At 37.1% G+C, this 68389-nt stretch overlaps 2 pseudogenes; both read left to right on the forward strand.

The window, feature by feature from the left end:
- The first annotated feature begins 33575 nt into the window (after nucleotides 1-33575).
- LOC101700471 (asparagine synthetase domain-containing protein 1 pseudogene) lies at nucleotides 33576-40343 on the forward strand (annotated as a pseudogene).
- A 58-nt stretch (nucleotides 40344-40401) lies between these two features.
- LOC101699153 (protein GOLM2-like) lies at nucleotides 40402-41642 on the forward strand (annotated as a pseudogene).
- Nucleotides 41643-68389: the final 26747 nt, after the last annotated feature.

Genomic DNA, 68389 nt, shown 5'->3' on the forward strand with positions numbered 1-68389 from the left:
AGTTGCTTGCTACCAAACACCAGTATAGATATTATGGTGAAGGAATGATTTAGAGGTGATTACCATTTAAATCAGTAGACTTGAGTGAAGTAGATTACTTTCCATAAAGTAGATAGGCCTCATCCCATCAAAGGTCTTCAGACAAAAAGGACTAAGGTCCCCTGAGGAAGAAGGAAATCTGCCTCCAGACTTTTCAGATTTGAAACTGCGAAATCAACTTCCCACGGTCTCTAGCCAACTGGACTGCCCTCCATATCTCCAGCTTGCCAGCCCCACTGTTGTGTAAGCCAATTCCTTAAAACACATCTCTGCTTCTCTGTCTTTCTCTTTCTCTGATATACAATCTATTGGACCTGTTTCTCTGAAGAACTCTGATTAGAACAGCATATGGACATTAGCTATGACTTACAGTGTGTAGACGTTCCTCAAGCATACAATAAAATTTTCCCTTGCAGTGACTGTACTCTCTTTATGGAAAAGTGTCAGAACTGCAGTGACCTTGTCACGTTTAAAAGTATGAATTTCTTATGGGTTTATATTTATTTGTAGCATAAACCATAAACACTTATTTCCAGCAATTGAAATATTTTTATATCACCTGTTTTTGTTGCTCTTAAACCTGATTTGCATATATTAGGAGCACGGCAGTTGTACATGGAACTATAATTATTTTTTCTGTCCCTTTCTCCTTTGCTTCTTCTCTCTTTCCTTTCGTTAGTTTTGTAATAATGTTTTGCAGTCTGTTTATAATCTTTCAATGTACGAACACTTTCATTTTCTTTTCTTTTCTTTTGTGACAAGGTCTCTCTTTTTTTTTTGTGACAGGGTCTCATTGTGTGGTCCAGGCTGGCCTCAAACTCTGGATTACAGGCATGTGCCACCACACTCCCCTTTCATTTTCCAAGGATAGAAAGCAACATATTTCAATCATGCATTTGATTCTCTTTTTATATCTTTTATATCATTTTAGGAAATGATTTTGTAGAAAAATGTGGACATATTAGTAATAAAACTTCAGAAAATTCATTTTGGGCCTGGGATTTAGCTCAGTGGTTTCGCCGCCTGTTGCTTAAGCACAAGGACCCAAGTTTGATCTCCCATACTGGAAAAAAAAAAATTCATTTTACTGATAATGTACAGTTCTCTGATTTATTTCATCTTTCTCAAATTTATTACATTGAGACATATACAACTGCTTATATTCAACCATTTTTGACTTACAAAAATGTCAACTTTATCATATAGCCTCTGCAGTGCTAAGGAAGCTCCATTGACATGCAGGACTCCCTCCATCTAAGAGCGAGTGGAGGTGAGATGACATGGCCACATAATGCACTGCTGCCCAGGCTCACTGAGCCAACTGGAACTCGCTCTGCTCTCAGGGCTCAGATAGGAGAGTGGTCCAGGATTCGAGGTGACCAGAAAGATGTTCTGAATAGTCCACAAAGAAGACAGATCATTGACAAAGGAGATTTATTGATGAATGTTTATGCTATAACAATAGGCTCTGTTTTTAAGGCCAATTCTTTGAGTGATGAGGTTTATAAAATTGTTATGGTGCTATTTACAGCTGGGAAATATAATTTCCATTTTGAAAGAGGCAAAGATAAGAAAGTGATGAACTAAAAGAAAGTAGGCTCTCTTCTAAGATACAATAAAAGGTCCAAGATTAAGTCACACTGTGAGATGCACAAGAAATTATAGTCAGGATCATGAAAAAGAATCAGCATATATGATACAAGTAGAAACAAAGACAAATAAAGTAATTGGTTTCCATTACTATATCATAAAACATTTATGAAATAATAGCAAATAATGCTTTAGACAAAGCTGTACATGTATGGTTTGTTGTTGAAAAAATGTTTTCAAAAGTTTTAAAATTTCATATATTTTGTTTTATGGTAGTTATTTTCTACTAATCATTGTCTTATTTGATTTAAACCACACTATTAGTTCATACACAAAAAGAATGTTCTAAAAATGTTAAATGAGGCTGGACTGAAATAAGATGATTGAAGCATAATATTTTATTACTTACAATAAGTACAGTGTGGGTTTCCTGTTGGAGTCAGATAGGGCTGCTGCTCTGAGTGCATGTGAGTGAGCTATAGGACCTGTGTTAGCACAGCCCTCCAACCTTCTGTGTGACAGCATGTCATGAAATGTGGATCACAGAAGTTCATTTCCGTAAGTACATGATGTGCCATGTGAACTTTGAAACTAGTAATCATAACAGTACACAAAATGGTAGGATTGAAATGTGGTCTGGACAAGATGCTAAGAGATAAAGTATCAGAAGAAAAGATTTGACTGCAGTGATGTTTGCCCTGTAATCACTCCTGTCTCAACTGGCTTTAGGTTTGTGTTTGTTTGTTTTTAAACTCAGTCGTAACCTAAATATTTGAGTTAATCCAGTGGATACTTAAAGTCATCTGATCATTTGGTTTTTGTAATATAAATCATCACAACATAATAAAAATGTTGAAATTAGCCAAGGACATATAAATTAAGAAAAATAATTAAGAAAGATAGATATCTTTAGATGCAGTGCCGTCTCCTGTAAAAGAGGGAGAATGTTGCTTCAACATTGCTTTAGACTAGAAATTTATCAACCAACAATCTTCAGAATATTATTTCCATACTGGGTATGGAAAATTACTGGGGCCTTTGCACTGAGCTACAACCTGAACCATTTTCATTTTTTATTTTGGTACAGGTTCTCGCTAAGCTGCCCAGTCTAGGCTTGAACTTGCAATTCTCCTGCCTCATCCTCTCAGAAGGCTGGGATTACAGACATGTGCCACCATGCCCATCTATTTTCAGGTTTTGATGAAGCTATACAAAGTTTTTTAAAATGGAAACATTTCATGTTAAAAACAAAAACAAAAACTTTTCTTGAAAACTGAGAACACTTTGGCCACACAGTCCTAAGGCCATACACCCCAGCATTCTCATTTGCAGTTGTGCTTTTGGATGAGGCAAAAACTCTTTCATGTGTCTCAGTCTCTTCAGCTCCTGGACAAGTTCATGTAACTGTTACTGGCCTGGTTTCAGTAGGCTCTAAGCAGAGTCATGCACTGCATAGTAGTGTTTCAGTTGACAGTGGCCTGCACATGTGACAAGGTCCCACAAGATTATAATGGAGCTGGAAAGTTTATCAGCACTAATGTTTTTACCATACTTCTTCTGTGTTTACTTACAAACACACTTTCCATCATCTGTTACAATGTCTACAGTATTCAGTACAGTTCCATACTGCATGGGTTTGTACCCCCGGGATAATAGGCTACCCTATCTGGCCTGGGTGTATCATGTATCTACCATGTAATAGGTTTGTGTAAGTACACACTGTGATGTTCACACAAAGGACAAATCACCTAATCACAGCAAAGCAAGGCTGTGTTTTATTTCAGCATGACACTATCCTTTTCACTGTGGACAGGGTGCATCTGAAGGAAGAGAGTACCCTTTCACTAAGTGGTAGGGGTCTAGGTATGAAGGAACCCAAAGAAGAGGTGTGAGGTTTGGCTAGATGGACTCTCAAAATTCTTTTCATTCCTAAACTTCTCTGATTCACTTTATGAGCATAGAACCATTTTCTGAGACATTGGTCTTTACAAATTTCTTTCCATTTATCTTAATACCATTTTAAGACAGACAGATAATAATTTTATGTAATAAAACATCAATTAGCATATGTCTTAGTTAGTGAGTGGAGAGTGGCTACCCCTCAACCTAGGCTTTTATGTAACAAACCCATGTGTTCATTTCACATCTATTAAGTACCTACTAGTGTGCAGGATCCCAGATATTAGGGATACAGTGGTAAGTAGACAAAGCATGTGATTCCATGAGACTTTATGTTATGGCATAGGAAATAGAAAATTAAAAAGTGTATAATTTGAGAGAGTAACAAGTATTATGAAGAAAAGGAAGGGGTGAGGTAATCTGTGTGTTCATCAAGAAATGCTTCTCTTCAGTGCCCCTTAAGAGAGTAACATTCGGGCAGAGAATGAATGAGCAGAAAGGATTAATTACTTGAGGAAGTCAGGGGAAGAATCATCCAGGCAGAAGAGCAAAGTTAAGGACCAGTAATGAGTTTGAGGTTTTCCAGGCAAAGGCCATGGCAGCTGGGGTCTTCTGAGTAAGGGAGGGAGCCAGAAAGAGCTTGGCTGGGGACTGTTCTGAGTGCCGGAAGATGTCAGGATTTCAGGCAGGGAGAGATGTGATCTGAGTCACTTTGGCTCATCTGCAAAGAATATACTACAGAGGGGCAAAAGAGAAGGCTGGAAGATTTCCTCCTCCAGCCCCACAGGGGCAGCGATGGTGACAGGATGAGCCAAGCTAGGGATGTGTGTGGTTCAGATGACAAGAAGCAGGACTGGTAAAGGACTGGCTGGGGTCAGGGTGAGAACAGAGTTGAGAGCCACTTTCAGGTTTTTAACTGAGTAGTTGGGTAAATGATTGCTATAGTGGAGGAGTGAAGAGTCGAGGGAGCAGGTTCTCCCAGCCAAAACCAAAGAACACACTAACTCCTTTCTGGAAAAGGCAAGATGTAAATACACAAGAGAAACACAAACTCCTTAGGGTGAGGCTTGGGTATACACAGGGGGTCTGATGCAGCTCTAGGTCCTGGAGGGTTCATAGTCTAGTGGGGAAAATAAATATATAAAAAACATCAACTGAAGCATGTATCTAACTTGATAGAGAAGTGTGCAAATTGGGAAAAGAAGGAATGTTCAGGCTTCTATTTTGTCATCAAGGAGTGAATAGTTTTGTTTTGTTTTGTTTTGTTTTGTACCAGGGATTGAACTGGAGACCTTGTGTGGCAGGCTGCAGAACCACTGAGCTAAATCCCCAGCCCCTAAGGAGTGAATAATTTTAACCAAAAACTTTCTTAGATGCTGACATAGAGAAGCATTGTTACCATTTACCTATTTGGATTGGGTGGAGAAATTGGGCTTTATTTAATCTTATCTAATCCTGAAAGTTCTTGTTTTCTAACATTTTAATCATCCTGGTAATTCATAGTGTATCACACTATGAAAAGAAGACCAAATATTAAAATAATTGTCTAAATCTATTTGTCTCTCCTTTATAAATTATCATCTTGTTTCAACTCTTCTATGTCTTTATTATCTCAGCAGCTATGAGCCAACTACGTGCTTCTTCCACATTTAAAAAAAAATGTTATTCTCTGGCACTTTAACCTTTGAGTATGCTAAAATTGCCAGCTGTTATTTTAGAAGTGTTCTTAGATTTCTTAGCTTCCTGACTCAATATTTTATTTTCTTCATGTCTTGTGTCTCATCCTTTTTCCTCCATTTTGCTTAAGTCACCAATAACCAATTATTGGTGCCTGTTTTCTGTTTCTTATGATTTTGATCAGTGGTGGTGAACCTATGGCACGTATATTATTTGTTTTTCTCTTAAAACAAAAGTTGTTACTGTATGAGTTGTTTTTTCTAAACTAAAACCTCAGCATTCAGGTTTAATTGCAGAGGTACCACTTTGTGGTACATAAGTGGGTTTGGGCACTTAGTCTCTGAAAGTTTCACCATCAACAATGATTACTCCTCCTTTTTCTGTATTCCTGCTTGGCCTTGTCATTTCTTATTCTTTAATTTGAGCTTCTCTATACTCTTTAGGTACCATTTTCTTTATTTTTCTAGATTTCTCCCTGCTCATACCACTAAATTCTGCTCTCTGTAACATTGTTTGTTGCCTGCCATTTTCACAGTAAATCTATACTAAGCAAATTTATTATATGAACTTTTAATGCAATTTACAGCGATTTGAGGTGTTGGTTAGATGACTGCTACTCTGAATGTCATCATGAATGGTTAATCCTGCCAAAGAGCAACATTTGCATTTTTTCTCAATCTCTAGGAACTGCATCAATGCTCTTTGTAACAAAACAAAATTTACAATAAACAAAATAGACTGTATAAACAGCAGCTCTCCCTGACTAGTTTTAATTGGGCTGAGACTGAGTAAAGACAGCAATTAGGTATGATCCAGTAGTGCCAAATAAAATTCACATTAAATGACTAGGAAATCTGATTTAGAGAATAAAATACAAATAAAAATATACATGAAGAAAAAAGCAAGGAATGGAACATTATCTGCAGGGTTCTTAATTTTTAGTAGATATTTAAAAGCCTCTTATTAGACATTTGTGTCATTATAGGTTCAGGAGGAATTGTATTTCCCCCCATATACTACTGGAGGCTGAAGTCAAATTAGAGCCTCAAGTTGGTTTTTAAAAATCCCTACTGGTCTCTAGATAGTCTTAGGTCCCAAAGTATTTTGTCCCTTATTTACTGGCCCCTTCTCATGTGTACTTTTGGTGTTTACTGCTATATACTCTGAGATCCTCTCTGGTGTGTGATGGGACAGAAGCAGCCTTTCCTCACATCGCTAACCATTTGGGGTCACTGTTGCCCTGTTCTCCCCTCACTCTGACTAGAATACCAGCCATTTGGTGAGAAAAGCTGTCACATTTGGAAAGGAGCAACCAGTCAGAGATAAATTAAACTGTTTTTCTTTGTCTGCCCGCTGTTCCAAGTCTCTGCTGGTGCTGGCAGTTATTTGGAGGGAGAACTGTGGGCTGTCTCAGCTGTCAGTGAGTGTGAAAGAGGAGGGTAGATTCGCCTAGGCCTATTCTCTTTGTCATGGAGTCCATCCTAAAGGCTGGTGGGCTGAGAGGATGTCCCAGGAAAGGCTCAGAGGAAGCAGGTACCCCTTCCTGAGGAAACACAGCCTTTCAGTATGAGGAAGTGATAGTGTTGGTCTACAAGGGAAGCTCATATTTTCCTTTTCTTTTTTTTTTTTTTGTATCACTGGTAGCAAGAATTTCTGTGGACAGAACAACCTTAAGGAACATCACTCAGGAAAACTGAATTCACCAGAGGTTGGTCAGGTCATCCAAGAAAGGCAATACGCTCAAATAGTAAGAGTTCCTTGTCTGAGTCATTCTCTGGAGATGGTCCTGATGTGTTTGGTCAGGAGCCTCGGTGTCTGTGTGAGGACAATGATGTGCAGGATGTAAGTGTGGTGCTCAGGTGTTAGAACTGAGAAAGCCTTGAACAGAATAAATCCACTTGATTCAGAAAAGTTACCAAGGAAGAAAACTGATCCTGTAGAGAATGGTGAAAGACACATGAACTGTGAAGCTCCCTGCGACATACAGAAAGCTCCTATGTATTGGAGATTAAGTTTTGCCACTCAGTGTTAATGTTTATCTACTTCCAGATCTACTGCAAAAATCAAGACTGTAACTACTGTACTGGGAAATGAACCCAGGGTTTTAGCACTGCCATTTTTCCTGTAAGAAAATGAATTAGGAAACTATCAGTGGAAGAATTTACCCTTCTCTCTTCGTGTTTAGTGATTTCACTACTAAGTTAGAGACTTTGAAAGCATCCTGTCATCTAACACTTGTGACAGGTTTACGGGTCACACTCTCATCACCTTCATTTCAGAATGAAGAAATTGAAGCTGGGGGAGTTATTGAAGTAACTTGCCCCAAGTTATACAGCTGGCAGCGACAGGTTCAAAGACAGACACAGACCACTTTGTTAAACATTCATGATGCTGTATATAGTTCATTCGTGATGCTGTATATAGTTCATTCCTGATAGAGATACAAAAGAGGGAGCAGAAGGTTATCTTCCCTTGAATCAGTTAGTCATACCCAGACCAATATTTGAAAAGGATTCCTGGGCCATTGACAGATTCCTAAGGAACTGGTGAAACAGGAAAAAACGCTCCCAGCACAGAAGTTTGCAAGACAATGTCAAACATGACTGTAATACAAAGCAGTTTTTATGCATATGGTAGAGCTTAGTGAGGTAATATGTAAAGCACTTTTTGAAGCTCAGGCATGCTCTAAGCGCAAATTCACTGCATCTCTTAGTCTTGAAAGCAGGTTCCCACTTCCCAGCTATGTGAACTCATTTGAGCTATTTAATTTCTCCAGACTATGTTTTTTTCTTCTTTGTAAAAGTTAATAGCTGTGCCTGTCCTTTAAATGTGTTGGGATGATTAACAATTTCTTGTATGTGAAATTCAGCCTGCTAGCTACCATGATGATTCATACCACCACCACCTTATTAGTGCCCTCTAATTCTCACAGTGTTATTCATCACCTGCCTGGCAGTATGCAAAATGCTTTATTAAGTCAGTTTATCCTGTAACTAACATCCCTGCTTCCCATGTGAGGGTTCTGAGGTGGTGCTGCTGCTCAGGGAGTTTGGCGTCAGCTTACTTAACCACCATCCTAAGGATCACAGATAGTATTAGCAGGTGCTTCAACCTCAGACAGCTAGGAAAGGCCACAGGTGGAGCTCAGACTAGTATTTTCCTACTCTAAGGCTAGACTGCATTTTTAAAGTAATTTGGGGACCAATGAGAATTAAAGAATTGAAAGCAAGATTCCACCTAACAATCAAGAGATGTACTGACACTGAACACCAACATACTAATATCTTCTAGCTTTCCCCAAATCAAGTTTTTCTGAAACAATAAAAATGCAGAAAAAATAAATACTAGCAATAAGCAAGAAGATAAGCTATATTAATGAAATATAATTTCATAAAATATAAATTAAATGTGAGTAAAATGACAGAATGGATCAAAGGAAATCTAAGCAGAGGCAGATTATCAGATTATAACCACAGAAGCTCATTTTAACACATCAAAGCAAAATAAAGTCAGAGCAAAATAAACTGTTGGTTTACTATCATGTTTTGTTTTTCCAATGGCATTGAACATTTATCAAATTGTAACAATCTTACAAAGAGACAAAATAATGTAACACTTTGAATGATTTAATTTTTAAATTCCATTCATTTAAAATATATTTTTACTTGGTACATAGAAACTGGACAATTGGGATACCTTGTAATGTTTTGATGTATGTATATTTTGTGTACTGCTTAAATAAGGTTGAACATATATATATTTCCTCAAATGCTTATCATTTCTGTATTCTGAAAATTTTCCAAATCCTTTATTCTAGCTCTTGGAAGTATACAGTACCTTCTTATCTTTAGTCCACCTACTTCACAGAAGCACACAAGAACTGTTTGCTCCAGTCTAACTCAGAACCAACTGATCAAACTTCCCCATCCGTGGGTAGCCTCTCTCGGGCTCTGTAACCACCATTCTACTTTCAACTTTAAGAGATCAATCTAAAATTCCACACGAGTGGGATCGTGCAATGCATTTAAAAGAGGCATAACAGTAATAATAATTGCAATGACGATGATGTACAGTGGCTATTGTTTATTTATTCTAGCAAAGTACAACGCTAAACATTTATATAAATTCATCTTTGAATGTACAAACCTCACTCATTCAGTGTCTCTATAAAGGGCTCACTATGTGCCAGCCCCTCTTCCAGGAGCTGAGCCTTCCTCAGTGAGCAAAACCAAGCTTTGCTGAAGTTTATAGCCTGAAACTAACACAAAGATAACACTTAAAAAAGGTTACCCAGCTTTGAGGTTTGGCAAACTGACTTCATGGTGAAATTGAGGATGGAAGTGGAACACCGGGGAAAGAGAGTGTCTTGATAACTTTTCTCATTGTTGAGACAAAATACTCACACCCACAAGCTAAAGGAGGAAAGGTTTATTTCAGCTCATATTTTGTAGAGGTTTCAGTCCATAGTTGCTGGCTCCAAGGCAGGGTGACATGGCAGAAGGGCATCACAGAGGAGAAATAGTCTGTGGCAGGGCAGACATGAGGCAGAAAGCAGCAAGCTTGCCTTCTTTCTGTCCCTTTATATTCCACCCAGGCTATAAACCTATTGACTGGTACCACCCATATTCAGGGTGGGGCTTCCATTATCCACACCCAGAACTATGCTAAACCAATTTAGTTATCACATGCCCTTAATCCCAGTATCACATGCCCATGATCCAGCCACCTTCCAAAAACCCCACCTCTGAGTGGCATAGAGGGGAGGGGGACATCTAAATATAAACCATAACACAGAGCTAATCTGGATAAGAGTTGAAGTCAGTCTCTAATAAGTTGAAAGCTGAATTTGAGGTCATGGTAGGTTATCCAAACTGAGATGCCTAGTGGCTATGTGAGAGTGGAGAGAACAGATGAGAGGTGAGAAATGGAAATGGAGATTGAGGAATGATTTCTCAGGAGGGGTAGGTCAACTGTGGGCCTGAGCTGTGGGCTTGGGGGAGGGAATACACAGATGCCCTACAAGAATCTCATAGATGGGAATCATGAGAGATTTGGGGAATCTGTATAATTAGATTTGTCCAAGGTTGGCCTGTTCCCACATTAAGCAACATAATAGAACAAGTAAAAAAAAAAAAGAATAAAACCTCATTTAGAGAACAGCCCATGATTACTAGAGTAAGTAACATCCCTTTATTTGCTGTATAGGTTATGTGTGGCTAGAAAAGTAGGAAAATAGATGATTTTTCCTTCTCTTTCACTCTATTTTTCCTAAAATTTAAAAATAAGCAGAAAGGAGTTGACAGGGAGAAAATTCAAGAGTACATCAGAACTCAGTATTTTCCTCAAACCTTTAAATGATGTGCCTGATGAAACTATATTAGCTCATTCTAATTATACTCTGAAATTTTTGTCTCATTGGGGAATTCTTCAGAAAATATGTTTACAAGTAGATACAGAAAGGCTATACTTTAAATGCTGGAATACTTTGCATTTATTTACCAGAAATGATGGTAAAGGTAAATGACTGTAGAATATTGAGATATTTGATTTTGATAAGGCATAATTTTATCACTTTAAGGTTAATATCAATGTCTGTGAATCCCATGTTATTTACAGAATTCTTTATGAAAAAGTTATAAAGCATTGTTCAGCATAAGAACAAAAAGAATTCTGTCGTGTTTTCAACTGCAGGAAAACCTGTGTTTTAAAATTCTATAAATTAACCAGTGGATGAATGTAATATTATAATACATATTACAAAATATACTAATGGTAATTATAAGCAATCCTTCCTGTATTCCTGGTTTTTGATGGATTGAGCATCTTAAATTACAAATTGTGACACTGACAAATTATATCCAGTGCTTGTAGCTCACTATAAAAAGCTCACATTAATTGAATAATGAAATCTCTGGAGTGTGTAGGGGCCATCTTTGGAAATGTAATACATACTGCTGGGTGCAGCCTAAAATATACATAAATAGCCACTACTTGATCAAAATGTAGTATCTCTTTCAAAATCTTAAGACAGCTTGAGCATACCATCTGCTCTCCATCTTTATTCCTTCTGTGCTTTTCTTAATCTAGAAGAATGGTTCTTGAAATTCTTACAGAACTCTACAGTACTTGCCACTTATTCTGAGAAGCATCTGGTTGGAAGCAGTTGCTTCCTACATTTGTGCCCAGTTGTCTGGTGTGTGGCTTGCTTCTTGGGAATCCAGTGTGGTTCACTTTCAGCATAAATGCTTTTGCATTTGCTGCAGCACATATTTATGGTGAGACCAGCAGCCCACTGAAGGTTATATACAGAAGTGACTCCATGTCAGGAAAACTTGATTCATTTACCTGCATCCAATTTGCACAAGGTTACCTGGAAATTGGTGTTTGTTTCTCTTGGTTGATGACTTCAAAATGGACCCTGTCCCTTTAAGGAACCCTGGATACCTAGAATTCTTGCTCAAACATCTGCTCTTGTTTCATCAGGAGACTTCAGGACAGCTATAATTCACATAGCTTTCCTTCAGGAATAAGGCACCTACCTGTCAGTAAGACAAATTTTCCAAGGAGCTAAAAAATGGAGAGTTATAAAGGAGCTCTGAATATTAACAGGGATGGAACTGTCAGATCAGCTGTGAAATGTTATCTGTTGCTGGCCACTTTATTATTTTCATAAATTTTTATATAAAATTAGGACACATATGCTAAAAATTTAGAAATTTCAAAACTTATAAAGAAGGAAATTAAAATCTTGCACAATGTTTAGAAATAATCAATAGCTAACATTCCTGTGGTGCTTACTGTGGAGCATACTGCTCTACGTCTCTTGTTAATTCTTTTAGTTCTCATGATGATTTTAATAAGTAGATACTGCAATTGTCCTCAATAAAGATATGAGGAAACTGAGGCACATGTTACTTTACTTGCCTAAGTCTCTAGCTAGGTAGCACACCAGATTCAAACTCAGACCATCTAATTCCAGAGTCAGCCTCCTAATAGCTATTCCATGTTGTTACCACTTACCACCGTTAATGCCAACACAAAATACCTTCCCCACTGCTTTTGATGAAATTCTTAAAACAAGAGTGAGATCAGAGTATATTTAATTATCTGCCTTAATTTCATATACTTTTTTCCCCCCATTAAGTTTATTGGTACATTTTAGGTGTAAAATACATTTATATACATCATTGGGATCTTGTACCATTACATGAGTCTCATGGTTCTTATTTTTTTTCCCCTTCTCCTGCCCTCCCTTCACCCCCTCCACCCATCCCTATTTGCAAAGACCTTGTTTCCATTTTTTTCCTTTTCTCATATTTTTTCTTTTCCCTTCTTTCCTTTCCCCTACCCCTCCCACTTCCCCTGCTCCTTTAGACCTTTACATCCTATTATACAATATAAATTATACATTTTAAAAATTACAATATCAAGATCTAGGAGACATTACCACAGACTTTACAATATTTAAAAGGATATTGAAAGCATATTTCAAAAATCTGTTTTGAAATAAATTTGACAACTTCTATGAAGTACCTTGGAAGACAAATTAATGAAATTAACTCTGGAGGAAATATAAAATTTGAATAGCACCTATTAAAGAAAGTATATTCCTAGCTTGAAAACCTACCTATATGACAACAGGCTCGTATACATTTTAACTGATAAATTATATCAAATATTTAAAGCAGAAAAAAAAAGGAACACTTCTCCCCTCATTTTAGGAAATCAACATTGTGCTAATTCTAAAACTGGATAAAGATAATAGAAAAAAAAAGTATGAACATAGATAGAAAGTTGTTGAACAAAACAATTAGAAATCAGATCTGGCAGGATGTAGAAAGTGGTTTTGTTATAGGGATGGCAGTGTTGGTTCAGCCTTGGAAGATCCACCCCAAAAAGTCATCATTTTAGCAGAGGAAAGAAAAAAGCCACATGATCCTGTCACTAGTTGGAGAAAAAGTATTGGACTAAATTCCACAGCTGTTCATGGTAAAAGTTATCAGGAGACTAGAAGTAGAATAGAAACTTCTCAACAGATTAAAGACATGTACTCCATACTTCCAGCAAAAACACCTTATATGAATGGAGAAGATACAATGCTTTCTCCTTAAGGTGGGGAACAAGGGCAGATATGCTTACTCTTCATCTGTCCATTAAACTGTGAAACATAGGTCCAAACCAAAATAGTCTGGCAATAAAATGACACAATTAGGATAGCATTGGCAAGGTAGAAGCAAAATCTTTATATGTAGATGAAATGATCATCTACAGAGAAAATACGATGAAATCTCTAGGAGCCCCAAGAACTTGTATTTGAATTTAGCAGGATTAGAAAACACAAGGTATATATAAAAATTCAAGTCTATATATACTTGCTATAAATGAAGAATTGGATATTGAAATTTAAAAGTTATGTAGGAGTACAAAGGACCTAGAAAAAAAAAACAGTGTTGGAAGACGTTTAGTACCTAATTTTAAGACTTCTTCTAAAGCTAAAGTAATCAAGGCAGTGTTGGTGTAAGGAAAGACATATAGATCATTGGAATAAAACAGAGAATCTAGAAATAAAACCACACATATATGGTCCACTGAGTTTTGAAAGATTATTTAACATTAACATTTTATAGAACATAAACTCAAGTCAAGAGCAGAGGTAAAGATAGTGTTTTCAGCAAACGGCATTAGAACACCTGGTATCCGTATATAAAAAATTAACTTCAACCCTTTATTTCTATACATAAAAATAACTTGAAAAGATCTGTGAACCTAAATATGAAACACTAAAACTATAAAACTTTAAGAAGAAATTATAAGGGAAAATATTTATGAATTCAGGGTAGGCAAGAACTTCCTAGGATACAAAAAACATGATGTATAAAAGCAAAAAATTGATAAATGAGATTCCATCAAAATTTAGAACTTTAAATGACATCATTAAAATGAATCGTAGTCCTTGAACAGATCATATTTACACTGCATATAACCTATGACCAGAATATATAAAGAACTCTTACAGCTCATTAATAGACAGCCCAATTAAAAAGTAGTCACAAGAAGATGATAAATAGCCAGTACAGCACAAGGAAAGGTGTGCAACACTAGAATCAGAAAAATACTAATTATGAAGAATAACAAGATTGAATTATATACTCATTAGGGAGATGAAGTTAAAAGTTTTAAAAGCCTTGTCATGACTTTTTCTTTTTGTTGGATTCTCCCCCTTTGCATTTAATTTGTCACGCCCAATGGATTCATTCTGCTGGGCTTCCTGGGGTTGTGATCCTCATTGTCTTTTCCTAGGATATTGTCTAAAATTTTTTGGAGTGGTGCTTTGGTATTTATGAAGTTCCTAAGGTGGTCTTTATCATGAAAGTATCTTATTTCTCTATCAATTTTGAAAGATAGTTTTGCAGGGTACATCAATCTGGGTTGGAGGCTGTTTGCCTTCAGGGCTTGAAATACACCACTCCAAGCTCTTCTTGCCTTGAGGGTTTGTGTTCTTTTCTCTCACTGCTTGTAGGACTTTGTCCTTCTGTTCTTTCTGGAACCTTAACTATTATATGCCTATGTGTAGATTTTTTTTGATCAAGGCTAGTTGGTGTCCTATATGCCTCACTTATCTGTATGTCAAGTTCTTTTCCCCTCCTTGGGAAGTTTTCTGCCATCACTTCTGTAAACAGATTTTTTATGTCATCTGCACTCTCTCCTCTTTCTTCATTGACTCCAATGAGTCTTATGTTATTCTTCTTTGCATCATGTAGCAGCTGTTGTATTGATTTCTTGTGGTCCCTTACAATTTTAAAGCAATTTTTCTATTCCAGGTCACTAATTGCAAGCTTATCTTCTATATCTGAAATTCTGTCCTCACATTGGTTCATTCTGCTGCTTAGACTTTCAATGGAGTTTTTTTTTCAATTCTTTTATTGGTACATTGTAGGTATACAACACAATTACATTTCTCATTGGGAATTGTACCTTTACATAACGCATCTTGGTTCTTATTTTTTCCCCATTCCTAGCCCTCCCTTCATGCTCTCCACCCTTCCCTATTTACAAAGACTTTATTTCCATTTTTTCCTCAATGGAGTTTTTAATCTCCAGGAAATCTGTTTGCATCTGTTTTATGGATTCCATTTGTTTGGAAATCTGTTTGCATCTGTTTTATGGATTCCATTTGTTTCCTATGTTGGGATTCCATCATGTTCCTCAGATCCTCTATTTTTTTATCTGTGAACTCTCTAGATTTATTAATCATGTCTTGCACTATGGACACAATCTCTGCTGTTATCTGAGAAAATTATTTCTGATTTCATTTTTTCCAGATCCTCTTTTGTTGCCAGTTCAGGGAGTCCAGGTGTTTGAGTATCAGATTGTTCCATCTCGTTTTCCTTTGGGGTGCTGTAGGTGATCTGGAAGTCTGTTTTTGAGGCTTGTTTACATGTCTTCTCATTTCCATGGGGAGGGGGGAGAACAGTTCTTCTGGTGCCTGCACGGCTCACCTTCTCTGCCCTAGGAGCATGGAATGGTGGCAGGGGAGCCTCTTTCTGTGCACTGGGATTGGCTTACCTTCTCTGCCCTAGGAGTGTGGAATCTCTTATACTTAATCTTATAACAAATTTCCTCACATGGCATTTATAAACTTTTGGTTAACCTTTTTTGTAAGAAAAATATTTTAATTCAGTAAAGGCTGTCTGTCCCCTCTTCACTTCATGTGTTACCTATTTACACAAACTTTCTTGGCAGCAACCCAGTACAGGAAGGAGTTGTTGTGCCAGGTTAGTGTGGGTTGAGTCTGACAGAATGACTTTATGTTAGTTTTTTGGCCTCTTTGAGTCTGTCTTCCTGCCTATAAAATGGGCTTCCTGAAGCACAGGATGGTTGTGATAACTGTGAAGTGCATTAGGAAACTATACAGCCATTTACAGATGACAATGACATTTGTAGTAACAGCAGTATCAATGAGTGTGCCCAACCAGAAGTGACAACCTTAGGGGGATTGTTTCCCATGAAAAGGGGGAGATAAGTGATTTATAAGAGCAATGAGCAATTACTAAAAAAAACTTCAGCAATGGTGGTGCAAACTGAAAGGAAAGCAAAAAAACACAGTTGCAAAATAAGATTCCTATGTATTTCCTTCTAGACTTTTTTCTCTTCATTTTTTAAACCATGTCATTCAATTCCTTACTATTAAACAAACTTTGGTAGATCAACTGTTTGCTCTTGTTCCTCCCGTTTAATTTGTTACTTGCTTTTCTTCTACCTCACATCGCCATTTTACTTTGTTACCTGATGACATGATTCTGTCTGTTATCTTCCCTTCCCAACATCATCACCATGTGAAGTGCTTCCATTTGCAGATAAATGAGGAGGTGCTGGATTAGAGATTGGAGTTTATAGGGGACCATTGAGAATTTCCTGTCCATTCCTGCTCTCTGGATTCACATAAGTATCAGAGAGTGATCAATCCTCCAACTGCCTGGAAAGGGGAATGGCAAGAACTAAAGAAAAAAGACAACAGAGACTTGTGTAATGTCAAAGTATATGGGGAACTGGAAGGTCAGTGCCTCAGAGTGGGCAAAGACAAAGACTCTCTGAGCTAGCCACTATTCATTGTGTAAACACAATAGTTGGAGGGAGCATCAAGTGACTTAAGGGGTTGTGATAATCCTGTGTTGATGTGGACCTTATGCTGATGAGGATCTTACATCCATGAGGATTTTATGTTGATGAAAGAAGAAAGGAAAGCAGTCTTACAATAATAGGTGGGATGAGTTAAGCTGATAAGGAATTTGTCCCTCCCCAGGTGAAACCTTTCTCTTACTACTTGGTTCTTAAAAAAACAGGACATCTTTGTTTTGGTGCTGGGGATCCAACTCAGGTCCTTGCACTTGCACAGCAGGTGGTGAAACCACTGAGCTAAATCCCCGGCCCCCACCAGGACATCTTTAGTTGATATAATCCTGCCCTTGAATATCACAGCATCATGAGACCATTGAGGCTGTGATCAGAGGCATGTTTCCACATGACATAGCTGGCCTGTAGGCAGGAAAACTAGACCTAATCATAATTTAATTGTGAAATGATTTTCCCCCCAAATTATGTAGGATTTCTCCCAACACACAGGCCCACACCCGAGAAGTTTCATTTGCAGAAGGATGGACTTTTGCTGTGAAAGCCCATAGGAAAAGAGATTTTGGCCTGTCCTATAGAACTTCTGCATGCAGAGTGTAACTACAGTGCTGAACTTTAAACGTGTTGCTTTGTAACTGACCTGGCTTAGCCACTTGAGATGGAGAACATATTAAAAATGCTAATAAAATGATAAAAGTTGCATTAAATAAAATCATGATCTTTACTGAAATTGGTTGGAGATATCAAAATTTCATAGACATTTTATATGCACAGATGCACGTATATAATTCTCTTGCTTTCATCATTTTTAGATATTATCAGTCATAGCTCAGTACATACTGACATGTTTTTGTATATATATTTTTAATTTGGGTCTTGGCACTTGCTTTAGGAATCTTAGCAAGACTGAATGGCACAACCAACTGGGGCAAAACACCTGTTTTGTAAATGTGTTATGGAGATATCCTTGAGAATGTGTGGAAAGAAAACCTGCATTTTGAGAAGCCAGCCTCAGTCCTTGCTCACTACCTTGAGTTCATGTTGCCCTGCCCTAATGAATGTGCCATAGAAAATTCTGCAGGACAAGTCTAGATGAAGTATATTTGGATGCTTTGAGAGAAGCCTTCCAGATTAAATACTGTTGCCAAGGGGTTAATTGGACCCAAGGATCCCTCTCCATAAGGACCAAGACTCTGTGATATATATCCCATCTGTTTCTTGAAATGGTTTATGGGTTTGGCAATATGACATGTTAGCCTGATAATTGCTTAAAAATCTTTTTTAGCCTGATACAGGTATAATTTTTATGACATTCAGATTTATTCTTTAACTAATTTTAATTTAACTAATTCTTTATCTAATTTTAAATTAAATCCAGGGTTTAAAAAAACAGAAGAAGCAAACACATGCTTAGAGGGGGGTGGGGGATTAGGATAAGTCTACCTGAGGGTGGATGAAAGCCGGAAAGAAGTACTTCTATCTCTTTGCTTTCGTCAGGAAGGGAGATCTGTTCCCTCTGTCTCTCTGGCTTGCACAACTCCAGCTTTGAATTTTACTGAAAGAGCTGCCTAGGCTAAAGTCATCCTTGGATAGCTGTTTCTTCCCTGGAATAGGACTTTCTGCTTCATTTTCCTAATGTTCTGTAAAACACTGGCTTTTGATCATGCCTTCCGATCATCTTATATAGACCTATTCAGTCCCAGGAGGTCCATACAAGATAAGATTTCAGATTATGAACTTTAGTTCTGACTTGTCTTCCCTTAAATTCCATTTCTCATCTAACATATTTCTGGTTCCACATACCACCACTGCTAACAAGAGTCCTCTTCCTTTAATCTGCACCACTACCCAGAAAGTACAGTGTTTGGACCCAAATTAACCCTTCAGCTTCACATGTATGAAGAAAGTGAATAGCACTCACTAATTTGTTCAACTCTCAGTTGTGCTGAAACAAAACCAGGAGGTCATTTGGCAGTGTTTGTGCTGGAGTAAGACAGATTACCTGGTCTTTGAAGCTGCTGCACCCATTATTGTACCTGCCTAATCCACCAACAGGAATCAGGCAGTCTAGGGGCATGAAAACAAGACTGAGATTCCACCTCACTCCAGAAAGAATGGCTGCTATCAAGAAATCAACTAATAACAGATGCTGGTGTGGTTTTGAGGAGAAAGGAACCCTTCTCCATTGTTGGTAGAGTGCAGACTGATGCAACTACTCTGGATATCAATATGGAGATACCTCAAAAAACTAAGATTAGAGGTCCCATTTTACCCAGTTATTCCTCTGCTGGGTACCCACCCAAAATAATTAGAAGAATCATACCACAGGGATATATGAACACCCATGTTTATAGTGCCCCAGTTTGTAATAGCTAAAACTTGGAAACAACCCAATTGCCCATCAACTGGAAACTGGAAAAAGACGATATTTTTTTAAAAAAATACAATGGAGTACTACTCAGCTGAAAAGAATGAGAAACTAGAGAAATTTATAGCTAAATAGTTGCACACTGAGATGATACTCTTAAGTGAAATAAATAGGACACACATGTGTAAATACCAAATAGTTTCTCTGGTATGAGAAATTGAAAGTGTAAATAAGGATCAAAATGAATAATGTATAATGTCAAATAGGAAGAAAAGGTCTAAATGAGTAGGGGAAAGGAAAGAAGGGAAAGGAAAAAATATGAGAAAAAGAAAAAGTAGGAACAACGTCTTTGTAAATAGGGAGGGATTGAGGGTTTGAAGGGAGGGCGGGGGAATGGGGAAAAAATAAGAACCAAGATATATCATGTAATGGTAAAAGTTTCCAATGATGAATGTAACTGTATTTTACACCTAAAATGTACCAATAAACTTAATGTAAAAAATTTTTTAAATAAAATACTAAAAAAAACCTTGTCATTCTTTATAGCCAAGTAGTATTTCATTATATATAGATACATTCTCTTCGACCAGTCATTGTTGATGGGTATACAATATTTAGCTATTGTGAATTGTTCTGCTATAATCATTGGTAAGAATTTATCACTGAAGTATGTATCTTATGCACTTTGGGGAAGATGCCTAGCAGGGGGGATCACTGGATCATATGGAATTTCTAATTTCACTTCTTTGAGAAATCTCCATACTGATTTCCATAATGGTTGTACTAGTTTACTCTTCCCCAATAATAAAGGAAGTGCCTTTTTCACCACAGCTATGCCTGCATTTATTTGATTTCCTAATGATTGCTGTTCTTCTAGAGAGAGATGAAACATAGTATTGTTTTAATTTGCATTTTTCTGATGGACAGAGATATTGAGCATTTTTTTAATATATTTGTTGACCATTTGTATTTCTTCCTCTATGAAGTGTCTGTTCATTTATCTTGTCAATTTCTTGATTAGGTCTTTAATTTTAGGTGGTTTTGTTTTTTGAGTTCTTTGTATATTCTAGGTAGTAGTGTGGTCTGAGGAGTAGCTGGCAAAATGTTATTCCCTTTCTACAGGTCATCTTTTGACTCTACTTATTGATTCTTTTGATCTACAGAAGCTTTCTATATAATCCCATTTGTTGATTCTTGCTGTTATTTCTTGTGTAATTGAGGTTTTGTTCCTATGTTGGACATTCCCAGTTTCCACTTATTTTCTTTTTTTTTGTATTAAATTCTTTTATTGGTACATTGTAGGTATACAACACAATTACATTTCTCATTGGGAATTGTATCTTTACATAATGGATCTTGGTTCTTATTTTTTCCCCATTCCTAGCCCTCCCTTCACCCCCTCCACCCTTCCCTACTTACAAAGACTTTATTTAAATTTTTTCCAATTCTCAGCATTTTTCCTTTCCCTTCTTTCCTTTCCCCTGCCCCTCCCACTACCCCTACCCCTTTGCACCTTTTCTTCCTATTTTACATTATCGATTATTCCTTCTAATCATTGGTACATTATAGATATACAATATAATGACATTCATCATTGGAAATTTGCACCTTTACATAGTCTCTCTTGGTTCTTATTTTTCACCCTTGCCCAGACCTCTCTTCAACCCCTCCAGTCCTCCCTATTTACAAAGATTTTGTTCCTAGTTTTCCATTTTCTCATATTAATCTCATTCCCTTCTATCTTTTCCCCTATCCCTCCCACTTCCTTACCCTTTGCCCCTTTTCTTCCTATTTCACATGACCTATTATACATTTAGTCCTTATTTACACTTTCAGTTTCTCACACCAGAGAAACTATTTGGTATTTACACATGTGTGTCCTATTTATTTCACTTAAGAGTATTGCCTCAATGTGCATCCACTTAGCTATAAATGTCTCTCATTTCTCATTTTTTAAGGCTGAGTAGTACTCCATTTTATTTTAAAAAACACATTTTCTTGATCCAGTCTCCAGTTGATGGGCATTTGGGCTGTTTCCAAGTTTTAGCTATTACAAACTGTGCTGCTATGAACATGGGTGCACATATATCACTGTGGTATGATTCTTTTAATTCTTTGGGGAAGATGCCCAGCAGTGGAATAGCAGGGTCAAATGGGTCTTCCAGTCCTAGTTCTTTGAGGTATCTCCATACTGATTTCCACAGTGCTTGCACCAGTCTACACTCCCACGACCAGTGGAGCAGAGTTCCTCTTTCCCCACAGCCCTGCCAGCATTTGTTATTGGTTGATTTCATGATAGCAGCCATTCTTTCTGGAGTGAGGTGGAATCTCAGCGTTGTTTTCATTTGCATCTCTCGAATGACCAGTGATGTTAAACATTTTTTCATGTATTTATTTGCTATTTCTACTTCTTTGTCTAAGAAATGTCTGTTCATTTCAGCTGCCCATTTTTGTATTGGGTCTTTAAATTTGAGAGGTCTGATCTTTTTAAGTTCTTTATAGATTCAAGATAGTAGACCTTTGTCTGAGGAAGAGCAGGTGAAGATTTTTTCCCACATTGTGGGTTGTCTCTTCACACTGCTGGTGGTTTCTCTTGCTGTGCAGAAGCCTTTTAATAAGAAGAGATCCCACTTGTTGATTGTTTGTGCTAGTTCACGGGCAACTGAGGTTGTCTTCATAAAATCTTTTCCTATACCGATGTCTTCAAGGGTTCTACCTAACCTCTGTTCCAACTGGTTCAGAGTTACTATTTTAATATTTAGATCTTTAATCCATTTTGATTTTAGTTTAGTGCATGGTGAGAGATACAGGTCTAGTTTTAATCTTTGGTAAGTTGAAGCCCAATTTTTCCAGCACCATTTATTAAAGAGGCTATCTTTCCTCCAGTGAGGGTGTTTGGCTCCTTTGTCAAAGATGAGATGGCTGAGTGTGTCTGGCATTGTTTCTTCATCTTCTAATCTGTTCCACTGGTCCTCAAGTCTGTTTCTTTGACAGTACCATGCTGTTTTTATCACAGTACCTTTGTAGTATAGTTGCAGGTTGGGGATTGTGATACCACCTGCCATGTCTCTGTTACCTAGAATTGCTTTTGCTATTCTGGGTCTCTTCTTGTTCCAAATGAATTTTTGAATTGTTTTCTCAAGGTTTATAAAGTATGCTGCTGGGATCTCAATTGGAATTGCATTAAATCTATATAGCAATTTTGGAAGTATGGCCATTATCACTATATTAATCCTTCCTACCCAGGAGCAGGGGATGTCTGTCCCTTTTCTGATATCACCTTCAATCTCCCTTTTCAGAGTGCCATAGTTTTCAGAGAAGAGGTCTTTGATTTCTTTCATTAGGATGATTCCTAGGTATTTCAGTTTTTTGGATGCTATTGTGAAAGGAATTATTTGCCCTATTTGTCTCTCAGTGAGTCTGTCATTGGTGTAGAGGAAAGCTATTGATTTTTGTGTGTTGACCTTGTAACCAGCTACTTGACTGAATTTGGTTATTAAGTCTAGAAGACTTTTGGTGGAGTTCTTGGGGTCTTCTATATAGAGTATCATGTCATCTGCAAATAATGACAATTTGACTTCTTCATTACCTATCTTTATTGCTTTTATTTGTTTCTCTTGTCTAATTGCCATGGCTAATGTTTCCAGAACTATATGGAACAAGAGTGGTGATAGTGGGCATCCTTGTCTTGTTCCTTATTTTAGTGTGAAGGATTTCAGTTTTTGACCATTTAGTATGATATTGGCTGTTGGTTTTTCATAGATGGCTTCTATCAGTTTGAGGTAGAGACCATCTATTCCAATTTTTTGGAGAGTTTTTATCATAAATGCATGTTGGATTTTGTCAAATGCTTTTTCTGTGTCTATGAAGATAATCATATGGTTTTTGTCCTTGGCCCTATTGATATAGTGTATTACATTGATTGATTTGCATATATTGGACCATCCCTGCATTCCTGGGATGAATCCCACTTGATCAGGGTGTATGATCTTCTTGATCTTCTGCATTCTGTTTTCCAGTATCTCATTAAGGACTTTTGCATCTATGTTCATTAGTGAGATTGGCCTATAGTTCTCTTTTTCAGTTGGGTCTTTCTCTGCTTTGGGGATCAAGGTGATGCTTGCTTCCAGGAATGAATTTGGGAGTATTGCTTCCCTTTCAATTTCACTGAAGAGTTTAAACAGTAGTGGCAGGAGTTCCTCTCTAAATATCTTGTAGAATTCAGGAGTGAAGCCATCAGGGCCTGGGATTTTCTTAGTTGATAAGTTTTTAATTACATTTTCAATTTCATTGGTTGATATTGGGTTCTTCAGAATTTTTAGGTCTTTGGAAAATCCATTTGACCCCGCTATTCCACTGCTGGGCATCTTCCCCAAAGAATTAAAAGAATCATACCACAGTGATATATGTGCACCCATGTTCATAGCAGCACAGTTTTTAATAGCTAAAACTAGGAAACAGCCCAAATGCCCATCAACTGGAGACTGGATAAAGAAAATGTGGTTTTTTTTATAAAATGGAGTACTGCTCAGCCATAAAAAATGAGAAATTAGAGACATTTATAGCTAAGTGGATGCACATTGAGGCAATACTCTTAAGTGAAATAAATAGGACACACATGTGTAAATACCAAATAGTTTCTCTGGTGTGAGAAACTGAAAGTGTAAATAAGGACTAAATGTATAATAGGTCATGTGAAATAGGAAAAAAAGGGGCAAAGGGGAAGGAAGTGGGAGGCCTAGGGGAAAAGATAGAAGGGAATGGGATTAATATGAGAAAATGGGAAAATAGGAACAAAATCTTTGTAAATAGGGAGGACTGGAGGGGTTGAAGGGAGGGCTGGCCAAGGTTGAAAAATAAGAACCAAGAGAGACTATGTAAAGGTGCAAGTTTCCAATGATGAATGTCATTATATTGTATATCTATAATGTACCAATGATTAGAATGAATAATCGATAATGTAAAATAGGAAGAAAAGGTGCAAAGGGGCAGGGATAGTGGGAGGGGCAGGTGAAAGGAAAGAAGGGAAAGGAAAAAATGATGAGAAATGGAGAAAGTGGAAATAAAGTCTTTGTAAGTAGGGAAGGGTGGAGGGCGTGAAGGGAGGGCTAGGAATGGGGAAAAAATAAGAACCAAGATGCATTATATAAAGGTACAATTCCCAATAAGAAAAAAAAAAGAATTTGTAGGTCTTCTTCATTCAACTTTGGTAATTTATATGCATCTAGGAATCTGTCCATTTCTTCTGTGTTGTCCATCTTATTGGCGTATAGGTTCTGGAAGTAGGTATTGATGATCCTCTGGATTTCTGCTGGGTCTGTTGTAATTTCACCCATTTCATTCCTAATTGCATGGATTTGGGCCTTTTCTTTCCTTTTTCTGATAAAGTTGGCTAAAGGTTTGTCAATTTTGTTGATTCTTTCGAAGAACCAACTCTTGGCTTCATTGCTTTTTTATATCATTCTCTTAGTCTCCATTGCATTGATTTCTGCTCTGATCTTTATACTTTCCTCCCTTGTATGAGCTTTGGGGTTGTCCTGCTCTTCTTTTTGTAGAAGCTTGAGGTTCAGCATCAGGTTGTTTAATTGGGCTCGTTCTGTTTTCCTAATATGCATATTCACTGCTATGTATTTCCCTCATAAAACTACTTTCACTGTGTCCCATAGATTCTGATATGTTGTATTGTCATTGTCAGTTAGTTGAAGGAACTGTCTGATTTCTTCTTTAGTTTCCTCTGTGACCCATTCGTTATTCAGAAGTGTGTTGTTCAATTTCCAAGTGTGTATGAATTTTTTTGAGTTTCTTTTGTTATGGATCTCCAATTTCATCGCACTATGGCCCAATAATATACAGGGGATAACTTCAATTCCTTTGCATTTACTTAAGCATGTTCTATGTGTGAGTATGTGGTCTTCTTTGGAGAACGACCCATGTGCAGCTGAGAAGAATGTATATTCTGATTTCCTGGGGTGGAAGACTCTGTAAACATCTGTTAAGTTCTTTTTTTCAAGAGTTCGATTGAGTTCTAGTATTTCACTACTTTTTAGTCTAGTTGATCTATCTATTTGTGACAGTGGGGTGTTCAGGTCCCCCACTACAATTGTATTAGTGCACATAGGACTTTCCATGTCCGTTAGTATTTGTTTTGTATAGTTGGATGCACTAGTGTTTGGTGCATAGATATTTATGATTGTCATCTCTTCCTCTTGGATTGTTCCCTTTCCAGGGGCATAGTGTCCTTCTTCATCTCTCTTAATCAGTGTTGGTTTGAAATCTACTTGATCTGCAAAGAGGATAACTACTCCTCCTTTTTTTCAGGTTCCTGTCTCATGGAGTATTGTTTTCCACCCTTTAACTTTCAGTCTATGAGTTTCCTTTTGAATTAAGTGTGTTTCTTGTATGCAGCATATTGTTGGATTTTGCTCCTTGACCCATTCTGCCAGTCTATTTCTTTTGATTGGTGAATTGAGACCATTAATGTTGATGGTTATAACTGAAACGTATTGACTTGTCATTACCATGACTTTTTCTTTTTGTTGGGTTCTCCCCCTTTACATTTAATTTCTTGTCATGCCAGATGGGTTCATTCTGCTTTGCTTCCTAGGGTTGTGATCCTCAATGTCTGTTGCTAGGCTATTGTGTAAAATTCTTTGAAGTGCTGGTTTAGTATTCACAAAGTTCCTAAGGTGCTCTTTGTCATGAAAGTATCTTATTTCTCCATCCATTTTGAATGATAGCTTTATAGGGTACATCAATCTGGATTGGAGGCTTTCTTCTAGGGCTTGGAATATGTCACTTCAAGCTCTTCTTGCCTTGATGGTTTGTGTTGAGAAGTCTGCTGTGATTCTGATGGGCTTTCCTTTGTAGGTGATTTGTTTCTTTTCTCTGACTGCTTGGAGAACTTTGTTCTTCTGTTGAGTTTCTGGAAACTTCACAATTATATGCTTATGTGTAGATGTTTTTTGATCAAGGCTATTTGGAGTCCTATATGCCTCACTTATCTCTATGTCAAGCTCTTTTCCCCTGCTTGGGAAGTTTTCTGCCATTATTTCTGTGAAGAGATTTTTTATGTCATCTCCACTCTCTCCTATTTCTTCATTAAGCCCAATCAGTCTTATGCTATTCTTCTTTGCATCATCTAGCAGCTGCTGGATTGATTTCTCATGTTCCCTTATAATTTTGAAGCAATTTTTCTTTTCCTGGTCACTAATTGCAATCCTATCTTCTGTATCTGAAATTCTGTCCTCACCTTGCCTCATTCTGCTGTGCAGACTTTCAATGGAGTTTTTCATGTCCTGGAAATCTATTTGCATCTGTTTTATGGATTCCATTTGTTTCTTATGTTGGGATTCCATCATGTTCCTCAGCTCCTCTCTAGATTTATTAATCATGTCTTGCACTATGAGCACAATTTCTCTTGTTATCTGAGAAATTATTTCTGGTTTCATTTTTTCCAGATCCCCTTTTGTTGCCAGTTCAGTGGGTCCAGGTGGTTGAGTATCAGAGTGTTCCATCTCATTTCCCTTTGGGGTTGCTGTAGGTGATCTGGAAGTCTGGTTTTGAGACTTATTTACATGTTTTCTCATTTCTCCTGGGGCAGGGGACTGTTGCCACCTGCACGGATTACCTCTTCTGAGCTGGGTGAGGTTGGACAGGGGCTGGGAGCAGTGGTAGGGATGGTGACCCAAAAGCCCTTTCCTGTGGGCTGGGAGCAGCAGGAAGGATGGTGGCTGGAAAGCCCCTTCCTCTGGGCCAGTAGCAGCGGGACAGAATGTGGCCCAAAAGCCCTTTCCTCTGGGCTGGCAGCAGTGGGAGATATGGTGACTGGGAAGCTCCTTCCTCTGGACCAGAGCAGTGGGACGAAGGCTCAGAAGCCCCTACCTCTGGGCCAGGAACAGTGGGACTCAGTACCTTGGTCTGGTGGTCTGGTGTTCTCTGAATCTTTGTAGTGTGGATCCAGGTGGCTGCCTGTCTGCAGTGGGGTGATTCGGTGTCTTCTGCATGACTCAGGACCTCCCTAGGGCATGCACAGACCTTCCTGTGTGCAGCAGGCTGATTCGGCATGTTCTGTGTGACTCAGGACCTCGGTAGTGCGTGCACAGACCTGCCTGTCTGCAGTGGGCTGATTTGCCATGTTCTCTCCATTTCTTTTCTATGCTGAGCATGCATGGTCTTCATCATGATATTGAGCTCATCTTTTTTTTTTTATCTGTTTCTGTTCCAGAATTTCTAATTGTGTCTTTCATTGTGCTCACCATCTCTGCAGTTATCTTGGAAATTATTTCTGTTTTAATTTTTTCTAGAGGCTGATTCACCTGTTTTCTTACTTCCTATGCTGTCAGTTCCAGGTGTGCTGGTGGTTGATTATCAGACTTTTCCACCTCCTTTTCCCCAGAATTTGCCTGTGGTGAGCTGCAAGTCTGGGTTTGTGCCTTGCTTAGGTGTCTTCTCATTTCTATTTTTGTGGTTGGTGCTGTTTTTGGTTTAATTCCTGAGCTGATATTTCAATATTGCTTATTGCGAGTATCTTTATTGCTTGTATTTAGAACCCTTATGGAATGATTGTTTCTCTGAGGTGTTTTCTAGGTATAGCTGATATTTAGGCTTTGAGTCTCTAATGACTCATAGGCAATCTCATTTTCAGTATACCAGGGAGGAGAACTGATTAGATCAACACCTTAGCCCAATTGACACAATCAGCATCAACAATAGCACTAAACACGGCTTAGAAAATGACAATTTGTGTAGCAGTTAATGTCACCTTTAACCTCACGAGCTAGATCAAAATCGAGGACCAGCCCAAAATATGTTTGTAGTAAATAAACCCTTCAATATAGCAAATTTACTCTTCAGGATAAGGATTTAGAACGAATTGGGGAGGGAGGGATAGAGAGATAGAAGGAGACAGAAAGGTTAGAAGTAAGGCTAGAGGACACAGGAAGATCACACAAATTTTGGGAAACTGTTGAAGACAATAGGAAAAGACATAGTGAAGGACTAAAGACAAGAACAGAACAAATTAACATTAATAGAAAAGCTAGAAACTGTATTCACCTTCCTAGAAGAATAATGACAGTTGGGCTGGGGATTTAGCTCAGTGGTTCTGCTGCCTGCCTCACAAGCACAAGGTCCCAAGTTTGATTCCCAGTACCCTAAAATAAAAAGAATAACAATAGAGAGGAAGAGAGAGAAAAACAATCCTAAATAGGACAGGAAGAGGAACAGAGAGAGAGAAATGCAGAACAAGAAGGGAGAGAGAGAAAAAGAAGAGAAAAGAAATATATATATATATATATATATATATATATATATATATATATGGAAAAAAAGGGCCTCCCTCAGAGTATGTCTCTGCTGTCCTGGTAGACAACGTGGGCAGCAGTGTGCAGATATAAGTCAATTAGTCTCAGCAAGTCAAGTGTAGTGCACTGAGATTCAGGCTGATTTCTGGCTGCAAGGCCTAAATTGAGATCCCTGCCCTCTGCAAGGTTGAACTCTGCAAGGTTCTACTTTAGGTTCCAGCTGTCCTTCCCAGGAAGTGAGCCCAGGTTTCTATGGGAGGTGGTGATCCCTCCAACTTACCAACCATGGTGGTCCAGTGTGCCTTTATCTCAAAGATTTTCTTCACTTTCCCAGTGGGCTTCAATTTTCATTGAGGAGCCTCAGAGCGGCCTTCTTTCTGTTGTTCATTTCTCCTCTATCTTTTGGAGCTCATAAGCATGGTCTTTATGCCCCCACCTGGCATCTCAACAGTGCAGATTCAGGTACCACATGGCCTACATGGTGACAGATGCTGGTTGCAATGGCGTGCTGGTTCCTGCAGTCTAGCTCTCATGGCAGGACATGCTGGTTCCCTATTGGTTGATTTCTTGATAACAGCCATTATTTCTGGGGTTAGGTAGAATCTCAGGATTGTTTTAATTTGTGTGTCTTGAATGACCAGTGATGGTGAACATTTTTTTATTTGTTGATTTGCTATTTCTACTTCTTTGTCTGAGAAATGTCTGTTCATTTCAGATTCCCATTTTTGGATTGGGTCTTTACATTTGGGAGGTCTGATTTTTTAAAGTTCTTTATATATTGTAGATAGCAGACCTTTTTTGAGGAACATGGAACATCTGGTAAAATTTTTTCCCACACTGTGTGTTGTCTTTTCACACTGTTGGTGGTTTCTCTTGATGTACAGAAACTTTTTAATAAGATGAGATCCCAGTTGTTGATTCTTTGTGTTAGTTCACGAGTGACTGAGGTTTTGTTCATAAAATCTTTTCCTATGCCAATATCTTTAAGAGTTCTACCTAACCTCTCTTCCAGCTAGGTTAGTGTTACTGTTTTAATATTTAGATCTTTGATCCATTTTGATTTTAGTTTAGTGCATGGTCAGTGATATAGGTCTACTTTTAATCTTTGGCATGTTGAAACCCAATTTTTCCAGCACCATTTATTAAAGAGGCTATCTTTGCTCCGGTGAAGGTGTTTAGCTCCTTTGTCAAAGATAAGGTGGCTGAGTATGTCTGGAGTTGTTTCTCCATCTTCCAATCTGTTCCACTGATTCTTGGAACTGTTTCTTTGCCAGTCCCATGCTGTTCTCATCACAGTAGCTTTGTAGTATAGTTTCAAGTTGGGGATTGTAATACCCCCTACCTTATTTTTTTGCCTAGAATTGCTTTTGCTATTCTGAGTCTCTTCTTTTTCCAAATGAATTTTTGGATTGTTTTCTCAATTTCTGTGAAGTATGCTGTTGGAATTTCAATTGGTATTGCATTGAATGTATATAGCAGTTTCGAAAGTATGGCCATTTTCACTATATGGGTTCTTACCCAAGAACAAGGGATGTCTTTCCATATTCTGATATCCTCTTTGATCTCTTTGTTCAGAGTGCTGTAGTTTTCAAGTAGAGGTCTTTGATTTCCTATGTTAGGTTGATTCCTAGGTATTTCATTTTTTTGGATGCTACTGTGAAAGAAGTTGTTTCTCCAGTTCCTCTCTCAGTGAGTTTGTTGTTTGTGTACAGGAAGCCTGTTGATTTTTGTGTGTTGACCTTATATCCACCTACTCTACTGAATTTAGTTATTAATTCTAGAAGACTTTTGGTGGAGTTTTGGGGGTCTTTTATATAAAGTATCATGTCATCTGCAAATAATGACAATTTAACTTCTTTGTTTCCTATCTTTACTCCTTGTATTTCTTTCACTTGTCTAATTGCTGTGGCTAATGTTCCCAAAACTATATTGAACAGGGGTAGTGATAGTGGACATCCTTGTCTTGTTCCTGATTTTAGCAAGAAAGATTTCATTTTTTGACCATTTACTATGGTGTTGGCTGTTGGTTTTTCATAGATGCCTTTTATCAGATAGAGATAAAAATCACCTGTTCCAATTTTCTGTAGGGTTTTTATCATGAATTTGAATTGCATTTTGTCAAATGCTTTTTGTGCATCTATTGAGATGGTCATATGTTTTTTGTCCTTGGCTCTGTCTGTTGATATCTTGTATTACTTTTACTGATTTGTGTATGTTGAACCATCCCTGCATTCCTTGGATGAATCCCACTTGGTCAGGGTGTATGATGTTCTTGATGATCTTCTCATTCTGTTTGCTGGTATCTTAATGAGGATTTTTGAATCTATGTTCATAGGGAGATTGGCCTATAGTTCTCTTTTTTGGTTTGGTCCTCCTCTGCTTTGGGGATCAAGGTGATGCTTACTTCCAGGAATGAATTTGGGAGTATTGCTTCCCTTTCAATTTCATTGAAGAGTTTAAACAGTAGTGGCAATGTTCTCCAAATGTTTTGTACAATTTAGCAGCGAAGCCATTAGAATATGATCTTTTCTTTGCTGGTAAATTTTTAATTATGTTTTCAGTTTCACTGATTATAATTGGGGGTCTTTAGAATTTTTACATTTTCTTCATGCAACTTTGATAATTCATTTGTATCTAGGAATCTGTCCATTTCGTCTGTGTTTTCCATCTTATTGGAGTACAGTTTCTTAAAATAGGTATTGAATATCCTCCGGATTTCTACCATGTCTGTTGTAATTTCAAACTTTTCATTCCTAATTGCATGAAATTGGGCCTTTTCTTTTCTTTTCTTTTTCTGATAAATTTGGCTAAGGTTTTGTCAATTTTGTTTATTCTTTTGAAGAACCAACTCTTGGCTTCATTGATTTTTTATATCATTGTGTTAATCTCAATTGCATTGATTTCTGCTGTGATCTTTATAATTTCCTCCCTTGTATGAGCCTTGTGTTTGTCCTGGTCTTCTTTTTCTAGAAGCCTAAAGTTTAGCATTAGGTTGTTTAATTGGGCTCACTTCCTAATATGAGTATTCACTACTATGAATTTCCCTTGTAAGACTGCTTTCTTTGTGCCCTATAAATTCTAATATGTTCTACTGACATCATCATTTAAATATAGAAACTGTTTGATTTGTTCTGTAATTCCCTCTGTGACCCATTGGTTGTTCAAATGTGTCTTTTTCAATTTCCATGTGTTTATGAAATTCTTGTGGTTCCTTTCACTGTTGATATCCAATTTCATCATACATTGATCTGATAATATGCAGGGGAAACTTCAATTCCTTTGCATCGACTTAACTATGTTCTATAAGCAAGTATGTGGTCTATTTTGGAGAACAACCCATGTGCAGCCAAAAAGAATGTGTATTCTCTTTTTCGGGGGGTGGAACACTCTGTAAACATATGTTAAGTCCATTCGTTCAAGAGTTGAATATATTTGTTATATTTGGATAAATGTTTCAAAACAAGTAGAGGTTAATATTACAGATTATGGCAAATGCTAATTTTGTTGAATTTCTACAGATGTTTAGAGCCATTATTCATTAACATTCTAATTTTAATTTTTGGCCCCTACTTGTTTAACATGCTTAAAAGATAAAGCTTAAGTACCAATAACTTGCTAAAGATCTTGTTCTCTCTCTAGACTATCAAAGGAGAATGGCTCATCAAACAACAAAACTCATCTTCCTTTGTCTCCCTCAGATCAGCCAGGGAGAGACTTTCTGAACTCTGGCTGGGAAGAATCAACAATCCTCCTCACCCTGAAGCAGTTGTGAGGAGGACCTTCACCCTTCTGCATCCCTATGAATAAAAGATCAAAGTCAGGGGTAGGGTGAGGTAGGATAGAAGAAATACATAAAGATAGGTAGAAAGGAGGTGAGGAAAATTGGAATTTTGAAGTTGTACTTTTAAGGAAAACTACAGCCTTAGTAATAAAAGTTACTCAACCCCTTTTCCCTTTCAGGAAACTCACTCACTAAAAAAAAAAAAAAAAAAAAAAAAAGCCCCAAGTCTCTTCTTTGCAGTAGAAACCTGTAAATTGGGCTCTGGGCCTGTGATTTTCAAGTGTAAATTGCACTTCCTCTCACAGACTGCTTGTTCAAGGAAGGAGCAATAGTGGCAGCAGATCTCAACTTAGAGGGCTTGCATTCTAATAACTCACTGCCAGTTCAGTGACCAGACAGTCAGTAGGAATGTGCATGCTAGATCATCCACCTTAAGAACACCCTGAGACCCCATAATATACCTACCTCCAGATCATGATGCACCTCTGTCTCTTTGGGGCCCACACTTGATTTCTTTTAAATTTCTGCCTAATAAAAAATTTTTATGCTGGTTACTGGCACATTCTGAGAGTTCTTTTTCTGCAACAGCAGTCACTGAACTTACAACTTGATTCTATGGTAGGATAGGTCTAGGTTTCTTATCTCAATGAGAATCTCCTGTCCTGTGACATGTTATTGGACAAAGAAATGCACAGGCTGTGCTGTGGATCATATGTAGGACAAACAAGAGACAGAGAGGGTGATATCATTTTAGGCTTTCCAGGGGACCAGCTAGAGAAGAGAAGGCTCCAGAGGTAAGAAGTTGCAGGAGGTCTCAAATTCCTGTGGGCTGCAGAAGGAGTTGCAAGTTAGTGTTCAAATGGATATCCTTCTGCCCAGTCCCATAGCCCCTTAGAAAAAACAAAGGCAAGCAAACAAACAAAAAATCCAAACCAGAAAAGCAAAGAATACTGAACTTCCAACATTTGCCAGTCCTGAGGTGCCTTAAATCAACTGAGGAAAATATTTGTTCATTCTGTGTGGTGTGAAGATGTGCAGCCGTGGGTGAGCTGGGCTCTGCTGATAGCTTGGCGGCAATATTAAAGGGCAGAAAATTGTTGTGGATGAACTTTCTAACTTGAAGAAGAATAGGAAAGTATATAGACAACAACAGAACAGCAATACATTCTTTCTTGCAGTCCTAACAAAAATGTTTTCTAAGAAATGTCTTAGATTAGTTGAAAAAAGAATACCAAAAATAGAAAACTTAGAGAAGAACAGAATCAAGAAATAGTTACTCTGATTTCATATAACTACGTGTGACATTTGTTGTTCTATAAGCTTTTCTGTTGAACATTTCAAGAAAGATTTGCTGTATAATCTGAAATAGTGAGAACCAATAGTGCTAAACAGTCATTAAAATCTGCTATTGACTATCAGTATTTATTTTCTGGTCATGTCCTCCACTTGAGAGGTGTTTTGACCATACAGCTGATGAAGATGAAAGAGGTAATGTGTTCTTATGGAATGGAAAAGTCTTTGGTGGAGTAAAGGTTGAAACTGAAGAGAATGATACTCAGATTATTTTTGAATATCTTTCCTCTTGTAAGAGTGAATCTGATATTTTGTCATTATTCTCAAAAGTACAGGGTCCTTGGTTTTCCATATATTATCAATCATCTAGTCATTACCTATGTTTAGTAGGGATTTTTTTTGTCACTGTAGCCTGCTTTGGCCATTTAATAATTTAGGCAAGAGTTTCTACATCCCTTCATTTGGCACCCTGACAGATGGAGGGACAAAACAGTGGCAGGAAGCTCCAGCAGCTGGAATTTTCAGAATGGATCTAAAGTCTGTGGCCAATTCCAGATATATAATTTAAAACTTTTATCCTAGGAAACATATTTTTGAAGAGAATGTTATTGAATGTTGTTGAAGAATGTGTTAATGCCCTGACTCAAAATTTTTTTTCCCCATTAACTTTATTGGTACATTTTAGGTATACAATACAGTTACATTCATCATTGGGATCTTGTACCATTACATGAGTCTCTTGGTTCTTATTTTGTTTCCCCTTCTCTTGACCTCCCTTCACCCCCTCCACCCTTTCCTATTTACAAAGACCGTGTATCCATTTTATTCCTCTTCTCATATTTTTTCCTTTCCCTACCCCTCCCAATTCCCCTGCTCTTTTAGACCTTTCCTTCCTGTTACACAATATCAGTTATACATTTTAAAAATTACAATATTAAGATCTAGGAGACATTACCACAGATTTTACAGAATTTAAAAGGATATAGAAAGCATATTACAAAAATCTTTTTTGAAATAAATTTGACAACTTCTAAGAAGTAACTTAGAAGACAAATTAATAAAACTAACTCTGGAGGAAATATAAAATTTGAATAGCACCTATTAAAGAAAGTATATTCCTAGCTTGAAAACCTACCTATATGACAACAGCAGGCTCATAAACATTTTAACTGATAAATAATATCAAACAATTAAAGCAGAAAAAAGAAGGAATACTTCTCCCCTCATTTTAGGAAATCAACATTGTGTTAATCCTAAAACCGGATAAAGATAATAGAAGAAAAAAGTATGAACATAGATAAAAATTTGTTGAGCAAAACAAACTCTTAGAAGTCAGATCTGGCAGTATGTAGAAAGTGGTTTTGTTATAGGGATGGCAGTGTTGGTTCAGCATTGGAAGACCCACCCCCAAAAGTCATCATTTTAACAGAGGAAAGGAGAAAGCCATATGATCCTGTCACTAGTTGGAGAAAAACTGTCGGACCAAATTCTACAGCTGTTCATGGTAAAAGCTATCAGGAGACTAGAAGTAGAAGAGAAACTTCTCAACAGATCAAAGACACGCACTCCATACTTCCAACAAAAACTCCTTCTATGAATGGAGATAATACAATGCTTTCTCCCTAAAGTGGGGAACAAGGGCATATATGCCTACTCTTCATCTGTCCATTAGACTTTGAAACATAGGTCTAAACCAAAATAGTCTGGCAATAAAATGACACAACTAGAATAGGATTTGCATGGCAGAAGCAAAATCTTTATATGTAGATGAAATGATCATCTACAGAGAAAATACTAAGAAATCTCAAGGAGCCCCTAGAACTTGTACTTGAATTTAGCAGGATTAGAAAACACAAGGTATATATAAAAATTCAGGTCTGTGTACACTTGCTATAAATGAAGAACTGGATATTGAAATTTAGAAGTTATGTAGGAGTACAAAGGACCCAGAAAAGCCAAAAACAAAAACAAAAACAAAAACAGTGTTGGAAGACGTTTAGCACCCAATTTTAAGACTTCTTCTAAAGCTACAGTAATCAAGACAGTCTTGGTGTATGGAAAGACATATAGATCATTGGAATAAAACAGAGAATCTAGAAATAGAAACACACATATATGGTCCACTGAGTTTTGAAAGATTATTTAACATTAGCATTTTATAGAATATAAACTCGATTCAAGAGCCGAGGAAGAGACAGTGTCTTCAGCAAATGGCAGTAGAACACCTGGTATCTGTATATAAAAAATTAACCTCAACCTTTTTTACCATACATGAAAATAACTTGAAGGGATCTATGAACTTAAATAAGAAAGCTTAAAAGTATAAAACTTTAAGAAGAAATTATAAGGGAAAATATTTATGAATTCAGGGTAGGCAAGAGCTACCTAGGATACAAGAACCATGATGTATAAAAGAAAAAAAATTGATGAGATTACATCAAAATTTAGAACTTTAAATGACATCATTAAAATGAAAAGTAGTCCTTAAACAGACCATATTTACAATGCATATAACCTATGAGCAGAATATATAAAGAATTCTTAGAGCTCATTAATAGACAATCCAATTAAAATGTAGACATAAGAAGATGATAAATAGCCAGTATAGCACAAGGAATGGTGTGCAATTTTAGAATCAGAAAAATACAATAATAAGTACAATAATAAGATAGAATTATACACTCATTAGGGAGATGAAGTCAAAAGTTTTAAAAGCCTTGTCATGACTTTTTCTTTTTGTTAGATTCTCCTCCTTTGCGTTTAATTTGTCATGCCCAATGGATTCATTCTGCTGGGCTTCCTGGGGTTGTGATCCTCATTGTCTTTTCCTAGGACATTGTCTAAAATTTTTTGGAGTGCCGGTTTGGTATTCATGAAGTTCCTGAGGTGCTCTTTATCATGAAAGGATCTTATTTCTCCATCAATTTTGAAATATAGTTTTGCAGGGTACATCAATCTGGGTTGGAGGCTGTTTTCCTTTAGAGCTTGAAATACATCACTCCAAGCTCTTCTTGCCTTGAGGGTTTGCATTGAGAAGTCTGCTGTGATTCTGATGGGCTCTCCTTTGTATGTGATTTGTTTCTTTTCTCTCACTGCTTGTAGAATTTTGTTCTTCTGTTGGATTTCTGGAATCCTAACTATTATATGCCTATGTATAGATTTTTTTGGATCAGGGCTAGTTGGAGTCCTATATGCCTCACTTATCTCTATGTCAAGTTCTTTTCCCTTCCTTGGGAAGTTTTCTGCCATCGCTTCTGTGAAGATTTTTTTATGTTATCTTCACTGTCTCTTCTTTCTTCATTGACTCCAATCAGTCTTATGTTATTCTTCTTTGCATCGTCTAGCAGCTGTTGGATTGATTTCTCATGTTCCTTTACAATTTTAAAGCAATTTTTCTTTTCCTGGTCACTAAATGCAATCTTATCTTCTATATGTGAAATTCTATCCTCACATTGGTTCATTCTGCTGCACAGACTTTCGATGGAGTTTTTAATCTCTTGGAAATCTGTTTGTATCTGTTTTATGGATTCCATTTGTTTCCTATGTTGAGATTCCATCATGTTCCTCAGATCCTCTATTTTTTTATCTGTGTCCTCTCTAGATTTATTAATCATGTCTTGCACCATGAGCAAAATCTTTGCTGTTATCTGAGTAATTATTTCTGATTTCATTTTTCCCAGATCCTCTTTTGTTGCCAGTTCAGAGAGTCCAGGTGGTTGAGTATCAGAGTGTTCCATCTCGTTTCCCTTTGGGGTTGCTGTAGGTGATCTGGAAGTCTGTTTTTGAGGCTTGTTTATGTGTCTTCTCATTTCCACGGTGGGGGGGAGTGCTTCTGTCGCCCACGTGGCTCACCTTCTGTGCCCTAGGAGCTGGGGATGGCAGCAGGGGAGCTTCCTTCCAGGTGCTGGGACCAGCTCACCTTCTTGGCCCTAGGACCCTGGGATGGCAGCAGGGGAGCTTCCTTCCAAGTTCCTGACTCAAATTTTAGCAGACATATTAACATTTGTATCAGTGGCTGTGAACAAAGCCAAACGATATTTTGAAAAACCTATTGTTTCATTAAATATGATGTTTTTCCAAGATCCTTTGGAAACTCACTGTAGAAAAATCTCCAGTGTTTCACCTACAAGAGAGACACTTCAAGTGTTTCTTACAGGTGGACACATGAAAAGAGTAGTTCACTAGTTCATTCATATTTTGAATATTGCAGTCAATAGACATGCCATGTATTTACCTAGGTTCAAAACTCTGGCACCAAATGAAGTTCTGAAAACTTGTAATAGAAAAGCAAATATTGCAATCCTGCATTCTGGAGATATTGACTCCATAATGATTGAAACTGTTGCTGATCATCACATTCCTTTAGGTAAACCAACTAATCTTGATGTAGCTTTCATGACCAAAGAAAAGGCCATGCAACTGGCTTTAATTAAAGATGAGTATAGAAAGATCACTGTGAAATGCCTTCTGAAGAATTCTCTGAGAATGCTGGTGCTGTTGATGGTAGTCCTGACAATAACGTCCCAGATAGAAATACAGGAAGAACTGACTAAAGGAACTGCAAACTATTAACTCTTCTCAAACTTGGAATTTTGTTGAAATTAATATTTTTCTGGAAGAACTTTAAAAACTAAGAACTCAAAATTATCTCTTGGACAGTTTTAGATGTCAGCATTGGCTATGCGGTATGGTTTGTTTGTAGAGGAACTGGTTGGTTAGTCACCCAGGTTGGAAGGAAATCATGTCACAGCAGTGTAAAAGTAATTCTCACAGGCATTGGTGCAGATAAGCACCTTGCTGGTTATTCTTGGCATCATGTCTGCTTTCAGACACTTGGACTGAATGCATTGAATGAGGAAATAGCAATGGAACTAGGTCACATTTCACCTAGAAATCTTGGTTGTGATGACAGAGCTATTGGTGATCATGGAAAGGAAGCACTATTTTCATTCCTGGATGAAAATGTTGTCTCCTTTCCAAATTCCCTACCAATCTGGGAAAAGGCAAACTTGATTTTACCCCATGGAATTGGTGAAAAACTAATTTTATGTCGTGCAGCACTGGAACTTGTCTTATACCCTCTGCCCTTCTGCCAAAATGGACCATGCAGTTTGGATCCAGAATTACAAAAGTAGAAAACAATAACAAAAAGTCACCTGATAAAGGTGGAAGGCTCCAAATCATTTCTTTAGAAAACATTTCTTTTTTAAAATTTTATTTATGTATATATTTATTGGTACATTTTAGGTATAAAATATGTTTACATTTATCATTGGGTGTTTGTACCAGAAAATGATGTATCTTAGTTTTTATTTTTAGAAAACTTTTCTTTTGAAAAAGAGATGAAATCATTCTATTGATGATCTCACAGTGTTACAGTATTTACTGAATGACAAATATATAAAAAAAATTCCACTGCTTTATTATTGCAAAAGAGAGGAGGGGGGGAGGGAGAAAATACCTGTTCAAATAAGGCCTTTATTCCTTCAAACTTCTTTCCCTACTTCATCCTGAAAGTTTCTAAAAAATGTTAACAAGCTATTGCAGGGTAACTTTGAGTGTAGAGAAGCAGTGAAGTAGCCATTTGTTTCTCCCCATTTCTACTACACATTTCCAGCCTAAAGAATTCTAGAAACATAGTTCTAAGTGCTTTCCTGGAGGACCTCTAATTTCCTAGTTAAGAATATTTTATAAAATTTAGTGGCTGTAGCTGTCCTTTACCTAAAAGCAAGCTGGAAAATCCATGAGAACTGCCTAGATTTTCACTAAGGGAGAAGAAAAATGTAACAATGACACAGAGAAATATTTTTCCATGTGAAAGCAACAGCAACTTAGAACTGAAAGCAGCACACTGTGGAGAAGACAGCCCAGGAAAACAAGAAACTTGATGTTTCTGCTTTCCCATGAAAACCAGGAAATGATCTCTTCAAAAGCCAGGGATTTATTGAAAACACAGTAAGTTGAGATGTAGGTTTAGGGAGATAAGAAATGAATGAAAGAATCAAATAGATAATCATAGAATTAAAATACCAAAAATCATAAAAGGAACCACAATCACATGGCAGAATAATAGAATTGCTAGAGGTAAGGGATGAACTTGAGCACCTTTGAAGGGTGCTGGAAAAAAAAAATGAGCCACAGCAGCTGTTGCTAGTTGTTGTACACTTGCTGACCACCACACACAGGATAATGTTAGGCACTGAGACTTGGCAAGATCACCTACTCTGTTCCAGAGAACAACCAGTAGGTGATGGAGCAGGACTCACTCTCTGGTGTATCAACCTCCTCACATGTCTGCTGAGTATTTCATTGCTAAATGCCAGGGCAAGATGATGCTTACTGTTACAAACAATGTGAGAGAGACAGGCTTTGTGTGGACACAGGCTTTGTGTGAGCAAAATGGCTGGATTTATTTCTGTCAGCCCTATTTGAAATAAATAGGGCTGAGATTCTGAATGATTTCAGCCACTGGCTGGAGAAGAAGCAAAGTTTTTGTAGGGTTCGGGCATGGGATCATAATCCCAAAGAATCTGGGATGGGATGTTTGGGGTCAAAGTTCTAAGGACAGTGAGTGCAGGTGTACATATAATACTGGTGCTGGGGAGACTGCACATCCTGTCCTGCATTTTCTTTATGATCATCTGTTCAGTTTATTGAGGGCAGTATGGTCCTGTTTAGAGGCTTCCTGTTGTTTGCTGTGGACTGCATGTTTGGCAAGAGAGTTCCACTCAGGTCAGGCATGACAGAGCTGAAGAATATTTGAAGAGCTCACTTGAACTAAAAAAAGTTATATTCTAAAATGAAAGATCTTATCCGAAGAATTGGACAATTGATTATAAAAGTAAGAACTCATACTTTCTGCAAAAGTGAAAATGGGGTAGATGAAAATCAGAGTTAAACAATTGTCGAAAATGAGTTTCTACTTTCCTTAAGAATGTAGGAAGAGATGGTGGGATTCTGGGCCAACCTGCCTGCCCTCCTTCATGCTGTTGGTGCTCCTCATGGTGATTGTTGTCCTTGCCCTCAACTGGAGCATCTCTTCCCGCCACGTCCAGCTACAGGAGGAGGTGGCCGAGCTGCAGGCCCAGGTCCAGTGCACCGAGGTGGCCCCTGGGTGTCTGGAGAAGTACAACTCAGATCGCCTGCTCCTGGTAGATGCTCACAAGAAACAGATCGACCAGAAGGAGGCTGACTATGACCACCTCAGTAGCCAGCTGCAGGCCAGGGAGGGCCTGGGAAAGAGGTGAGAGGATGACAAGGTTAAAACTACAGAAAACATATCATATCAGATGGCAGACACACATCATTTAAAAGAGCAACTTGCTGAGCTTCGCCGGGAGTTTCTTTGACAAGATCAGGACTATAGAAAGAACAACACTTACCTTATGAAGAGGTTAGAATATGAAAGTTTTCAGTGTGGACAGCAGATCAAGGAACTAAGAGCACAGCATGAAGAAAATATTAAAAAGTTAGCAGATCAGTTTTTGCAAGAAGAAAAGCAAGCAAGCCCCCAAGGTTCAATCTGATGGAAAAGAACTGTGTATAACCAATCATGTAATACCTAAAAAAAATTCCAAAAATAGATGAGAATGATGCAGATAAGAATGAAGAACCCTCAAGTAATCATATTCCACATGGAAAAGAGCAAATCAAACAAAATGGTGATGCAGGGATGCCTGGAGTAGAAAATGACCTAGCTAAAGTTGATGATCTTCCCACTTCTCTAAGGAAGGCCCTTGTTTTAGTTTCTCAACATGAAAATCATCAAACAATCTCCCATCTTCCAACTGGACAACCTCTCTCCCCAAATACGGGTCTAGATTCCCATGTAAACCACAATGGCAAACCAGGTATTTCAAAACAGAACCCTTCCAATCCTCTTCAGCATTTAAATCCTGGCTCAAACTTGGACAGTGAACCCAGAATCCAAATGGATATACTAAAGCAAGCCATCAAGGGTAGAGTTGGTGATTTCCACAAATTGAAGCAAAATGATAAAGAATGAGAGCTTCGGATGGATCCTGCAGGCTGTGGAAAGCAATGTTTCAATGATGTCATTTAAATCCTAAAGAAAATTTCACAAAACCTAAAGTTCTATAAAATGAAATCATTTCTACTTTGTTATTTTTCACTTTTGTTGTAAAGATCAGTTATATCAGTTGTAAAGATACATTGATGTAGATTGAAGTAAAACCTGTAATGAAGGAATGTACCTGTGTGCATATGTGAACTTTTTCATATAGTATTTTCAAAGCAGAGACTTTTGGTTATGATACAATTGAGCCAAAAATGGTTAGTCTTTGCATTTAAAGCAAACTAATGTATATTTCTCATTTTATTAAGCTTAATTTTTTCCACAAATAGCAATAGAACATGGTTGTACAGATTATATGTTGCACATAGCATAACCACAGTAAGAGCAGTTACTCAGCTGAAAAAGTTTTCTACGTTAATGTATTCTTGTGAGCCCAACAGGTATTCTGTTCCAGCTGCCCTTAATTTCATGCCCTTCCATGAGTTATGCCTAGAATAGTGACATAAATGAAGGGAAACTGGGTGCCAAACATGTGCAACATGTGTACAAAATTACCTTCCTACTCCTATTTTACATAAGTGCTGATGTGTCTGGGCAGATTAGCTTTCAGTTGAAGACTCATGAAAGTTGAGATAACCTTCAAATACATAAATATTTATGTTATTTTTACTTGGTGTGAAATTGTTGAATGCATTTTAATTTTTCCCATAATACCAGTACTGTTTAACTACAGTCAGCACTGACTAAAGTTTTATTTTCAGGGTTGCATTGGAGAAGATATTCATGATTTAAATGCCAGGTCCTGAAAGGGGCTAAATCTACCTTGAAATGAATCTGCAATCAGAGTTTCAAAGCTTTTCTGTAAGTTTTAGTGATTCTCTTTGACTATGTATTTTTCAGGAATACTGCAGAAGAAATTTTAACAAGTTTTTATTAATGCAAAAAATAAGGATAGAAGTACAGTGAAGTATAGCTGTTTTATAAAAATAGCTTAAAGTTTTTAATAAAAAGGAAACTTTGTAATTACTTACTATGTTAAGATACCATCAACCTCACATTTGCTAGACTTACAAAATTATTTTAAATACATATTGTCTTTTTTGACACTATTCAATAGAATGTGTAAGCTAGTTAATCCTTGTTTTCTGATTAAAGCACTTTTACATCTTATCCCATGCCCCCAAAACAAAAGGTGTGGATTATGAAGGAAATTTAAAGTTGTTAACTCTGTTTTTCAGAAGGACTGCTGTTAATTCTATGTAGGAAATATTGGGCTGAAAGTATCTCTGAGTGGTAGAGCACTTGGCTGCTTGGTCCCCAGCACCACAAAACAGGCAAACAAACATGAACTCTCCCTGTCTCCCACCCCAGGTTCCAGTCATAATTGAAACGTGTACAAGTTAACTTGTTGAGGTGCAAAATTTCTTTGACTTCAGTTTGAAGTTAGTGTCCAGAAAAAGATGCAGTAATTGACTATAGTTTTTCTACCATATCAAAGTAAATAATTTATGCCTTCATTATCAGTAGGATAGGCCTACAATGAATGATATTAACAGTTCACAGAACTTTTAAAGGGAAGGGAAGTGATATACATTCTTTGGGAATTAGCATGGGGAGATAAATTAAAAATATTTCTAGTAATACTTCATATTTAATATTCTAAAATCTTTACAAATGAAAACCACAAGATTACTGGCCTTAGTTCCTTTGACATGAAAAGTGGTCACTTGGTTATGTGACAGCTGTTACTTAACAACAAAATTTCTTCAATTAGCAGCTGAGGGATTTTACAGGCTAAAAAATCTTGGACCATTGGGTAATATTTTTGACTTTATTAAAAATTGTAGTGCTATAAAATACTATGTGAATCTCTTAAAAATCTGACATTCTACAGTCTGTAATAGACATGCTGTTTTTATGTTTTACTTCTGCCTTAAGATTTAGGTTTTTTTAATATGTATTTTTGCCCTGAATTATGTGTTAATTTGATGGGAACTCTGCTTTTAAAATCATCACTTACTAGTTCTAATAATTAAAAATTAAACTTAAAAAAAATGTTGGAAGTATTTATATTCACAGCAGTATCAAGTATTGGATAAAAAAGTATGTATCCTAAGGAAGTAATCTGAAATGCAGAGGAGAAATCATGCAAAGATAGTATCCATTGATAAAATCAGGAAAAATATTTAAAATAGATACAAAATTTTACGTGTGTTAATATAATAACCAAACTATTTTAATGTTCAGTGCAGATTATTAAAATGGGAAAAGTACTTGCTTCTTACTGACAAAGCCTGGTAACTGAGGTTAAATATCAATGGAAAAGGCTGATATTTTCACAAAAATTTTAGAAGAAAGCTCTGGACACTTTTGACACAATAGGGCTGGGGATTTAGCTCAGTGGTTCCAGCACCTGCCTCGCAAGGGCAAGGTCGAGTTCGATCCCCAGTACCAAAAAAAAACAACACACACACACAATAGCAGAGTAGGACACTGTTGAGGTTCACAGTCTTCTTTGAATTTCTTGAGATAACCCTACAGAAGCAAGATAAGGGGCAGTGGTGGCTGGTCTTTTGTACAAGTCAGTTTCTCTGTGTAGACTTTATACATAGCTTAGAAGACCTGCAATTAGTTTCTACTGCCAAGTCACTGGCCCAAAGCCCCACAGGTAGTGTTAAAAAAAAGAAAGGTTTGTTGGAGGCAGGCTGGCTTGAATATAAGGAAAGGATTTAGGAAGGGAAGAAATTTCAGTTAGAACAAACAGTGGAAAGAAAACATATGTTTTTCAGATCCTGTTCAAAGCTGCTGTTGCTAGCCCACACACTTAGAATAGAGCCAGTATAACAATATCTTAGAGTTATAACATGATACTTACTAATTAATTACTTGTTTTCTTATTTGGTACTCCTGACGAATCTTTGGAACTTGGAAGAAATAATATTACATCATTCTCTACCCATCCTTGAATTACAAAGAAGATTGAGGGACAAGGAATATAAGATATTCTTTCCTGAGCAAATTGTTGGTCAAAAAATTCACTTAGGCAGCTCTTAGTAATTTGATAGAAGAAATTGAAAATAATAGAAAATGATTCAAATTCAACATTGAAAGTGATGGAGATTTGGTGTCATAACCTGGTATCATAACCTCGCTAGCTAAGGAAGCAGTTCAGATTTACATAAAAGTGTGTATATAGTGAGGTTGGAGGTCAGAATCTGGCTGGTGGTAAATGAAAAGATAACCCCCAAACAATATCATAGAAATTAAGGGAAAAAATTTATCTCCCAAAGTTTAGAAAGCATGAATGAAATAAATAGATCCATTCAAAGAAGAAACTGACCACAATATTCAAACCCAAAAGGCTAATAATTTGTGGAGTGTTATAGTTTGTGTCTAGATGTCCCCTCAAAGCCTCATGTGGTCATAGGTTATTTTGGAGGTGCCTGAATTTACAGTGGGGGATTGATTCATGGCAGGACTAGGCCCAAGGGCTTTAGGATTAAGGGTGTGAGTGCTACCTGCCCTAAGTAGTCTGAGTAAGATAAAAGGGGCAGAAAGATGCTGTTAAGGTCTCTTGTTGCTTTTGCTGCTTCCATCACCACGAACTGTTGCCCCGTTGCCACTGGCCATGGAACCAACCAATTGTGGACTGAAACCTCTACAAACTGCCAGCTAAAAAAACACTTTCCCCTTTAACTTTGAGTATAGAGTAGTTTGTCTCAGCAATGAGAGAAAAGTAACTAAGACATGGAGTGTCCACTTCTTTTTTTTAATTAAAGTCTTTTACTGGTACATTGTAGGTATACAACACAATTACATTTCTCATTGGGAATTGTACCTTTACATAATTCATCTTGGTTCTTCTTTTTTCCCCATTCCTAGCCCTCCCTTCACCCCCTCCACCCTTCCCTACTTACAAAGACTTTATTTCCATTTTTTCCATTTCTCATCATTTTTCCTTTCCCTTCTTTCCTTTCCCCTGCCCCTCCCACCACCCCTACCCCTTTGCACCTTTTCTTCCTATTTTACATTATCCACTAGTCATTCTAATCATTGGTACATTTTAGGTATACAATAGAATGACATTCATCATTGGGAATTTGCACCTTTACATAGTCTCTCTTGGTTCTTATTTTTCACCCTTGCCCAGCCCTCCCTTCAACCCCTCCAGTCCTCCCTATTTACAAAGATTTTGTTCCTATTTTTCCATTTTCTCATATTAATCCGATTCTCTTCTACCCTCTCCTCTAGCCCTCCCACTTCCTTCCCCTTTGCCCCTTTTCTTCCTATTTCACATTACCTATTATACATTTTAGTCCTCATTTACATTTTCAGTTTCTCACACCAGAGAAACTATAAGGTATTTATACATGTGTGTCCTATTTATTTCACTTAAGAGTATTGCCTCAATGTGCATCCACTTAGCTATAAATGTCTCTAATTTCTCATATTTTAAGGCTAAGTAGTACTCCATTTTATGAAAGAACCACATTTTCTTGATCCAGTCTCCAGTTGATGGGCATTTGGGCTGTTTCCAAGTTTTAGCTATTACAAACTGTGCTGCTATGAACATGGGTGCACATATATCACTGTGGTATGATTCTTTTAATTCTTTGGGGAAGATCCCCAGCAGTGGAATAGCAGGGTCAAATGGGACTTCTAGTCCTAGTTCTTTGAGGTATCTCCATACTGATTTCCACAGTGCTTGCACGAGTCTACACTCCCACGACCAGTGGAGCAGAGTTCCTCTTTCCCCACAGCCCCGCCAGCATTTGTTATTGGTTGATTTCATGATAGCAGCCATTCTTTCTGGAGTGAAGTGGGATCTCAGTGTTGTTTTCATTTGCATCTCTCAAATGACCAGTGATGTTGAACATTTTTTCATGTATTTATTTGCTATTTCTACTTCTTTGCCTGAGAAATGTCTGTTCATTTCAGAGGCCCATTTTTGGATTGGGTCTTTAAATTTGGGAGGTCTGATCTTTTTCAGTTCTTTATAGATTCAAGATAGTAGACCTTTGTCTGAGGAAGAGCAGGTGAAGATTTTTTCCCACATTGTGGGTTGTCTCTTCACACTGCTGGTGGTTTCTCTTGCTGTGCAGAAGCCTTTTAATAAGAAGAGATCCCATTTGTTGATTGTTTGTGCTAGTTCATGGGCAACTGAGGTTTTCTTCATAAAATCTTTTCCTACACCGATGTCTTCAAGGGTTCTACCTAACCTCTGTTCCAACTGGTTCAGAGTTACTATTTTAATATTTAGATCTTTAATCCATTTTGATTTTAGTTTAGTGCATGGTGAGAGATACAGGTCTAGTTTTAATCTTTGGCAAGTTGAAACCCAATTTTTCCAGCACCATTTATTAAAGAGGCGATCTTTCCTCCAGTGAGGGTGTTTGGCTCCTTTGTCGAAGATGAGATGGCTGAGTGTGTCTGGCATTGTTTCTTCATCTTCTAATCTGTTCCAATGGTCCTCAAGTCTGTTTCTTTGCCAGCACCATGCTGTTTTTATCACAGTACCTTTGTAGTATAGTTGCAGGTTGGGGATTGTGATACCCCCTGCCATGTCTCTGTTACCTGGAATTGCTTTTGCTATTCTGGGGCTCTGCTTGTTCCAAATGAATTTTTGGATTGTTTTCTCAAGGTCCATGAAGTATGCTGCTGGGATCTCAATTGGAATTGCATTAAATCTATATAGCAGTTTTGGAAGTATGGCCATTTTCACTATATTAATCCTTCCTACCCAGGAGCAGGGGATGTCTGTCCATTTTCTGATATCATCTTCAATCTCTCTTTTCAGAGTGCCATAGTTTTCAGAGAAGAAGTCTTTGATTTCTTTCATTAGGATGATTCCTAGGAATTTCAGGTTTTTGGGTGCTCTTGTGAAAGGAATTATTTGCCCTATTTGTCTCTCAGTGAGTTTGTCATTGGTGTAGAGGAAAGCTATTGATTTTTGTGTGTTGACCTTGTAACCAGCTACTTGACTGAATTTGGTTATTAAGTCTAGAAGACTTCTGGTAGAGTTCTTGGGGTCTTCTTTATACAGTATCATGTCATCTGCAAATAATGACAATTTGACTTCTTCATTACCTACCTTTATTCCTTTTATTTCTTTCTCTTGTCTAATTGCCATGGCTAATGTTTCCAGAACTATACTGCACAAGAGTGGTGATAGTGGACATCCTTGTCTTGTTCCTCATTTTAGTGTGAGGGATTTCAGTTTTTGACCATTTAGTATGACATTGGCTGTTGGTTTTTCATAGATGACTTTTATCAGTTTGAGGTAGAGACCATCTATTCCAATTTTTTGTAGGGTTTTTATCATAAATGCATGTTGGATTTTGTCAAATGCTTTTTCTGCATCTATGGAGACAATCATATGGCTTTTGTCCTTGGCGCTATTGATATAGTGTATTACATTGATTGATTTTCATATATTGAACCATCCCTGAATCCCTGGGATGAATCCCACTTGATCAGGGTGTATGATCTTCTTGATGATCTTCTGCATTCTGTTTGACTTATCTAATTAAGGATTTTTGCATCTATGTTCATTAGTGAGATTGGCCTATTGTTCTCTTTTTCAGTTGGGTCTTTCTCTGCTTTGGGGATCAAGGTGATGCTTGCTTCCAGGAATGAATTTGGGAGTATTGCTTCCCTTTCAATTACATTGAAGAATTTAAACAGTAGTGGCAGGAGCTGCTCTCTAAATGTCTTGTAGAATTCAGCAGTGAAGCCTTCATGGCCTGGGCTTTTCTTAGTTGATAAGTTTTTAATTACATTTTCAATTTCATTGCTTGGTATTGGGTTGTTCAGAATTTTTAGGTCTTCTTCCTTCAACTTTGGTAATTCATATGTATCTAGGAATCTGTCCATTTCTTCTGTGTTGTCCATCTTATTGGCATATAGGTTCTGGAAGTAGGTATTGATGATCCTCTGGATTTCTGCTGGGTCTATTGTAATTTCACCCATTTCATTCCTAATTGCATGGATTTGGGCCTTTTCTTTCCTTTTTCTGACAAGGTTGGCTAAAGGTTTGTCAATTTTGTTGATTCTTTTAAAGAACCTACTCTTGGCTTCATTGATTTTTTGTATCATTCTCTTAGTTTCCATTGCATTGATTTCTCCTCTGATCTTTATACTTTCCTCCCTTTTATGAGCTTTGGGGTTGTCCTGCTCTTTTTCTAGAAGCTTGAGGTTCAGCATCACGTTGTTTAATTGGGCCCAGTCTGTTTTCCTAATATGCATCTTCACTGCTATGAATTTCCCTCGTAGGACTGCTTTCATTGTGTCCCATAGATTCCCATATGTTATATTGTCATTGTCATTTAATTGAAGGAAGTGTCTGATTTCTTCTTTCATTTCTTCTGTCACCCAGTGGTTATTCAGAAGTGTGTTGTTCAATTTCCATGTGTTTATGAAATTTTTCGAGTTTCTTTTGCTATGGATCTCCAATTTCATCACACTATGGTCTGATAATATACAGGGAATAACTTCAATTCCTTTGTACTTACTTAAACATGTTCTATGTGTGATTATGTGGTCTATTTTGGAGAATGACCCATGTGCAGTTGAGAAGAATGTGTATTCTGATTTTGTGAGGTGGAAGACTCTGTAAACATCTGTTAAGTTCATTTGTTCAAGAGTTCGACTGAGTTCTAGTATTTCATTACTTATTTTTAGTCTAGTTGATCTATCTATTTGTGACAGTGGGGTGTTGAGGTCCCCCACTACAATTGTATTAGTGCATATATGACTTTTCATGTCCATTAGTATTTGTTTTATATAGTTGGGTGCACTAGTGTTTGGTGCATAGATATTTATGATTGTCATCTCTTCCTCTTGGATGGCTCCCTTTACAAGGATGTAGTGTCCTTCTTCATCTCTCTTAATCAGTGTTGGTTCGAAATCTACTTGATCTGCAAAGAGAATAGCTACTGGTGCTTTTTTTTCAGATTCCTGTTACATGGAGTATTGTTTTCCACCCTTTCACTTTCAGTCTATGAGTTTCCTTTTGAATTAAGTGTGTTTCTTGTATGCAGCATATTGTTGCCTTTTGCTTCTTGACCCATTCAGCCAGTCTATTTCTTTTGATTGGTGAATTGAGACCATTAACATTGATGGTTATAACTGAAACGTATTGACTTGTCATTGCCATGACTTTTTCTTTTTGTTGGGTTCTCCCCCTTTACATTTAATTTCTTGTCATGCCAGATGGGTTCATTCTGCTTTGCTTCCTGGGGTTGTGATCCTCAATGTCTGTTCCTAGGATATTGTGTAAAATTCTTTGGAGTGCTGGTTTGGTATTCATGAAGCTCCTAAGGTGCTCTTTGTCATGAAAGTATCTTATTTCTCCATCCATTTTGAAAGAGAGTTTTGCAAGGTACATCAATCTGGGTTGGAGGCTGTTTTCTTTTAGTGCTTGGAATATGTCACTCCAAGATCTTCTTGCCTTGATGGTTTGTTTTGAGAAGTCTGCTGTGATTCTGATGGGCTTTCCTTTGTAGCTGATTTGTTTCTTTTCTCTGACTGCTTGAGAACTTTGTTCTTCTGTTGTGTTTCTGGAATCTTCACAATTATATGCCTATGTGTAGATATTTTTTGATCAAGGCTATTTGGAGTCCTATATGCCTCACTTATCTCTATGTCAAGCTCTTTTCCCCTGCTTGGGATGTTTTCTGCCATTATTTCTATGAAGAGATTTTTTATGTCATCTCCACTCTCTCCTGTTTCTTCATTGAGCCCAATCAGTCTTATGTTATTCTTCTTTGCATCATCTAGCAGCTGCTGGATTGATTTCTCATGTTTCCTTATAATTTTGAAGCAATTTTTCTTTTCCTGGTCACTAACTGCAATCTTATCTTCTATATCTGAAATTCTGTCCTCACATTGGCTCATTCTGCTGTATAGACTTTCAATGGAGTTTTTCATGTCCTGGAAATCTATTTGCATCTGTTTTATGGATTCCATTTGTTTCTTATGTTGGTATTCCATCATGTTCCTCAGCTCCTCTCTAGATTTATTAATCATGTCTTGTACTAAGGGCACAATTTCTCCTGTTATCTGAGAAATTATTTCTGATTTCATTTTTTCCAAATCCCCTTTTGTTGCCAGTTCAGTGGTTTCAGGTGTTTGAGTGTCAGAGTGTTCCATCTCATTTCCCTTTGGGGTTGCTGTAGGTGATCTGGAAGTCTGGTTTTGAGACTGATTTATGTGTTTTCTCATTTTGACTGGGGCGGGGAGCTGTTAGCACCTGCACAGATTACCTCCTCTGAGCCGGGAGAGGTGGGACAGGGGCCAGGAGCAGTGGTGTCGTTGGTGACCCAAAAGCCCTTTCCTGTGGGCTGGGAACAGTGGGAGGGATGGTGGCCTGGAAGCCCCTTCCTCTGGGCCAGGAGCAGTGAGATGGCAGCTCAGAAGCTCCTACCTCTGGGCTGGGAGCAGCGGGACTCAGTACCTTGGTCTGGTGGTCTGGTGTCCTCTGCATCTTTGTAGTGTGGAACCAGGTGGCTACCTGTCTGCAGTGGGGTGATACAGCATCTTCCGCATGACTCGGGACCTCGATAGTGCATGCACAGACCTGCCTGTCTGCAGCAGCCTGATTCGGCATGTTCCCTGGGACTCAGGTCCTCGGTAGGGCGTGGGCAGACCTGCCTGTCTGCAGTGGGGTGATGCAGTGTCTTTTAGGCGACTTGCGACCTCGGTAGGGCATGCACAGACCTGCCTGTCTGAAGGGGGCTGATTCGGTGTGTTCTGTGGGACGGAGTGTCCACTTCTATCTCAAGGAAAGACCATGCCTCAAGTATCCTATACAGATAAAAATCTTCTCTATTAAGATGTCAAGAGATTTTGATCTGGGATCTGTCTGTTTTGAATTTCAACCAAGTAGAAACTCAAAACCTGCTCAAGTGTGGCTGATGTTGTAGACCAGAGCCACATCAAACCCAGAAGGTGGAGAGCTGCTCAGGCTGGACCTTATCTTCATTTCAGGAGGCACAGCTGATTCTGCCATGTGCTTTTGTGGGACTGCATGATTCCAAAATCAATTATTCCCCTAGCCTCTATTGTACTTGCAAATTAATGGTTAAAATGTGCTTGTTAGTTCTGGGATAATGGATAGAATCTGTAACGAAACAAAGTTCTTAAGTAAAATTACTCAACCCCTTGTTTGTCCGGAGAACGAATGTTCCCAGGCCCACTACCTGTAGAACAATCCATCAATGTGTCTGCTGATCATCAGTACGTGACAGTCGACCACTAACCTTTGTTCCTTTTTTTCATAAATCTACATGTTAACCTCCCCCTCAACCCCCTATAAAACAGCCTCGGACTCTGAGCCAGTTGCCTCTCTTAGCTACTTTGCTTTGGGAGTGCCGTCTGGCCAGACTAATAAAGGTCTGTTTTATTTTTCAACTTGCCCGGTGTGTTCCTTCCCGGGTGTTCGTCACTGCATTCAGCTCCTCGGAGTGTTTGGTAAGGCCCTTGGTCTTACACTTTGAAGATAGCCTCAGACATCTGCGAATCCCACCCACTTGAAAATTATTTTAGATACCTGAGGCAAATGTACTTTTGCTTAATTCCACAACAGAGAATGTCAGCCAGTAGAAAGGTATTTTGCAAATATGCATTTTGCAAATATGTATTACTTTAGTGCATACATATTTATACTTGTTGAAAAACATCAGAGATCAGGGCTGGGGATTTAGCTCAGTGGTTCTGGTGCCTGCCTCACAAGCACAAGGACCCGAGTTTGATCCCCAGTACCAAAAAAAAAAAAAAAATCAGAGATCAAATAAGTTTTAAAAATAAGTTTTAATAATTCCAATACAATTTACTTATATATTAAAAATATGCACACAGATTTTCTGGAAAGATAGCCAATTTTAATTGCTAATTAAGCACAAGCTCAGTGACCCCTGAAATGGCTTCCCTTTTTTGTATTAATTTGGGGCCAGAGGACTAGATCCAGTGGGGTTATGTGATCCATGAAACCCTGGCTAAAGGTATAGGAATTTCTGCAGCATCTGTTTCTAAGAAGGACTCTTCAAGCAGGTGGAATGCTACCAAGTTCCTCTTTTCCCTTTGCAAACTTCACTGAGCCATCTCTAGAAACATTCCTGTCATCACTAGAAATGATAGTCTCTGCAATTGTTGGCGCCTGGGTGAAGAAACACTCCCTGACAAAGCAGGTTAATTCTGTTTTTGTGCATCATCAAAGCAAAAGCCATAATCTTGTTTGATGTTTAAAATTAAATAGCCACACAGTAGTTTTCCTCTTTACTGCTCATCTGCTGGGATCTTTAGAGGTAGCTCAAGTAATTACCTGTTGTTTCCATTTCCTGAAAAGCACCACATATCCCATACTTGATTAGAGTCCAAAAATTGAGAATCTCCTTGGAAATTCTGAAACTGCATGATAAATTTCTTGTTAATTCTTTGTTATGTTATTGTGGCTCTCTGAAATGTTTTCAGTTGGAAATTTAATTTCTAATGATTGAATATTTTACCATGCAAAAGACAACAAACAGAGGTAAATGTGGGGTTTTTTGTTTATTGTTTGTTTGCTTGTTTCTGGGTAACATTAATCAATGGAGAATATCCACACAGACTTAGAGTCCTCTAAGTGTTTGGAAATAGTTTTATGGCTTGTACAAATTTTTCCCAAACTCTTCATTTTCCACAAATACAAAGTCCAAACTACTGACCAGTTAAACTTGTGCTGTAAGGAGTCAGTTGTTGATTATTTCCTTCACATAAGAGGCTCTTTTATTCCCTTTAGATGATTTGAAAGGACTTATAAATATTTGTGCTGTGTCTGGCTGCAAGGGTAACCCTCTGCATGTCACTATATGTCCCAGTCTGCATTCCTTTTTTAGGATAGAGGTTAACTGAGATCTGCTATGGTAGCAGCTCTATAAAAGTTCTTGAATATTTAAGTAGTGAGTTCTTTTTTTTTCTCCCATTAAGTTTATTGGTACATTTTAGCTATAAAATACAGTTACATACATCATTGGGATCTTGTACAATTACATGAATATCTTGGTTCTTATTTTTTTCCCCTTCTCCTGCCCTCCCTTCACCCCCTCCACCCTTCACTATTTGCAAAGACTTTGTTTCCAGTTTTTTCCTTTTCTCATATTTTTTCTTTTTCCTTCTTTCCTTTCCCCTACCCCTCCCACTTCTCCTGCTCCTTGAGAACTTTACTTCCTATTACACATTATCAACTATACATTTTTTAAATTATATTATCAAGATCTAGGAGACATTACCACAGATTTTACAGAATTTAAAAGGATATAGAAAGCATATTTCAAAAATCTGTTTTGAAATAAACTTAACAACTTCTAAGAAGTACCTTGGAAGACAAATTAATGAAACTAACTCTGGAGGAAATATAAATTTTGAATAGCACCTATTAAAGAAAGTATATTCCTAGCTTGAAAATCTACCTATATGACAACAACAGGCTCATATACATTTTAACTGATAAATTATACTGAAGAATTAAAGCAGAAAAAAGAAGGAACACTTCTCCCCTCATTTTAGGAACTCAACATTGTGTTAATCCTAAAACCAGATAAAGATAATAGAAGAAAAAAGTATGACCATAGATAGAAATTTGTTGAACAAAACAAACTCTTAGAAGTCAGATCTGGCAGTATGTAGAAAGTGGTTTTATTATAGGAATGGCAGTGTCGGTTCAGCATTGGAAGATCCACCCCCAAAAGTCATCATTTTAACAGAGAAAAGGAAAAAGCCATATGATCCTGTCACTAGTTGGAGAAAAAGTATTGGACTAAATTCTACAGCTGTTCATGATAAAAGCTAGGAGACTAGGAGTAGAACAGAACCTTTTCAACAGATTAAAGACATGTAGACATGTACTCCATACTTCCAGCAAAAACACCTCATATGAATGGAGAAGATACAATACTTTCTCCCTTAGGTGGGGAACAAGGGCAGATATGCTTACTCTCAATCTGTCCATTCAACTTAGAAACATAGGCCTAAACCAAAGTAGTCTGGCGATAAAATGACACAATTAGGATAAGATTGGCAAGGTAGAAGAAAAATCTTTATATGTAGATGAAGTGATCATCTACAGAGAAAATACTAAGAAATTTCTAGAAGCTCCTTGAACTTGTACTTGACTTTAGCAGGATTAGAAAACACAAGGTATATATAAAAATTCAGGTCTATGTGTACTTGCTATAAATGAAGAATTGGAAGTTGAAATTATAAAGTTATGTAGGAGTACAAAGGACCTAGAAAAGTAAAAGAAAAAGAAAAAAAAACATTGCTGGAAGACATTTAGTACCTAATTTTATGACTTCCTCTAAAGCTGCAGTAATCAAGGCAGTGTTGGTGTAAAGAAAGACATATAGATCATTGGAATAAAACAGAGAATCTAGAAATAGAAACACACATACATGGGCCACTGAGTTTTGAAAGATTATTTAAATTAACATTTTATAGAATATAAACTCAATTCAAGAGCAGAGGAAAAGAGTGTTTTCAGCAAAGGGCATTAGAACACCTGGTATTCGTATATAAAAAATTAACCTCAATCCTTTATTTCCATACATAAAAATAACTTGAAAGAATCTATGAACCTAAATATGAAAGCCTAAAACTATAAAACTTTAAGGAGAAATTATAAGGGAAAATATTTATGAATTTATGGTAGGCAAGAACTTTCTAGGATACAAAATACATGATGTATAAAACAAAGAAACTGATAAATGAGACTCCATCAAAATTTAGAACTTTAAATGATATCATTAAGAAAATGAAAAGTAGTCCTTAAACAGACCGTATTTATAATGTATATAACCTATCACCAGAATATATAAAGAACTCTTACAGCTCATCAATAGACATGCCCAATAAAAAGTAAACAGAAGATGATAAATCGCCAGTACAGCTCCAGGAAAGGCGTACAACACTAGAATCAGAAAAATACTAATCTGTACAATAACAAGATTGGATTATACACTCATTAGGGAGATGAAGTTAAAAGTTTTAAAAGCCTTGTCATGACTTTTTCTTTTTGTTGGATTCTCCCCCTTTGTGTTTAATTTGTCACACCCAACAGATTCATTCTGCTGGGCTTCCTGGGGTTGTGATCCTCATTGTCTTTTCCTAGGAGATTGTCTAAAATTTCTTGGAGTATTGGTGTTTTATTCATGACGTTTCTAAGGTTTTCTTTATCATGAAAGTATCTTATTTCTCTATCAATTTTGAAAGATAGTTTTGCAGGGTACATCAATCTGGTTTGGAGGCTCTTTTCCTTTAGGGCTTGAAATACATCACTCCAAGCTCTTCTTGCCTTGAGGGTATGCATTGAGAAGTCTGCTGTGATTCTGATGGGCTTTCCTTTGTATGTGATTTGTTTCTTTTTTCTCACTGCTTATAGAGTTTTGTTCTTCTCTTGGGTTTCTGGAATCCTAACTATTATATGCCTATGTGTAGATTTTTGTTGATCAAGGCTAGTTCAATTTCTATATGCCTCACTTATCTGTACGTCAAGTTCTTTTCCCCTGCTTGGGATGTTTTCTGTCATCACTTCTGTGGACAGTTCATCTGTACTCTCTCCTGTTTCTTTGTTGACTCCAATGTGTCTTATGTTATTCTTCTTTGCATCGCCTAGCAGCTGCTGGATTAATTTCTCATGGTCCCTTACAATGTTGAAGCAATTTTTCTTTTCCTGGTCACTAATTGCATTCTTATCTTCTATATCTGAAATTCTATCCTCACATTGGTTCATTCTGCTGTGTAGACTTTCAATGGAGTTTTTAATCTCCTGGAAATCTGTTTGCATCTGTTTTATGGATTCCATTTGTTTCCTATGTTGGGATTCCATCATGCTCCTGAGATCCTCTATTTTTTTAATCTGTGTCCTCTCTAGATTTATTAATCATGTCTTGCACTATGGGCACAATGTTTGTTATCTGAGAAATTATTTCTGATTTCTTTTTTTCCAGATCCTCTTTTGTTGCTAGTTCGGGGAGTCCATGTTGATGAGTATCAGATTGTTCCATCTTGTTTCCCTTTGGGGTTGCTGTAGGTGATCTGAAAGTCTGTTTTTGAGGCTTGTTTACATGTCTTCTCATTTCCGAGGGTTGGAGGGGTGTGCTGCTGGCACCTGCGCGGCTCACCTCCTCTGTCCTAGGAGCATTGGAATGGTGGGGGGTGGGGAGCCTCCTCCTGGGTGCTGCAATTGGCTCACCTCCTCTGCCCTAGGAGAAGTGGAATGGAAATGGGGGAGCCTCCTCCTGGGTGCTGGTACTGGCTCACCTCTTCTATCCTAGGAGTGGTGGAATGGAAACAGGGGAATCTTCTCCTGGGTGCTGGGATTGGCTCACCTCCTCTGCCCCAGGAGCAGTGGAATGGAAACAGGGGAGTCTTCTCCTGGGTGCTGGGATTGGCTCACCTCCTCTGCCCCTAAGTAGTGATTACATGATTTACCTTCAGAAGTGATGACTGATCAGAGTTATTTTGCCTTTATTTTTATTGTGACCATTTCTTTTCTTTCTTTTGTGACCATTTTTTTTTCAGTTGTACCCTATTCCTTTTTGAAGATCTTTGGTGGCTTCATCATTGAATTATTGGCAGTCATGTACTATGTGAAGAGTGTACTGAATCAGGAATCAAGAGCTTGAGTTTTCTTCAACTTCAGGTTCTGTGCAGATAGACACTACCCTAAGTGTGTCTCCTCCTAAATAATGCCTGAAGAGAGACAAGATCCAGGAAATTTTAGCTTCAGTTATGATATTTCTATAAAAAATTTACTTTAAAAATACATATTACTTGGATACTTAGATTCTTTCACTTTTTGCTGTTACTCCACTATTCAGTTATTAAAGTAGTCATAAATGTTTATTTTCTCACCATGTCCAGAGGTCAGGAATTTGGAAGAGACATAGATAGGTGGTTCCAGCTCTAGGTCCCTAACATAATTGCAGTGGCAGTGACAGCTGCCATCATCTGGAGGCTTGCCTGGGCTGGAGAATCTGCCCCTAATGTGGCTCACTGTCATGACAGAGGGCTCTGGTTCTTCACTGCAGGGACATCTCCATGGGCTGTGTTAGTGTCTGCACAGCATGGAGGCTGGCAAGTCCATGGTAAGCAATCTAAGGAAGTAAGATGGAACCTGTAATGTCACTTAGGATGTAATTTGGGAGTCAATGCTCTATATTTTCAATATCCAGTTGTTACAAAGGTCATTCCATTCAGTGTGCGAGGGATCTACTCAGGGTGAAGAGGACTGGTGGGCCATCTTGGAGACCAGCTACCACAGGTAGATTACTAGAAATCTGAGGAGGAGGCCAAATTATGAAATGATTTTAGCAGAAAATTCACTTTTATGAATGTATTATTTAATATTTATTTTATTCATATGTAAACCAAATTTTATGTCCCCAGTTTTTCTAGTCTTTTTTCTTTTTTCTTTTTTTATATCATTAATTTTATTGATACATTTTAGGTATACAATATAATGACATTCATCATTGGGAATTTGCACCTTTACATATTCAATTTTGGTTCTTATTTTTTCTCCATTCCCCTGCCCTCCCTTCAACCCCTCCACTCTTCCCTATTTACAAAGACTTTGTTTCCATTTTTTCATTTTCTCATATTAATTCCATTCCCTTCTTTCCTTTCCCCTACCCCACCCACTTTCTCTTTACCCCTTTTCTTACTATTTCACATTATCTATTTTACCTTTTAGTCCTTATTTACACTTTCAGTATCTCACACCGGAGAAACTATTTAGTATTTACATATATGTGTCCTATTTATTTCACTTAAGAGTATTGCCTCAATGTGCATCCATTTAGCTATAAATGTCTCTAATTCCTCATTCTTCATGGCTGAGTAGTACTCCATTTTATAGAAAAACAGTATTTTCTCTATCCAGTCTCCAGCTGATGGGCAATTGGGCTGTTTCCAAATTTTACCTATCACAAACTGTGCTGCTATGAACATGGGTACACATATATCATAATGATATGATTCTTTTATTTCTTTTAGGAAGATACCCAGCAGGGGAATAGCTCGGTCAAATGGAACTTCCAATCCTAGTTCTCTGAGGTATCTCCATACTGATTTCCACAGTGATTGCACCAGTCAATAATTCCGCCAGCAGTGGAGCAGGGTTCCTCTTTTCCCACAGCCCCGCCAGCATTTGTTACTGTCTGATTTCATGATAGCAGCCATTCTTTTTGAATCTCAGAGTTGTTTTTATTTGCTTCTCTTGAATTCTAGCCTTTTTTCTTTATCATTTGAAATCAAGGATTTAATCTGCTACATACATGAGGATATTGTGAGAAAATCAGAATTTTCTCTCCATAAACCCAAGGATTTGGCAAGTTTTATATTGTTCTGGTCATCTTTTCCTGTAATTTACAATTCCATTGGCTTCTCATTTCTTCTTTTTATTTTTCCTTCTGTAGTTGCTGTCCTTAGACCGCTTTGTCCTATATCTAATAAGGTCCCCATTTCTATTTAAGTACAGTGTTTAAAACAAAAAACTTGGCCTCAATTCACCAATCCAAAGAAATAGATGGGCAGAATGGATTAAGAAACAAAATCCAGCAATATGCTGTTTACAAGAAACACACTGAATTCAAAAAGAAATTCACACTTAGTTCAAAAAGTAAAAGGATTGAAAACAGTTCTTCATGTAACAAGAACCCAGAAAAAAGTAGGGGTAGCTACTGTATTTGCAGACAAAGTAATATCAAACCAAAACTAATTAAGGGAGACAAAGAAGGTCACTATATCCTTGTAAAGGGAACAATCCAAGAGGAAGAGATGACAATCATAAATATATATATACACCAAATACTAATGCCCCCAAATATAAAAAACAAATATTAATGGACATGAAAAACCAAATAAGCACTAATACAATTGTAGTGCGGGACCTCAATACTGCACTGTCACAAAAACACAGATCATCTAGACAAAAAAATCAACAATAAAATACTAAAACTGAACCAAGCTTTTGAACAAATGGTCTGAATAGATGTCCAGGGAATGTTCCACCCCACAAAATCAGAATATACATTCTTTTTGGCTGCACACAGGTCTTTCTCCAAAATAGACAACATGCTAGCCCATAGAACATGTTTAAGTAAATGGAAAGGAACTGAAGTTATCCCCTGCATATTATCAGACCATAGTGCAATGAAATTGGAGATCAATAGTATAAGAAACCACAAGAACTCCACAAACACATGGAAATTGAATAACACTCTCCTGAACAACAAATGGGTCACAGAGGAAATTAAAGAAAAAATTAGACAGTTTCTACAAGTAAATGATAATGCCAATACAATATACAGGGATCTATGGGATACAATGAAAGCAGTTTTACAAGGGAAATTCATAGCAGTGAATGCCCATACTAGGAAAACCTAGTGTGCTCAAATAAACAACCTAATGCTGAATGTCAAGCCCCAAGAAAAAGAAGAGCAAGACAAACCCAAAGCTTGTACAAGAGAAGAAATTATAAAGATCCAAGCAGAAATCAATGCAATTGAGAATAAGAGAAAAATACAAAAAATAATCAATGAATTGAAGAGTTGATTTTTCAAAAGAATAAATAAAATTGATAAAGCCTTAGCCTACCTTATCAAAAAAGGAAAGAAAAGCCTCAAATCCATGCAGTTAGGAATGAAAAAGGTGCAGTCACAAGAGATCCAGCAGAAATCCAGAGGATCATCAATACCTATTTTGATAACCTGTACTCCAATAAGATGGAAAACAACACCCCAATTACAACCCATGGAATTGAAAACATAATTAAAAATTTACCAACAAAGAAAAGCCCAGGTCCTAATGGTTTCATTGCTGAATTCTAGGAGACATTTAGAGAAGAACTATTGCCACTACTGTTTAAACTCTTCAATGAAATTGAACAGGAAGCAATACTCCCAAATTCATTCCTGAAGGCAAGTGTTACTTTGACTCCAAAAGCAGAGAAAGACCCAACCAAAAAAGAGAACTACAAGCAAATCTCCCTAATGAATATAGATGCAAAAATCCTCAATAAGATACTGGCAAACAGAATACAGAGGGCCATCAAGAAGATCATACAACCTGACCAAGTCAGATTTATCCCAGGGATGCAGGGATGGTTCAATATACATAAATCAATAAATATAGTACACTATATTAATAGAGACAAGGACAAAAACCATATGATCATCTCAATAGATGCAGAAAAAGCATTTGACAAAATCCAACACCCGCTTGGGATAAAAACCCTACAGAAGATTGGAATAGATGGTCTTTATCTCAACCTGATAAAGGCTATGAAAAACCAACAGCCAACATCGTACTAAATGGTCAAAAACTGAAAGCTTTCATGCTTAAATCAGGAACAAGACAAGGATGTGCACTATCACCACTCCTGTTCAATATAGTTCTGGAAGCATTAACCACATCAATTAGACAAGATAAAACAAAAAACTGTTGTACACTGAAGAATTCTAGCTAAAATTTTGGAATAGTAGAAAGTTTATGGTCATCTTTGATGTTAAAAATAATTTAAAGTTTAATAGTAGACATTGATATCTAAATATTTTATCTTAAAACATTTTTAGTGGCTAGCGATTTCCTCAGGCCCCAATGCACAACTTCTTATTTCTTCTCCTATTTTCTACTTAGTTCTCTTTCCTGTCCTTCCCTCCCCTCTTTTCTCCTTCTCTCCTCTTCTCTATTCTTATTCTTGAGCCCTGTCCCAGTTTGTATAAGGAAATTAAATTCTTTATTTTGGTACTGGGGATCAAATTCAGGACCTTGCACTTGCAAGTGGAACCACTGAGCTAAATCCCCGGGCCTTAAACTCTCTTTTTAATTTACTATGCAGAATAATTCATCTCTCTTTCTATTATGCTGTTTCCTTCCAAATTCTCCCATTGGAAAATTCACTGACTATACCCAAGAAATTCATAAATATTACTTTTCTAAGCAAAGAATTTTCTTCTGTAGTGTGAATTATACCACTCAGTAATTTTCTTTTCCATTATATACAGACATATTTCTTTATTTGTTTTCTTGTATCTTCCCTTAACTGTTTATTTTGTCATAATTTCAGGCCTGCAGAAATGTTGCAAGAATAGTAGAAAAAATTCTTATTTATATTCTTTGTCAAGTTTCTGCCACATTGTAACATTTTATCACATTTGCTTTACATTTCTATGTGTGTGTGTAAATTTTGTTTTAAACCATGTAAGAATAAGATGAAGACATGATGCCTCCTCATTCCTAAATATTTTGTGTGTATATTCTAAAAACAAGGACATTCTCTTCCCAAATGGTAGAATTACCAGAGTTAGACAATTAACATTAATATACTCTGATGGTCAAAACTATAATCCTTTTCACATTTTTCCAATTAGTCCAAGAAAGTCATCCTCAGTGAAACAAAACCCAAGGCCCCATGTTGCAAATCTCTTCAGCCTCTTTCAGCCTGGAGCTGTTTCTTAGTCTTTGAGTTTTGTGACACTGACATCTTTGAAGTTACATTGTTGAATACACCTTAATTTAGGTTTTTTGATTTTTCCTTCTGATTAGATTCAGGTTGCCTGCTTCTGTTAAGAAGTGCAGAAGTGATACTGTGTTTTTCTTAGTGGATCATACCAGGAGAATATTTATTTACATCACTGATTTTTAGATCTGTAAGAAAACTAAATTATAAACCAATATCATGTCAGTCTACATATGAAGAAATTGAGCCAAGAAAGTTGATATACCATTATGATGTTATAAAGTTAAGCTTTATTGGCAACAGAAGTAGTATTTGGTGTTTGCAGAATCTTAGAATTTTAAAACCGACAAAGAACTTTTCCTCTGGGGACACACAGGGAAAATGGGGAAGGTTTGGCAGTTGTAGATCTAGCTTCCTGCCACCAGGGTGACAGAGCTTTTCTGATTTTTCTTGTTTATATGTTGACTTTCCATGTAAGAAACTTATAAAAAAGAGTCACTCATAAAAAGAAAACAAAAACTATGAAAACAATTGTTCCGTCTCTTATCAGTCCAAAGCATAAATTCTCTGTCAGGATATCATTTAATCTGCACTTCAGATCTTGAAGATGTACAACTTTCTGAACCCTCATTCAATAAATATTTATGAAAACTTTCCATGTTTCAGCCATTTTGTAGGCATTGGGTATACAGAGATGGACAAGACACTGTAGGTGATAGATTTGATACTTAGAAGGCTTTTCTTTATATCAGGTTGAAGTCTGCTTATAATTCTGTCTTCAGGATCTACAAAGAAAAAGCTATCTGCCTGATCTACATGAAGTCTTTGCTGTTATCTTTCTACTGCAGGGTGAGCCCTTCAGACCCTTCCCCAGTTCTAGGACACAGTGTCAAGTCTGTCCATACATCTTCTCCACGTGCTCCACTTGCTGACATACCTGTGCTACCCAGAACTGCACCTCATACTCCAATTGTGGCCCAAACAGAGCCAAGGGAAATGTCAGCACCAGTGGCCTTATTTTGTATACATTATGTTATTACACAGTTTAAGGTGATATTCATTTATTTGCCCACCCAATAACAAATGTATTCACGCCTTTGTGATTTACATGACACCTATTTTATTCTCATTAGTTTTTTTAAAAAGCAATAAATCTCCAAGATTTTGTTGTTGTTGTTAGTGTTGCCATCTTTCATTCTGGACTTGTGAAATTGATTTCTTGAACCAAAGTGCAGACTTTACCACTTATTTGTGTTAAATTATATTGGATTTTCTTTGTCCAGTTCTTTTAGCATGATATATACAGTCATACATAGTATTAGGACATTTTGGCCAACAATAGACACATATATGTCAAGAGTGTGTCACCTCATGACATTATAGTTGTCTGTCTTTGTACATATACTTTATGATGTTCACACAATGCTGTAATCACCTAGTGTATTTCTCAGAGTGTAGCTCTGTCATTAACTGACATATGACTGTATTTGAGTTATTTATTGTAGTTTTCTCATTACTATCTTTCTACATTATTTGCTTTTTCCAGTTAGAGTTTCATGTTATTGATGGCCTCAAAGATATTGATAAAAAGAGTTTAGGGGGAAAAGGCTTCAAGAGAATTCAGTAGACTATCATCAAAGGCTTATTCTTTCCCACACTATAGCTGACCCCATTCTAGTAACAGTCTATCTTTGTCTACACAGTTATTTTTGTAGCTTAATCAACTGTACTATTACCCAGCACAAATACCTATTTTTCCACATTCCCCATATTAGGACATTTTCCCAATACATTTCTAAAATTGAGATGTATCATTTCTGAGTTTCCTAACTTAGACATACTGTATAATGACCAACATGAAAGATAAAGGTATTTTAGTATTGCTTATTCTGAGTCTCTGTTAATTCTTGGTAATCCAGCATGTCATGAATTTTAATAAACTCTGAAATATCCTATAATTGAAATAATTTTCATGATGGTAGACACAGAATATAGCTTTCAAGAAAAGAGGATTCTAGGGAAAGGTTCTCTACTGTGTGAACTTCCCACATAAAGACCTTGGGACTGAGAGAGATAGGTTTAGTTAAACAACTATCTACCACTCTAGGCCCATGAGCCTCAGATCATTTTCATTCTTTCTCTATGCCTTCTTGATTGTCAATAAGAATCCCGGTTACTGCATTATGATAATTTTTGAAATAAATCATCAAGGCTATCAAGAATTCAAGAAAAGAAAGGCTTGTTTCATTTTTTTAATTACATGAGATCTTGTACTTTGAGTAGGTGCTCAAGAATAATTTAACAATAAATATTTGTTAAGAATATATATTGATAATTAGTCATATAGTGTGACATTTTTAGTGTTTTAGCTGGAACAACTACAAGGGCTATTTGTTGAGGGAAATGCTGTATGGAGATCAGAACATTTCCTTACTTGTCTCAACAGCTCTTGGTGTAGATACAAGTTACTGTATATTTGTAAGTCAAAATGTTGAGTAAAATTAAAGGAGAAAAATTATTTTGGTTAAAAAACCATCAGAATCCCTAATTCACTCATTAGTATAGGTTAATTATATCTGTAAAAAGGTTATTTGAATAATTTCCCAATTTCTCTTGGAATGAATAGTAGTAGTTTCCAATCAGGGTTTAACAGAAGAGCATGGCATTATCTGTCTTCTTCAGAAGTTGTTCTTCATATGTCTCATAAACCATATAGAGAGATTGCAATGGGTATTTTTATCAATCTAAAATGTAACATTTTATGCATTCAGTGGAAACAAATACATATATTTTGCTTTTTATTGCTCATACGATTTGGTAAATGAAAAACAAATTTACCTAAAAGCCTGTTTCAAATCTAGTTTTTCCTCATGAATAGTATTAATTTTTTTTCTTGAAGAAATGTTAAAGGTTAAAATATAGAAGTCTTCTCTTGTTTGTAGTCTTTGTAAAGAAAAACTAAACACAAATGAATGAGGTTAATAACAAATTTATTCAGCTCAATTATTCACCCAATTTCATTAATTCCACACAATTATCTCATCTTCCTTCCACACAAACATATGCTATTTTTTCAGTTCAAATTTCCTCATTTCTAAATATTATTCCATTCATTTCTGCTTGGTAAGGATATAAGACAATGGAAGCAAAGAAAAGAACATAAGATAAAAAATGAATTTGTTTTTAAGCCACTCATTTTGTGGTGTTTTGTTACAAAGCCATAGAAAACTTGTACAGGCTGTATGGAGCTGTTTGCAAGTACAAGAATGTTCATTACGGAGAACCCTTACCCATGTCACATGTCAATCATTGGGAATATCTATGTAATCTACATGCATTAACTCATGTTATCTTTTCAACAGCCCCTATTAGGTACATACTGTTATACCTTTTTTGAAGGGAATTTTTGAAAGGTCTTGAAAGAAATAAAGCTTGAACTTGAATTAAGGTTGTTGGTCTCCAACATTCCCTGAGACAAGTCACCAAATTACAGAATTATGTTTTCAAATTTAGGAGGAGAAATATATTCTTTCACAGTTCTCCAGGCTGTAAGTCTAAACCCAAAGGTCACAATTCCCCAGAGGCTCCAGTGGAGTGCCAGTTCTTTCTCAGCTTGTGGTGGTCTTAGCATTCCTTGGTGTTTCTTGGCTGTATCCTTCCAATCTCTGGCCCTGTGGTCACCTTGCTGCCTGCTCTTTTGACTGTGTGCATATTGTCTGCATGTCTCTTATAAGAAAGCTTTCCATTGGATTTAGGGTCCACATAATCATCCTTTTCTCAACATCTTGAATTTAAGCACATCTGCACCCCCTTTCTCTAGGTTCAAGGAGCTGGCATCAACACATCTTCTTATTGAACTACTATTCAACCCACTACAGTGCTGTATTTTTAAATCAATGTGCTTCTCTGTGATCATGATGAACTCACATCATTTATGAGAGCTCATGAAGAAATATAATGACAGAAAAATGGGGAAGAAGAGAGGAAAGGAAGAATGAAGGGAAAGAAAAATTATTGCCTCTAGGGAGAATGACCATTACAAACCACTATCTGTATCAACAATTTCTACTGAAGATTGCTATTTGGGAGTTTAAAGCAAGAATAAACTGATATTTGGGGAAATATGGTTGGGTATTTGAACATTTACTCCAATATATTTATATGGGGGAAAACTCTTCCAAATAGTATTACAGGAACTTAAGTCAGCATCATAATCTCCAGTAGACCTATCCTCCTGCCCTTGTTGCTATAGCAAACAAAATATAGCTTTCAGCATAATTTTAAATTATCACAAGAATAAGAAACAGTTTGTCATGAGACTAAAGAACAGTTTGTCATTCATCAGCAAGCCTTGTGAATGCAAAACAAAAGTAAATCTCTATATGAACATTCATGATTGCCAATACCTAGTTTGAAATCCAGATTTGCAAAAAACAAAATGTTATGCATTATAATATGGAACTTTCTTTTTTTTTGGTATTTACACATGTGTGTCCTCTTTATTTCACTTAAGAGTATCACCTCAATGTGCATCCATTTAGCAATAAATGTCTCTAATTTCTCATTTTTATGGCTGAGTAGTACTCCACTTTATAAAAAAAAAAACCACGTTTTCTTGATCCAGTCTCCAGTTGATGGGTATTTGGGCTGTTTCCAAGTTTTAGCTATTACAAACTGTGCTGCTATGAACATGGGTGCACATATATCACTGTGGTATGATTCTTTTAATTCTTTGGGGAAGATCCCCAGCAGTGGAATAGCGGGGTCAAATGGGACTTTCAGTCCTAGTTCTTTGAGGTATCTCCATACTGATTTCCATAGTGCTTGAACCAGTCTACACTCCCACCAGCAGTGGAGCAGGGTTCCTCTTTCCCCGAAGCCCCACCAGCATTTGTTATTGGTTGATTTCAGGATAGCAGCCATTCTTTCTGGAGTGAGGTGGAATCTCAGCGTTTTCACTTGCATCTCTCGAATGACCAGTGATGTTGAACATTTTTTCATATGTTTATTTGCTATTTCTACTTCTTTGCCTGAGAAATGTCTGTTCATTTCAGATGCCCATGTTTGGATTGGGTCTTTAAATTTGGGAGGCCTGATTTTTTTAAGTTCTTTATAGATTTGAGATAGTAGACTTTTGGCTGAGGGACCGCTGGTGAAAATGTTTTCCCACATTGTGGGTTGTCTCTTCACACTGTTGGTGGTATCTCTTGCTGTGCAGAAGCTTTTTAATAAGAAGAAATCCCACTTGTTGATTGTTTGTGCTAGTTCACTGGCAACTGAGGTTTTGTTCATAAAGTCTTTTCCTACCCCAATGTCTTCAAGAGAATTTGTAACTTACTTAAAAGTTTTTCATGCATTAATAATAACATAACAATAAGCATGAGTAGATGATTTACAAAAGAAACTATAAATAGTAAAAAAAAAATAAGTTCAGAGTCAGTAATAAGCAAAGAAATGCAAGTCTAATTTTTTCACTGGACAGATTGGCAGTGATTGAAAAGAAAAAATCAGTACTGTGAAATATGTGAATGAGCAGGTGTTTTCATAATTGCTAATGAGATATAAACTAGGACCAGTATTCCCAACAGCAGATTGGATATTTGTGCATCAAAAGTTTTTGAATTGTGTACATTCTTTGACTCAAGAATTTCACTTCTAGGAAAAGTATTCTGAAGAAGTAGAGTATATGTACTCAAGTATGTGCACCTAAGGAAGTTTATTTTAATATGTTTGTATTATTTACAAATTGGAGACAACATCATATATGTTCAACATAAAGAAAAGAGTAGAATAACATATCCAGGCAGTAACCTGTACAGCTGCTGGCTATGACGATGCAGCTCAGTGATGTGAATGACCTCGGTATTAATGACACACTGGTATGTGGAGAAAGGTTACCAAGCATATGAAAAATGTTTCGGTTAAAATTGTATTTTATTTATATATGTCATTCAAATCTATATATTTTTCACATTTTTTACCCAAAGAGAAATATATGGGGCCAAAAATTAATCAGTTGTCATAATTATGACTATCATCTTTAATATTAGAAAGTAATATTATAAATAATTGTATTTAAATTGTATTATCTAGAAAATAGTAAGATTATATGAAACTTTTTTGTATTTGTTGTTTTCTAATTTTTAAGAATTAGAAAAATTAGAGGTGTTTATGATCTTTAGTGAGTTTTCTATTAAAAAGAAACAATATATTAGGCAGTGTTCCATAGGTATGTTTTTGAGATTTGGCTCAAATCTCATTAAATTTTGTTTTTTGA

The sequence above is a fragment of the Heterocephalus glaber genome, unplaced genomic scaffold (assembly GCF_053883595.1).
Source record: "Heterocephalus glaber isolate CG9 unplaced genomic scaffold, H.glaber_assembly_v1.0 deba00000281, whole genome shotgun sequence".
Lineage (NCBI taxonomy): Eukaryota > Metazoa > Chordata > Mammalia > Rodentia > Bathyergidae > Heterocephalus > Heterocephalus glaber.